This window comes from Nomascus leucogenys, unplaced genomic scaffold, assembly GCF_006542625.1.
Source record: "Nomascus leucogenys isolate Asia unplaced genomic scaffold, Asia_NLE_v1 000639F_144627_qpd_obj, whole genome shotgun sequence".
Taxonomy (NCBI): domain Eukaryota; kingdom Metazoa; phylum Chordata; class Mammalia; order Primates; family Hylobatidae; genus Nomascus; species Nomascus leucogenys.
Window position 1 is genome coordinate 23,527 of NW_022096704.1, and position 72,089 is coordinate 95,615.

The following is a 72,089-nucleotide window of genomic DNA, read 5'->3' on the forward strand; positions in this document are numbered from 1 at the left end:
TGTTAAAGTCTCCTATTATTATTGTGTGGGAGTCTAAGTCTCTTTGTAGGTCACTAAGGACTTGCTTTATGAATCTGGGTGCTCCTGTATTGGGTGCATATATATTTAGCATAGTTAGTTCTTCTTGTTGAATTGATCCCTTTACCATTATGTAATGGCCTTCTTTGTCTCTTTTGATCTTTGTTGGTTTAAAGTCTGTTTTATCTGAGACTAGGATAGCAACCCCTGCCTTTTTTTGTTTTCTGTTTGCTTGGTAGATCTTCCTCCATCCTTTTATTTTGAGCCTATGTACTCTGCACATGAGATGGATTTCCTGAATACAGCACACTAATGGGTCTTTACTCTTTATCCAATTTGCCATTCTGTGCCTTTTAATTCGAGCATTTAGCCAATTTACGTTTAAGGTTGATATTGTTATGTGTGAATTTGATCCTGTTATTATGATGTTAGCTGGTTATTTTGCTCGTTAGTTGATGCAGTTTTTTCCTTGCCTTGAGGGTCTTTACAATTTGGCATATTTTTGCAGTGGCTGGTACCGGTTGTTCCTTTCCATGTTTAGTGCTTCTTTAAGGAGCTCTTTTAGGGCAGGCCTGGTGGTGACAAAATCTCTCAGCATTTGCTTGTCTGTGAAGTATTTTATTTCTCCTTCACTTATGAAGCTTAGTTTGGCTGGATATGAAATTCTTCGTTGAAAATTCTTTTCTTTAAGAATGTTGAATATCGGTCCCCACTCTCTTCTGGCTTGCAGAGTTTCTGCCGAGAGATCAGCTGTTAGTCTGATGGGCTTCCCTTTGTGGGTAACTCGACCTTTCTCTCTGGCTGCCCTTAACATTTTTTTCTTCATTTCAACTTTGGTGAATCTGACAATTATGTGTCTTGGAGTTGCTCTTCTCGAGGAGTATCTTTGTGACATTCTCTGTATTTCCTGAATTTGAATGTTGGCCTGCCTTTCTATATTGGGGGAGTTCTCCTGGATAATATCCTGCAGAGTGTCTTCCAACTTGATTCCATTCTCCTCATCACTTTCAGGTACACCAATCAGATGTAGATTTGGTCTTTTCACATAGTCCCATATTTCTTGGAGGCTTTGTTCATTTCTTTTTATTCTTTTTTCTCTAAACTTCACGCTTCATTTCATTCATTTTGTCTTCCATCACTGATACCCTTTCTTCCAGTTGATTGCATCGGTTACTGAGGCTTGTGCATTTGTCACGTAGTTCTTGTGCCATGGTTTTCAGCTCCATCAGGTCCTTTAAGAACTTCTCTGCATTGATTATTCTAGTTATACATTCATCTAATTTTTTTCAAAGGTTTTAACTTCTTTGCCATTGGTTCGAACCTCCTCCTTTATCTCGGAGTAGTTTGATCTTCTGAAGGCTTCCTCTCTCAAGTCATCAAAGTCATTCTCCACCCAGCTTTGTTCCATTGCTGGTGAGGAGCTGCATTCCTTTGGAGGAGGAGAGGCGCTCTCAGTTTTAGTGTTTCCAGTTTTTTGCTCTGTTATTTTCCCATATTTGTGGTTTTATCTACCTTTGGTCTTTGATGATGGTGACATACAGGTGGGTTTTTGGCATGGATGTCCTTTCTGTTTGTTAGATTTCCTTCTAACAGTCAGGTCCCTCAGCTACAAGTCTGTTGGAGTTTACTGGAGGTCAACTCCAGACCCTGTTTACCTGGGTATCAGCAATGGTGGCTGCAGAACAGCGGATATTGATGAACCATAAATCCTGCTGCCTGATAGTTCCTCTGGAAGTTTTGTCTCTGAGGAGTACCTGGATGTGTGAGGTGTCAGTCCACCCCTACTGGGGGGTGCCTCCCAGTTAGGCTACTCAGGAGTCAGGGACCCACTTGAGGAGGGAGTCTGCCCATTCTCAGATCTCAAGCTGCATGCTGGGAGAACCACTACTCTCTTCAAAGCTGTCAGACAGGGACATTTAATTCTGCAGAGGTTATTGCTGTCTTTTATTTGTGCCCTGCCCCCATAGGTGGAGCCTACAGAGGCAGTCAGGCCTCCTTGAGCTGTGGTGGGCTTCACCTAGTTAGATCTTCCTGGCCACTTTGTTTACCTACTCAAGCCTGAACAATGGTGGGTGCTCCTCCCCCAGCCTCACTGCTGCCTTACAGTTTGATCTCAGACTGCTGTGCTAGCAATGAGTGAGGTTCCATGTGCATAGGGCCCTCTGAGCCAGGTGCAGGGTATAATCTCCTGGTGTGCCGTTTGTGAAGCCCATTGGAAAAGCGTAGTATTAGGGTGCGAGTGACCCGATTTTCCAGGTGCTCTCTGTCACCCCTTTCTTTGACTAGGAAAGGGAATTCCCTGATCCCTTGTGTTTCTGGGGTGAGGTGATGCCTCGCCCTGCTTCAGCTCATGCACAGTGCACTGCACCCACTGTCCTGCACCCACTGTCCTGCACCCACCATCTTGCACTCCCCAGTGAGATGAATCTGGTACCTCAGTTGGAAATGCAGAAATCACTCATCTTCTGTGTCACTCATGCTGGGAGCTGTAGACTGGAGCTGTTCCTATTCAGCCATCTTCGCTCCACCTACTCTTCTGTTTTCTAGATTTTTCAGTACTCTTCTGTTTTCTAGATTAAGTCATTTCTATGGAAAATTTTTCTCTCATCCTTTTTTTTTTTTTTAGCACATAAGACATCCTTTAAAAAATCCTGTATTTTTTTAAGATTTTCTCCTTATCTTTGTTTTTTTAGTGATAAGTGATTTGAAAATAAACTACATTCATATAGTTTTCTTCACATTTCTTGTGCTTGAGGTTATTTGAGATTCTTAAAACTGTGGGTTTATTGTTTTAATCAATTTTTTATTTTTGTCCTACTATTATTTCTTCAATTTTCTGGGGCTTTTTTAGCTTTTGTTTTGTTTTGTATTGTTTTGTTTATTCTCCTTTGTGTATTCCAATAACATGTAAGTTATGCTACTAAAAGTTGTTCTACACCTCACTGATCTTTTTTTTTTAATGTGTACTTTCTTTCTGTGATTTATGCTGTTTGGTTTCTACTGTGTTCGCAGGGTTGGCCTAATGAGACTCTGTGGCTTTCTTGAGACATTTGAATAGTACAGAATTTTATTTAAAAATTTTAACCAACACATTATGTTTACTCATGGTTGAAGGCAAAGCTCTTGGCTGTTCCTCTTTTTTCTGCCTCACTGTTACCAATGTAGATGACAGAGCCTTGCAGACTCATCTAAGCCTTGTAAGACTTCATACCATGTTTAAAAAAATCATAACTGCTTTTTTGGTTACATATTATAGAGTCATTATTTAATTCTGAATCTAGCTTTAAATTTTTGTTTAAAGTAGGAAATATTTTTTATTCCCACTTAATGTTATTGAGTAGGTATATTTGTGTTGCTGCTTACTTGAGGACTAATAATTATAGTTGGCCATGAAGCAAAAATCACGTATTTCTAAATTACCCTTTCAAAAGATTAAGTTGCCTGTAAATCACAATGTAGACCAAAATATTTATGCAGTACTTTAGAGACTCTCAATAACGACAAAAATCCAGGTTTATCTCTGGTAGAACAGTTGAGTACCAAATAGTTTGCATTTTATCATCTAATGTCCATCAAAAATAAAATTTTAAGCATGAGAATTACACTCAGAGCAGGGAGATGTTCAAACTATGGGAGGCATTTAGCCTGTGAAAGTGAGAAAACAAGATTTTGTGAATGTAGTCTTGGGATTACTCACTGTGTGCCTTTCAGCCACCTCCCCTCTCCCTTTTCTTTCATCGCTTTTTTCTCCTTGATTTTGAGTTGATTTTTGTATATTTATAATGGAATTCTCCAGTGTCATATTGTCTCAACAGCACATTATGAAATAAGTACTTTTAAATTTACATTCAAACACAGAGAAGTAGAGGTTCTTCTTTGAAAGTAGAGGTTCTTCTTTGAATGAACCCTACATTGCCTTTAGGGGGTGGTTATTATGTATAAATTTTAAAAATTGTTAACACTTGAAGCTAAAATTCATTTTTTTGTATTAAGTCTAATACATTTTTTAACTTAAGTGTAGATTTTTTTAAATGCTCAGTAAGAGTTTTATTTATACAATTTTTGTCACTGCAATTTGATTGTTTCATTCATTGCTTTCTTTGTAATACCATTTCTTCCAAATATTATGCTTTCATTGGTTTTATGAACAGATTTATACTTTAGAGTGTGAGCAAGGATGTTCTGTTAAATAAATGGGAAAATTAATCCTCCCGAATTTATATTGTGATGTGGAAGTGAAGAGTATGTTTCCTTTTGTAGCATTTCATCCAGTTTTCTCTCCATCCTTTGATACATGAACAAATTACATAAGTGAAGAACACCACTGTGTTTTCTTACATAACTTTTCAACTTCAGTAAGTCATGCAAGGATCAAATGTGAGAGAAATAGAGAACCTCAGGATCAACTCAAGTATTTGGAAAAAAGTACTGAAAAATGAGGTGGGGTAGTTTCCAAACTGACCTGCTCGGCATCGAAAGGATCTTGTCTCTTAAGAAAGCCATGGAGTTTTATCAGCTTAAAAGTGAGTGGTTTGTAAAATGAATTTTTTTTTTTCTTTTAAACTTACTTTTGAAACTTCCATTCTTGTTCGTGGATTGTGGTTTGTTAAAATAGTGATTATTTTGTTTTTATGAGATGTTTCTTGTATTTTTATTTATGTTCTTTTAAGGCAGAGTCTTGCTCTGTCGCCCAGGCTGGAGTACAGTGGCTTGATCTCAGTTAACTGCAACCTCCACCTCCCAGGTTCAAGTGATTCTCCTGCCTCAGCCTCCTGAGTAGCTGAGATTACAGACGCCTGCCACCACACCCAGCTAATTTTTGTATTTTTACTAGAGATGACGTTTCACCATGTTGGCCAGGCTTGTCTCAAACTCCTGACCTCAAGTGATCCACCCGCCTCAGCCTCCCAAAGTGCTGGGATTACAGGTGTGAGCCACCATGCCTGGCCTGTTTCTTGTATTTGATGATGAAAATCTGTTATTGACAGGCACCCGGCCTGTTTCTTGTATTTTATGATGAAAATCTGTTATTGACAGTAAGAGGATGGGGGCTGAGGTTAGCAACAGGGTGTTAGAAAAGCAGTCAAATTTTGGTTCTCAAAACATTTGATGTCTTATTCCTTTTTTTGAACATGGGTTTTGCTAAAAAAGCCAGCTATTTTGAAACTTGATTTTATTGTCATGTTCTCATTTTGAAATTCATCTTATTGTTTGTACGAATTGGCAGCCATATGTGGGAAATTTCAGTTTTGCATATTTTCAGATTATTTTCATTTTTACATCACAGGTTTTGAACAGATGCTATACAAAAGTATTCATTTATTTATCCAACAAAATTTAGTGCTGGTTATGTTGCAAGCACTTAGTGAACTTCATGCTGTACGTGCCTCAGATACTTTCGTGAATTTAACGGCAACATCAAGAACTTTTCCCTTTTGCACCTTATAAACCTTTAATTTCAAGGCATGTTGATGAGTGGGCATCTGCTATAACACAGTTTCATGGTCATTTAATTCACCATTATTTGGGTATACCTTATATTAAAGCTGATTATTAAAAACTGGAAAATATTTAGCACATCTTTATCTTGCCTTTTTCCTTAATATATGTAGATCAAGGGAGTTACTGGGAATCAATTTTAGGGATAGTTATAAAAATCTTACCTTTGCAACTATAACTTTGTCGTCAATGTAATAACTGGAAAAAATAATTTACGTTTCAAAGGCTTTAATCTTTGTATTTTTTTGAAAAGGAGCCTTCACCAAGATTCTTTAAAAATTCTTGCCCTGTCCTACAGTAGAGCCTTACAGACTCATGGATATGGTCCTCTAATGGATCTGTACCACCTCAGTTCTCTGATTGTCGCCCTCCTGTGGTGAAAATTAAAGCTTATTTTCATTTCATGTCTAGGATGTAGTATGTTCTTGTTGGGAAAAAATGAAGTTGCGTGAGAAATAAGTGCCTTCAGTATCGCCGTGTGTCACTTAATAAATATGACTAACATCTACTTTTACCAATTGCTGCAATTTGATCCTTAAACAGCCATCTTTAAATTATACTTTTTCTTTGGTTAAAGTAATTATAGTAGACGTTAATTATTTTTATATAATTTTCTTATGTGGACTGCCATTCTTAGAACTAAAACTTTCAGATGTTTATATTACAAGTACAATTATTATTTATTATTATTAATGTCATCCCTTTTTTCTGTAGCCAAATGTAATCAACTCTCTTCCTTTTACGAATCTAAATGTTACACTTATACAAGCAAGAGCAACAGCTGTATATCTGGATCACTGCAGTGCCTAGAAGATACAACAGCACAATTTACAAATCCAAATTTCCAGGAAGTCTCTGCACACACCTCTAGAACAAAAGATGCTTCGGAGACTAGAGGGTCAGAGGGCAAAGAGAGGAAATATTCCACTCCCAGCTCAGGTCAAAAGGGAAGAAAGCCTGGTGTTGAAAGAAATCCAAGAATGACTGTGTCTGCAACTCGCTCCTTTCTGTAAAGTATTCATGGTGTTTTAGTTAAAATATTTGTTCTTATGATGGTCAATAATATTAAGTTATGCTTTGTAAAATAATTTATTCTTTACTTATAATTAATGGATCATTCTAAATTATTATATGTTTAGTTGCTATAGTAAGATGATGTCAAAGATCTGTTGCCTGTTAAATGTTTCTGGGATCTTTATTTTTATATTATGATCTGTGCTTCCAAAGTTGAGGTGTAATTTTATTGTTTATACAAATGTAGAATAAAGCTTAAGTTTGGGGAGAAAAATAAAAGCTAGAGTTCTCCTTTCAGCTCTATAGAACAGTCATTCATTTCTATAAATGTTCTTTATGTAGCTTTCCTAGATCCACATTTAAAAAGATAAATATGGGGATCTACACAGGTCTCAGTAAGTGATAGTTCTTGATTAATAATGCATTTATTATAAAGCTTGAAGTTTAAAGTAGAATTTTGCTCAGCCTACGTATCTTTTATGGTCAGGCTGCTATAGTTATGTAATACCCAGTTAAATTTCAACTTCAGATAAACAAGGAATAATATTTTAGTATAAGGATGTCCCAAATATTGCATGGGATATACTTACACTGAAAAAAGTGTTTATCTGAAATTTAAAATTAACTGGGCATGCTATATTTTCTGTGGTAACCTTTTTTATAGAGAACAGAGTAAGTCAGCTAAATTTTAGAATACTTAACCATAACCTGGTGTTCTAGGTCTTTCCTTTTTGTAATTATTATTATTATTATGTGGAGTCAGGGTCGTGATCCATCACCCAGGCTGGAGTGCAGTGGCAAAATCACAGCGCCCTGCAGCCTTGAGCTTCTGGGCTCAAGTGACTCTGGCACCTCTGCCTTTGCCTCCCAAGTAGCTAGTACCACAGGTACGTGGGCCCAGCTAATTTATTTATTTTTTCATAGAGACAGGGTCTCAGGCTGTTCTGGAATTCCTGGGCTCAAGCAATCCTCCCACCTCTGCCTTCACTTCCCAAATAGCTGATACCACAGTCACACACCACCACCATACCCAGCTTATTTTTTATCAGGTTGGTGCAAAAGTAATTGCGGGTTTTTGCCATTGAAAGTAATGCAAAACCCGCAATTACTTTTTGCACCACCCTAATAGCTTTTTGTGGAGACAGGGTCTTGCCCTGTTGTCTAGGCTGGTTTCCAACTCCTGGGCTCGAGTGACTCTCCTGCCTTGGCCTCTAAAAGTGCTGGGATTACAGATAGGAGCCACTGCACCAAGCTACTTTGTATAATTTTTAACATAAATATTTTGAGAAATAGAAATGTTAAAATCCTTGGAGGAAAATTTATTGTAAAGTATACAATAGAAAAAAAGAATCAAACAAAATACAACAAATACAACAAAAAATATCAAAATTTTCAGAAGAACAAAACGAACTCTAGTTTTACAATCTTCAGAATTCAATCCCATTATATCAAACATATAAAGAAACATATTCAAAGAAAAAGGCAATCAATAGAGACTGACCTCGAGATGACCCAGATGTTGGAATTAGTGTGGATTTTTAAAGTAGTTATTGTAATTCTTAGTAAAATCAAACCCCCAAAAACCCTTAAAATAAGTGGATAGGAAATCACAGCAGAGGAGAAGAAACTACAGTAATAACAAAGGCTCAAGTGGAAATTCTAGAAGTGAAAAAGTTTTCGAAATTAAAAACTAATAATCAGTTGTGTTCAGGAGCAGCTTGGAGGTGGTAAAGAGTCAATGAACCTTAAAATACAATTGAAATGATTCAATCTGAAAAATGTGAGCAGTCATAGTTTGGGGTGAGGGAGCTTTTCCTTTGGTTAGTGCTTTTAGGTAATCTTGGTTTTGATAAGATTACCAGACTGATCCGTCAGGGGCATGCTAAGCCAGAGTTTATCTTGGTTTCAGTAGTGCTTTAAACAAAACTCATGAGATATCCTAGTGTACAAGATGGAAGAAGAGTGGACCAGATGTCAATATTTAGATGCAGTCATTCTAAACCTCCGTTGATCTCCCAGTGGTCTAGCTGAGGTTTGTATAAAGTGGAATGGGAGGAATAGGGAAGAAGCCCCCACCTACCCTCTCCTCTTGTCCACTTGTCCTCCTTCACTAGTGGATAAAGTCCACGGGAACAAGCAAGTTATTTTAAATCTGTATCTTCTGTTGTCAAAATCTGTAATTAGTTCTGCTCGCTGGACTGGGGACAGGAACCAAGGGAACATGAGGGTGAACGAGTTGACATGGTGTCCAGGAACACACTGTGCCTACATGCAGAATGTTTGTGTCAGGAAAGCCAGGCAGCAGGCAGATGGTCACAAATACCAAGCTAGTGTTGGGAAGCAAGATTCAGTCTCTTGAAGGCGATGTTCCTCATTGTGTGGTTTGTATCACTTGCTTCAGAATGACCTGGAGTACTTGTTACAATTCAAATTTTGAGCCCAATCCTAGACCTCCTAAGCCTGCATCTCTATGGATGGGTCTCAGTAGTCTACATTGGAAACGTGCAGGTCCCTAGGAGATGCTTATGCCATACAGATTTGAACTGTTGTGTTTACGGGTTAGGGAGCTGGCAAAAGCAAGGAACAGACCAAGCCCTTGGGTGGGAAGGCTCCATAACCTTGGTACCGTTAGCATTCCTGGCAGAACAGGATTCTGCCACATGCTTCGCAGCATCCCTAGCCTCTACCCTCTAACACCGTATTCCAGTTGTGAAAACCAAAAATATCGCCTGGGAGGCAAAATAGTCACCAGTTGGGAACCGGAACCACTGCTTTGTGGGATCAGAGTGGTTACTTTGTTCCCAATCCAAGGATCAGAACACACGATGAGAGAAAGTCCAGCTATTGGAACTGGAGTGCCAAGTTGAAGCTAGACCTACAACAAAAGCTCCAAAAGCTCCTTTATAGGGCTGATCCCATGCCTCAGCTACCTAGCTTGTACAGATGCCATGTAACTCTAGATTTGGTGACAGAAGGAATTTAAAGGCCAGAACTAGATAGGGTCTTTCAGATTAGGCCAGCACACAACGTGGACTTTTGACATCATCCAGATGCTTGAACCAACCTCAGTCCTGAGGCAGAATTTCCCGTGGCATCTGATACACAGCCTGGATTTGGAGCACTCACTGGGATTAGATGCCACGGGAATATTGTGTTTAGAAACTCTGAAACAGACAGGCTTCAACAAAGCAGACCTAAGCAACACGTAGCGTCTGAACTTCTTTATCAGCTTCCATTCCAGCCCACGAGGACAAAGGCGTCACAGATATATCCACTGTGGCTAACCTGTCCTCAGCAGGGAGCTTCCCCAGTACTACTCTCCCCTCTGTTCTGAGCCCACTTGCTCCTTTGCAATGTTTCCACTCTCTATCCCACTCCCTAATAGATGATTTGTCCTCTCTGCCCAGCCCCTAGTTCTGATATTTGAATTATCTGTGATCTGGGTAGTACTTAGGAGGTAGAACCAAAGCCTTGTTGATCGGATTGGGAGTTTCTAACTTCCTATTAAAGGCACTGATTAAGCATCTATCATATAAAGTAAAGTAAGATTATGATCCAGTAAGACAGATTCCACAAGTAGCACAGGAAGAATTGGTTTCCAGTACACTTCATGCTTCAGGACAGGAAATCCAGAAAAAAATTCTGTGGTACGTTAAGTGTGTACTGTAAGTTTCATTTCCATGTGAAAAACTGTAGGTAGCTAAAAAGTACATCCATGAAGAATCTTGATTAAACTTGTTTAATCCTGTTAAACTAGCTACTAGCTAAACAATCATTTCACAACAACTCAAGAACTCTGTAAAACCATTTCCAATGAATATTTTATTCAGAAAAAGACCACAAAACGATAAGGCAGAAACAAAAATCCCAGTCACTTGCAGTATCTGTCAGCTTTCAATTTGGTTCTCCTGTTTAAACAAAGAAAAATAGTAAAACTAATCTATGTAAAACATGCCATATGTATTCAACTGCTACTAAATATAAAAAGCTTTAAAACTGTGTTTTCAATTTTGGTTATTATATCACCACAACACTTATATTAAAATATGCATACTTTTAAATTTGGTTTCTATAAAAAATGGATTCTAATCTTATAAAAATTATTTCCTAATATTCAATAAATGTTGCCTAAGGGCTTTTTCAATCCAAATAGCAATTTTAATTATTCCAGAATTTAAGGGTTCTTTAAATTTCCATTTAACGGGGTGAGAATGCTGTATTATTACAAGTGATAAAAGTTACAGGACATAGAGCTTATTCCGTTTTAGAGTCCACATCCTGATTATATTTTATGTCCTCTTCTTGATTTCTTACAACTAGATACATATTCATTTGCTCAGCTGGAAAAAAATCTTAACATTATTTACTGACTTTAGGTATGAACTCTACCAGCTAGTTAGTAGGAAATATGTAATTAAACATTGCCTTTATCAAGTAATGTAAAAAAAGGGTAAGAGTAACTTTGCAACATAGGACTTCAATGAGAGGCTGGTGATTATCAAAATCTGGCACTTGATTGATTTATACTTGTACACCCACAGCTAAACGTCTCTACCTGTTTTTCTATGTTGCAAATCTAGGACATTACTTATCTACATAGGAAGAGTAATAAATATTAATAATGTGCTATGATAAACACCCTGCACTCTTCCAAATCTTAAAATAAAACTGCTTCAATTTCACTTGTTTAGCTTTTATACTTAGTATTTTAGTTGATCTATGCTTAAGGAACCTGAACTACTCTAACAGAATCCACATAATTTTTATATTAGTCAAACTGCTTCTTTCTAACTCTGGTTCTAATAGTTATAAAAAGATAATGATAAATTTATGAAGTAGACACAGTCAAGCCTGAATTTCTTAAAAGTATATACTTAGAATCAGTTATAATTTTTAGATATTCCTTCTTGACGATCTTCTCCCAAACTCATGATGTCCTCTCTAGGTAATACTGCCACACTCATAAATTAGAAATAAAGACAAAAATGTGAAAACTACAGTAATTTAAGAGAATACAGGTTTTCTACCTGCCATTTCTATTGGCTACTGAAAATAGTGAAAATAAGTAAATAAATAGCTACCCGTCCAGAAACGTCTCATGCAAAAATCCATCTTTCTGAGCCTTTTTAAGAATTTTACTGTCTTCTTTACTTATTTTAAGTTTGTGGTCTTGGAAGCTCTGAAATTTCTTTCTGCAAAGAAAATGTCTTCATTGAAAAATACCTCAAACTCTGAATATACATATTTACTATTAAATTTATAAACACTGTTAAATATTTTCACTTATTATAAAAGTCTAATTGTAGGCCAGGCGCAGTGGCTCACACCTGCAATCCCAGCACTTTGGGAGGCCAAGGTAGGCAGATGACTCGAGGTCAGGAGTTCAAGAACAGCCTGGCCAACATGGTGAAACCCCGTCTCTACTAAAAATACAAAAATTAGCCGAGCATAGTGGCGTGTGCCTGTAGTCCCAGCTACTCGGGAGGCTGAGGCAGGAGAGTCACATGAATCTGGGAGGCGGAGGTTGCGATGAGCTGAGATTGTGGCACTGCACTCCAGTCTGTGGGACAGAGCGAGACTCCTTCTTGGGGGAGAAAAAAAAAGTCTAATTGTACTTTTTCCAATAAGTTGGAGATTTTGAACAGCAAAGATGACTTTCGTGACCTCTCAAGAGGAGGGCCACTCATTGACTGGTTAGCACAAGGCCCCACTTCTATTAGGGCATGCTGGCTGGAGTCCCCTGTGTCCTGGCCATAGCACAGCCTTTGACTGGCATCACACCCATTCTATGAATGGAGAGATTGACTAACTCGAGTGACTAGCTTTGGGAGCTGGTAGGATGATTAGGAAAACTGAACCCTCAAGAAAAGAAAAGCATTTAGCTCAGTGCTCTGTCCTAGAGGCTACATTGTGTTGCCTCTTCTTGTCTATCAGTTTTCATTTGTTCAGACAGGGCCTTGCTCTGTCGCCCAGGCTGGAATGCAGTGGTGATCAGGGCTCACTGCAGCCTTGAACTCCTGGGCCCAAACAATCCTGTCTCAGCCTCCTGAGTAGCTGGGCCTACAGGCATGCACCACCATCCCCAGATAATTAGGTAATTTATTTTGAAAGCACTTTGAGAAGCACTTCACTGTCAAATCTGTAGGTCTAAAAGGAAAAGAATACATACACATAATTGATTTCACATTGTTTTACATTTCCTTTGTCTTCTTCTGGAATGTCATCTTTTTTCTTGATTTCTCTTTCAGCACAGGATCTAATCTAGATATTGGAAAAGAGAATCCAATGGGTTATATATTTATCTTCCACCTTCCCCACTTTATGTATCACATAAGAACATTCGAGATGATTTCTTATGCAGAAGAAAAAATTAACTGAGCAACTATATTCAGAAAAAGACAGGTTCTGGCTATGTGTTTTTACTTCATACATATAATCTATATAAGTAAGTGCCATCACATGCTTCCTCCGCAGCCCTTGTGTCAGAAACACTACAGACAAAATTATTTCCGAAACATTTTACACATCAGATCCTGCTAGGCAATAAAGCAATCTTTAATTTAATTTTGTCCTCCAAGTGAATACACTAGGATCAAATTATCCCTATTAGACAAGTGTTCATTTGATCAGATTGAAAGCTTAATAGCTATTTTACATTGCACAGACTATTACCAAAGTATTAAAACTTTTAACATTAAACAACTTGTTCTTAATTAATTGGAATGCGCCTCTTTTACTAGCTTCTTATATCCTCCTAAGTTTGGATAGATGTTTACTATCACATGTCATAAGTTAATTGATCTGCATTCAACAATTAGGATCACCCACAGAACAGGCAATTGGCAATGGTAAGGACTCATGTCTCCTAAGGGATCTCTGTGGCCAGAGTCCAGTTCCAGGGCTGCTTAGAAAGTGATGATAAATAACGTGTTTCTGCCAATGACATCTTTGTGACAGTTTTGATTAGAGGGGTCCCAGACCTGAAAACATTCCCTGCTAGGGCCTGTAACACAATGCTACCTATAGTAAGAGGGATCTGTGTTCTGGTAGATAAGGCAAGGTCATAAAGGTGAAGGGCTGACAGAGATTAGAAGAGCCTGCAATTAAATGGTACGAGAAGAGTCCTAAATAATCACTGTTCAGAGCTTCCAAGTACTTGACTAACCAAAGAGACCCAGAAAACTTTGTATTTCATCTGAAAATTGCTTTAAATAGTGAAAAATGCAATCATTGTGTATCTTTGTATCTTTGTATAAGTGCAAAGCACTGCACATATATTTGCAATTGTTGCCTTCAATAACACTTTTGTGATGATATCCAGCTGAAAAATAATTTAAACATGATACAATAAAATATAAATAAATAAAACTAAATGTAAGTCACGAACCCATCTGCATTTCCCCAATGACCTGTTTCCGGAGAAGCAATGTGCTATGAAATACTGAGAGTGGCCTCTGGAGTCAGCTGGGCCTGGGTACACATCCTGTCTTACCACACCTTGAAATCACTGTGATTTCCATGAACTGACTGACAAAAACCACGAGGATGTAAGGAGGGTCAGAGGCTGTCTTCCTGTCTCTAAGGCTGAGCTCACATCCACCTCACAGGAGCATTATGGAAATTCAAGATTACAACGCATGTGCCAGATGCATGCAATGAAAAAATATAACATTTCACTTCTCCAAGAAAATATCTACATTTTAGATTGAAATTGTTTGAGCTTTAGATTTGAAATTATCTGAAATCAAGACTATTCTAAAAGAAAATCAAACATATCACCAGAAATCTAACATGAAGAACATACAGAAATTTGATAGATGCTTTTAAATGACACTGGTAGAGAAAAATGTAACGCAAATTTTTATGCTCTAATTACAAGAACGAAGGACATTTTAGAAAAGGCATTTGCCCCCTCTCTTAGAGCCTTCCACTCTGGACCCCACAATGCCTTACAGAGCAAATCTGGGTCAGACTGGATGCAACCTGTGATTCCCAACAGAGACAAACAAAGCAAGGTTCGGGATGCTCAGTACTGGGATGGAATGCCAAGAAATAGAAAAACCATGTGTCAAGAAGGGGGGAATTATTCTTTAGACACATCCTGGTATATGTTTATCATTAAAGATCAGTGGCTTTTGTGAGTCTAAAAAATTAAGCCTTAAATGTTTTCATCAAATTCCAGTTAACTACCTGATTTATCTAGGTTATATTAACAGTATTATTTAGAATTTCAGCTTGAAATGAAGATGTCTGTGTATCTTTTATAATGATGTAAAACAAAGAGTAGGATTAGGGAGGGCACAGGCCACTGGTGCAATGGATAACACGTCTGACTATGGATGAGGGAATTTAGCCTGGAATAAGGAATTTTTATTTCCAGCTTAGTAATGCACACAAATTTTAAAAATAAAATAAAAATAATGTTTTATGTGATACATGTTTCTCCTAATGCAAAAAAGACGGGTACTATTAATAAAAATATTTTTAAAATGTAAGGGCTAAGGCCCCAGAAGTTCTGCTATGATTTTTTATGTTTCATAAAATGACTATCATCACAGAAGCTCAAGCATTACATAAATACAAATGCGTATACCCCTGACCTGGTAATTCTGCTTCTGGAAATTTATCTTCAGGTCAACCTGCACATCTATGAATTGATGCATATTCAATGTTATGTACTGCAGCACTGTTTATAAGAGCAAAAGACTGGAAACAGCCTAAATTTCCATCCATAAGAAACTAAATAAAGGTACATCCCTTAAATGGAATATTATGTGGTTGTTAAAAAAGAGAAAGAGAGGAAAAGCAAGAAGAAAACTTTCTACATTCAAATTAATAGTAGAAAACTCTCCAAGATACAATTTTCAGGAAAAAAAATAAAAGTCGAGAAGAACATAGAGGAGGCTACCTTTAGTGTAAAACACTTGAAAATTATAAATATATTCATATGTTTATAAAGAAATTTTAGGAGGCTATAAAAAAAACAAAGGGAAAGGGGAACAGGAGCTGGGACACAGGTGAGTAAGACGCATGGCAGGCATATGTCTTCACATGCTTTTATTTGAAAATGTTGGACCACGTGTACATGTTATCTATTTTAAAAATTAGATTTTAAAATACAAGCAAGAAAACAAGAACATGAAAGCCTAAAAACAGCATGTGGAACTACCAGAAAAAGATACTAATCCATGGAGATAATGGCAAGGTAGCTCCTAGATGCACTCATTTCTCTACCACATTGTATAAACGAGCCATCAACTATAGGATTTACAATTAAAAATGAGTCTGTTTGAAACACCACGTTATAAAAAGCTATTAACTCAATCTTTAAAGTGACAGTAAATGTTGACTTAACATTTTAAAGAGATATAGTCACATCGCATGTGTGAATATAGTCATCGGTATAAAATGTCATCGTTACCTTGAGTTACCTTAGTCATTTCTTCTTCTCCTGCTGTTTCACTTTTTGCTTCTATGTCCCCTGCTTCATTGCATCTAATAAAGCAGCTATTTGAGGCCAGTAAAGCCATTTTCCCCTAAGTGAAACAAAATAACAAAATAGCCATGAGGATACTTCTTGTAGAAGAAACACTAAGTGTTTAGACTGAATTAATTTTTCCTCCCTGATTTAAAAATCACAGAAAATAACTTAGAGAAAAACCTGAAAAATATAATACAACAACATGTAGAAAAGGAAACCAAAATCATCTTTCATTTTACTATTCAGATTACCACAATAAACATTTATAGTGTATCTTCCTAGCAGGACTAAATTCTAATTAGATAAGGTAAGATTGCTTCCTTTCTAAAAGATCTACTGAAGATAAAACTGATTTAGTTCAGTTTGAAAAATTAACTTTAAAGACAAGAACATAATTATGAATGCATACTTTATTCAAATATTAGCATTTTAAGTAAAATGTATTTTCTTCACAATTAGAAAACACGAAAAAGTATATACAATCCTTTGGTGTTTTGAATTTAAGAATCAATGTCTGAGGGACCTTTGTGTGTGAAAATAAATATTCATATACTTTTTTAGTTGTTAATGTTTGATGTATTACACTGCTTTCCATTAAACAAAACTTTAAAAACTGATTTTCTTGTGTATCTTAATCTGGGTTATAAATTTGGTTAGCTTAACTCCCTTAACAAATATAATGTTTATTTATAACTTGTATTTGGTTGATTTTTTTGGAAAACTTGGAATACCATAACACTTAGACAAAATATTTATAAATACAATGATTACAAAATATGTTAACCTTATATCACATCCAGTTAAAAACGTGCTGATAACATGGATTTAATTTCTTAGTCAAGTCACATGGGCTGGGTGGTCTCTCATCTGGATGGCTCCTGGTGTGCCCTGGAACATGGCGGTGTGGTCCAAGGCGATTTAAACCTGTGCCACAGATTATTCAGCTGAGTCCTTTTTGCAATAGAGTTTTAAGACCCTCTTTCATTTAAATTTAAACTTTTTGAAACTTAGTGTCCTTCCTAAAAATAAAATGAAATGAACTTTCCTAAGTGTTGTATTATTAGTACTATCTAAGTCATCATCCTGGCCTTATGAAATACTGGCATTTTCTACTGGTGTAAATTTTATTAGAAGTATCTCATCATAACTAGTAGGATCATTTCAAAGGGGTTGCAACAGATTAGCAGGTAATGAAATCAATGTAGTGTTTCCTGAATGGTATTGGGTGGGTAGGGGGGGAAAGGAATATACACAGACACACAGAGGAAGGGGTAAAAGAGAATAAGAAATATCAAGGTGCATAACACATGGATAAGTATTGTCAAGTACAACTCTTGCTTCAGTTATACATGTGTGTGTGCTGGGCTGCAATGTAAAAATGCATTTCTCAATGGATTGGGTCAAAATAGTTTTCAAGTCACGGACTTAAGATATTATCGTAGGGATTGAGGAAATAGTCTAAGTGATTACCTCTTTCTGGTGGGATGTTTGTTTAATCTGTCATCTCAGAAAACACTGCTGAGTTCCTATTTTCAGTTCATTATTGTATACTACCAAAGCTGCTACTCAAAGGCTGAGCTTATCTTCTATTTGTTCTGCGTGGTGCCCAGTAGTCCTTACTGTTTTTGATATAGTTATCTACTTTTTAAACACTACTTAGCACTCACATATTTTTGTTCAATCTTTACTTCTCACACAAACAGAAAAAGGAAATTATGTATTCAGTATCAACAAAGATTTAACAAAACATCCGTATACTACAACTGTCTACTTACTAAAATTAAGAATTAGTATATTATCTTTTTTCTTCTTATATTAAAACTATCTTTTCGTACACTATTTTAAGCTTATGAACTGAAAGTCTTTTAGAGATAATTTACTTCAATGAACTATTATTATTTATTTTACATACAAATTGTCACAACTTGGTCTTAGCTAGCTCCACTGTTCGCTGACAGTCTCTAATGTTTCTGAAAACATCCATGATTTCTGCTACAAAGAAGATACTTAGGGACTATTCTGTTTTCCTACTCTGAGACCTAAAATTGACTGGTTCTTTAATGGAAATGAGATCCATATCTAGGCAATAAGGGTACACAGAAATAATTGTGGGCAAAAGTACTAATGCTATTTTTGTTGCACTGTATTTGAGATCTCTTTAAAGCTCTATGTTCTTATTGATTTATTCCAATTTAATGTATTATACTATTGCATCCTACTTTTTCTTTTTAAATATATTATGATTGTTACAGACTTTCTGTTAAACTGACAGGAAATTTTTATAAACAATAACAGCACTTACATTTTAAAGGACTGGTTCCCACTGTTCTCTTGGTCCAATTGCATCTAAACGCCCAACAAGTTCATCTGAATTTATACCAAGATATTGTCCATAGCCAGATTTCAGGGCGATTCTGTACATTAATAAGATAGATAAAAGTTTAAAACTGAGAGAAAATTAATTATAGAACATCAAAACAGGACACGCGTATGTGTGTGGGTGTGTACATATCTAAAATTTCAGACTGGACATATTCCAAGTGTTCAAAAGATGCATGTGGCTGAGTGGTGACTCACTCCTGTAATCTCTGTGCTTTGGGAAGCCAATGGGAGAATTGCTTGAGGCAAGAAATTCAAGATCAGCCTGGACAACATACTGAGACCCCATCTCTACAAAAAATTTACAAAATTAGCTGGGCATGGTGGTGTGAGCATGTAATACCAGCTACTTGGGAGGCTGACGCAGGAGGACTGCTTGAGCCCAGAAATTTGAGGTTATAGTGAACTATGATCACACCACTGCCCTCCAGCCTGGGTGACAGAGTGACTCTGTGCCTTCAAAAAAAAAAAAAAAAGCTACATGTGACTAGTTGTTGCCATATTGGACAGTGCAGTTTTAAATTTGGTTTTATATTTTGCTTTTTTAATATAAACATTGTACCTTATATATTACATAACATATATTTTCAAAATTCATCATTCTTCAATTATACCTCTTTAAAGTTCAATAATAAATTACTAAAACTTACTTTTTCTCTTATCATAAATAGTTCTATTTACATCTATTCTGTACATAAAACTGATTTATCCTTAGAGAAAATTCCTAGAAATAATTGGATCAAAGGGTATCAACTATAAAGTTCTTATGTCATCAAACTGTTTTCCAGAAAATGCTGCTTCCATTTACATTCTTACCTCAAATTAACAGAGTATGATTTGTATCATGGATTTTTTTTTAAACATTATGACTCTAAAAAAATACTTGAAAACCTGATATGGAAAAAAACAGTATCCTATTAATTTGCATTTTAGTAGTTAACTAGAATAACAATTGTTTTTCTTTTCCTTTCCTTTTTAGTTTTTAGATGATCTGATAATGTCCCTTGTCCATTTTTCTATTGAGATCTGACTGTTCACAATTTTTCTACTGGGGTCTTCAGTGCTATGAATTCTATATAAAATACATATGAAAAATAAGAACTCACTGCCTATTAAGATTGTTGCAAATATTTTCCTCATTTGTCAGTTAATTTTCTTTATAATCCTTTTTTGTTTATAATTGTAAAGCAGTTTAAAACTACCGAATTTTTTCTTCCTCTGCTCTTATTCTTTGTCTTTCACCATACTTATCAGACTTTCAAAGAAAGTACAGAAATAATCATCTAAATGTGATTTTGTAAAATTATGATTTCTAATCTTTTACCTTACCGAGAATCTCCTGAGATGCCAGAATTGACTTTTACTCCTTTATATGTTAATGATTATATAACAGAAATCATTATCATGTTGATGTAACCAATTACTAAAATATGTAAATTCACTTCCAGTATCTTTTTCCCAAAGAATCATTCTATACTTCTGCACAAGGTGAGAATAAAAAAGGTTACTTTAGAAAATGACCATAAAAATAGTGAATAAAAATATTCTTTTGGTCGTTATGATGCTGTAACATTCTCTGCTGGTTTCAACAATATTCCTTTTTTTAGTCTTCCTGTTTGCCTTTAGACTTCCAAACAGTGAGTTTAAATATCATAGCAACAGTGAACCAGGTTTTGTACTATTTGATTTTTTAATCTAACTTATTTGGTGTGTGAAATTATTAATCTTCATTTTTTAACTTACATATCTTTTTTCCAGCCTAGCATTATATATTGACAGGAAATCCACTACAAGTGATCACAAAATCTACTTTCCAAAAAAGATATTTCGTTTTTTATATCAAAATTACCCTGTGGGCTTAAGTAAGACAGTTACTAAAATTTTAAATGAATACAATTAAATTTTTAAAATAACTGGTTACTAATTATATTACAACATAAGGTCACCTGGAATCAGATAATTTGACAGCCATAAACTGCTCTGGAGGACTCATCAACTATTGGAGAAAAAACATCTGAAAATAAAATTGACATTTGCTATAAATATAAAGAGATTATTTTGCTTTAAAAAATGTGGCTATTTTCTTCTGCAATTAAATGTAAGAATATTCACATATACTGATGTCACTGTAATACTGTATCTTTGGAATCAAGGTCTATTTTACCTTCTTTTAACTACAGTGCTAATTTTATATGCTGAGTAAGACAGGGTGATATAATGCTTATATAGTAACTTTCGAGATAGCTTCTCTTCATGTTTTAAAATACAGTCATAAATAAGCACTTATTTAAAAAGCTAAACGCTTTCATTTATTCAAGGGATGGCCTTGCTAACCAAACGATGCTGCTTTTAATCTTCTAATTACTTCGTATCTCATTAGTGCTTCCTCTAGTGGGCTAAAGAAAATGAGGAAACTTCAAATTGTTAAATGCACCCAGGAGAGTTTTGGTAATAGGTCTGAATAAAAAAGAAATTCAAACATTTTTGACTCAAATAGGTTTTCTTTTTTCTTTCCACTTACTATTTTAATTACTCCTGCTGTTTTGATTTCCAAAGATACTCTTCTGGAACTATACGGAATGTTTTCAAATGCTTATATTAGAGAGACTTGCCAATGGCTGGTAAATATTAAGGAATTAAAAAAAATGGAAGAGTCAAATGCAATGCTTCCATTCCTTTGGAAAATGTTTGAGACTAGTTAGAGTTTGGCCTAAATGAATGTCCTAAAATCTACACCTGTGGCAGCCTCTTCCCTTCCAGACACAAACCTTCTTTGTGTGGAGCTCCCAAGGTAAAAAGACCGTTGTCGAGTGCATGTATATAGGTTCCCTCATCCATTTCAATGGCTATGGTTCCCGAAATTTCACCAAAGTTTGCTACTGTCCACCAGATTCCTAAAAAATAAAATTGATATTTCAACTTTATATTTTAGTTTTGACATAGAGTTCTTTGTTATCATAACTTAGTTTTAAAAACTTTTTATTTTGCAGTTGTAAGAAGTAATACAAAGATCTCACATATTCTTTGCTCGCTTTGTCTCAATGATGACATCTTGCATAAGTATCATACACTGTTAGAATCAGGAAACTGACATTGATATAATCCATGAAGCTTATTCAGATTTCACCAGTTTTACATGTACTTGTTTTCATGTATGTGCACAGATTCATGCGACTACCAGCACAGTCAGGATTAGGTTTTTAAAACACAAAATAGCAACATACAGCCAGGCATGGGGGTGCCTGCCTGTAATCCCAGCTACTCGGGGAGGTGGGAAAGAGGATCACTTGAGCCCAGGAGTTCAAGGTTATAGTGAGCTATGATCATGCCACTGCACTCTAGCCTGAGTGACAGAGCAAGGTCCTGTCTCAAAAAAAGACCAAAACAAAACAAAAGGCAACATGTGAAGGTACAAAGTGATATATGGAGAACGGTCTCTCTCATGATACACCCCAGCCATCTATTCATGCCTGCTTTCCAGAGGCAATGCCTATCATAATATTTCTGAAAAATGCCTCTACAGGAAGACTTTCTAGCACAGTAAACTTTTTTTTTTTTTTGAGATGGAGTCTTGCTGTGTCGCCCAGGCTGGAGTGCAGTGACGTGATCTTGGCTCACTGCGACCTCTCCCTCCCGGGCTCAAACAATTCTCTGCCTCAGCTTCCCAAGTAGCTGGGGTTACAGGCGCCTGCCACCATGCCCGAATAATTTTTTGTATATTTTTAGTAGAGACGGGGTTTCACCACATTGGCGAGGCTGGTCTTGAACTCCTGACCTCGTGATCCACCCGCCTCTGCCTCCCTAAGTGCTGGGATTACAGGTGTGAGCCACTGCACCTGGCCAGTAATCTTAACTATGATTTTAGGTTGAAAGTAAAATGAGCAGAATCTATGTCTATGTATACTAATTTCCAATTTGCCAATAGAAATGTTAGACTCTAGGAACAATTATTTAAGCAGTTGTTATAAAATTTATATCTTAATGTTAAAAAATTCCTCAAACCTCTCCTAAATTGTACTTACTAGAGTAGAAATGAGTCAACATTAACTGGATATGACATATTAAGGAATTTTTGTTAATTTTACAAGGTCTGATAATGATATAGTATAATGTATAAAAATAAAGAACAAAACAGGTGATGAGAGAAAGACATACCACTTTAAGAAATGTACATTTATGTACTTATGGGTAAAATGACATAATATCTGTGATTTTACTTAAAATTTTCTAGGAAAAATGTGTGTGGGTGTGTTGTAAATCAATGAGATTGGCAAAATATTGATAATTAATGCTGGGCCTGGGACATGGGGATTCATTATATTCTATGTATGGAATAGTTTGGATATTTCCATAATAAAAAGGTTTTAAAGATTCAGTTAATTCCACTGCACAAAATTTTCCATTCAACTAAACATTTCATGCTTTTCATAATCAATTTTAAAATACATAAAATTTTAGCTAAAGTGAATTGGACCCTTATCTAACACCAAATACAAAAAGTAACTTAGAATAGACCAAAGACCTAAATATAAGAGCTAAAGTTAGAAAACTTTTAGAAGAAAATGGGAAAAGCTTCACGACAATGAATTTGGCAATGATTTCTTGTATAGAACATCAAAGGCACAGGCAACGAAAGAAAACAGACAAACTGGACTTTATCAGAATTAAAAACTTTTGTGCATCAAGAACCACTGTCAACAGAGTAAAAGGCAACCCAGAGAATGGAGAAAATATTTGTAAACTACATACATTATAAGGAATTAATATCCAGACTATATAGAGAACTCCAAAAAGACAAATACCACAATTCAAAACTGGGCAAAGGACGTACACGAACATTGCTCCAAAGATGATATACAAATGGCCAATAAGCACTTGAAAAGACGCTCAACATCACTAGTCACTAGGGAAATGTAAATCAAAACCAAAATGCAATACCACTTCACACCCATTCGAATAGCTATTATCGAAACAAACAAACAAAAAACAGAAACCAAGAAAACCAGAAAACCAAATGTTGGGCAGGATGTGGAGAAACTGAAACCCTGTGCAATGCTGGTGGGAAGGTAAAATGGTGCATGTATTTAAATGCCACTGAAGTGTACACTTAAAAATAGAAAAAACTGGCAAATTCTATATTCTGTATATTTTACCTCCACACACACACAAAACCAATAGAGAAAAAGAAAATTAATCAAAGTTAAAATTTCAGCTAAAGATGATTAGAAAGCAATAAAACTAATGGCAACTTAGATGCTTGAGTTATAGCTACAATCGTTTTCAGGAAAAGAAATAATGCTTCATTCAGAATCACTATCAACAGTGTTATGACCAGCAAGTCTTTCTTATACATGTAATAGTTAATGATTTTAAATTAGATTTATTTTGTATGTTCTATGCCACGTTCACCAAGTACACTTAATATTAAATAAAATCATTGAAATATAATATCTCATTAATGTTTTGCAAATGAAGAAGAAATTTCTGGCAGACAAGCTCCTCAAAATTTTCACACTCTGTCCAAGTAGGGAAATGATACAATAACATTACTTATAATATTGTCAACTGAAAAAATCACTTTGAGCAGATGCCAGTATTTTTTCTCAATGAGATTTCAAAGAATAAAGCTAAACACAGTATCATCAAGAATTAAATGTGAGCATTCTGCCTATTTTCTGCAAGTGGCCTCCATTCAACCTTTGGAGGTATGCTTATATGTTTAACGACTAAAGTAACATAACATAATACTTAACGGTGCCACTCTGGGGTTTTAGCTGTGAAAAAGCAGTGGATCCTAAGAACAGTAGGCACTGAAGTTCCCTGTCTTTACATCAGGTTACAGCTCAAGCTGTGTATATGCTGCAGATGCCCAAGCTGAATTTAAGAGAATCCGCTCTAAAATATTACTTGCTATTTAGACACATGATTAAAGTTATTTCCTTTTAAACCTTAGGCACATGGTCAAATATTCCTGCTGTGTTGTCTCACAATGCATAACAAAGTTTTTCACATATTTTCACATAGTTTAGAATGTCTGGCATGCCTGTAATCCCAGCACTTTGAGAGGTGGAAGCAGGAGAATCACTTAAGCCCAGGAGTTCAAAATCAGCCTACGCAACAAAAGGAGATCCCCATCACTACAAAAAAATTAAGAAATTAGCTGGGTATGGTGGTACGAGCCTGTGCTCCCAGCTACTCGGGAGTCTGAGGTGAGAGGATTGCTTGAGCCTACGAGGTCGAGGGTGCACTGAGCCATGATCACGTCACTGCACTCCAGCCTGAGCAACAAAGCAAGAGCCTGTCTCAAAAAAAAAAAAAAAAAGTCCCGATGCACCAGTGTCATGGCTGATAAGATACTACCAGGGCACCCTCATTCTAGCATCAAGGCTGTGTGACAGCTCACCTCACCTTCTGACTAACCCAGTGCTTCTGTGCTAAGGGCCCCCTTAAATCTCTACCTTCATTATGTGCTTGGCACAAAGGAATGATATATCTTAGATTTGGAAATGGAATTTTCTTCCCCAATCTTACTGTAGTCTAAGTACCCTTCACAGACCTTCTATTAACCCATAGCTGACTTAGCTTTAGTTCCTGGGTAAATAAAATATGTGTTTTGCAAACTACAATGTTGTAAGTTCAATTGCTTCTGAATCTAGCAGAGCTCAGTGAAACTCTTTGCTTACAGACGTGCTCGTGTTTATTAATGTCACACATGGTATCTCCATGTGAAAGACAGAATTTCTTTCATCCTATTTACCAATCCCTTCAGATCCTTGTGAGGAACCAACAGAACAGCTTTAAAAAATTAAAAGGTTTTTTTCTTTCCCTTCACAAACAGGCACATGCTTACTTATACGGCAAGTTTAGAAAATCCACAATGCAAAAGAAGGTAGAAGGACAAAGAGAAAAAGACGCAGGACTTCCTCTTCCAGCCAAGATGGACTTGCCCTCCCACCATGACCAACCAGAAAACTGAAACTGGATACAGTATTTGAGAAAACTGTTTTCGGGGATTGGAACACAGGCAGAACAGGACTGTGATATTTGACAACAGGAAAACACAGGAGGCAAATCTCACACACACTTCTGTTTTCTGTCCAATGGCAGTTTCTTGACCACACAGAGAGAGGTAGAGACTCCAAAAATGAGGCAATGTCACTGTCACTAAGCTGAGAGTCTTGCAGTGCCAACATGTTGGGAGTTTAGAGAATAAGGTACTGGAGAAGAGGGAACTACATACAGGTGAGGCCTCAAAAGAGTATGCAAAAGTTCTCTGCAGGTCTGGGGCCAAGGGCTGGGGGGAGTGCATGCAGTAGGCAGGCTCCACAAGGCCTCTGCAGAGTGGCTGGCACTTCTGAGGGCTGACTGGAGATGCCAGAGATCACACAAATTTGGGACACAGCAGAGTGGAGAGAACTCACCAAGTAGACCTAGAACATGTGGCTGAGGCCCATGAGGATGAACCTTTCCTAGAGTAAGAGTCACTGTCTAAGTCTATGGGCAAAACCCTAATAAATAAGCACAAACTAACAAGGGCCCAGGCTTGACAGGAGCAAAAGGGTGGTCAAATAATTTAATTAGGCATCAAGACATTTAACAGAAATAAAGGTTAAAATGTTACGAAAATGAAAGACTGAATTTATAAGGAAGACTTAAGAATCCTAAATGTGTACACATGACAGCTTCATAATACTTTAAGCAAAAACTTCTCAAGTGGACAGATCTAGAATTACAGCTGGAGATTTTAACATAACTCTCAATACATTTTAGGATGAGTAAAAAATCAGTAAGGACACAGAAGATGTGCATAGTCACAAGCTCCACCAGTTGATCTAACTGACATCTAAAGAACACTGAACCGCTGGGTGCCGCGGCTCTCGCCCGTAATCCCAGCACTTTGGGAGGCTGAGGTGGGTGGATCGCCTGAGGTCAGGAGTTTGAGACCAGCTTGGCCAATGTGGTGAAACCCCGTCTCTATTAAAAATATAAAAAAAATTAGCCAGGCGTGGTGGCAGGTGCCTGTAATTCCAGCTCCTCTGGAGGCTGAGGCAGGACAATCACTTGAACCTGGGAGGCGGAGGCTGCAGTGAGCCGAGATCGCGCCACTGCACTCCAGCCTGCTGGGCAACAGAGCGAGACTTCATCTCCAAAAAAAAAAAAAAACCAAAAAAACCCTTAACCAACATCTGCAGAATACACATTCTTTGCAAGTGTACATGGAAATTCACTAAGAAAGTATGTTCTCCAACTATACTATAAATGAATTAGAAATCATCAACAATAACATACCTATAATATCTCTATGTAGTAGAAATTAAAAACAATACACTTTTAAATAACTCAAGTGTCCATGAAAAGAAAAATCACAAGGAAAACTAGATGATATTTTGAATGGAATGAAAATGAAAACAAAATGTGTTGACTATAACTAAAACTAAATTGGAATAAAGAGATCTAAATCCCTTCTTAAGAAGCAATAAAACAAGAGCAAAGTAAACTGAAAATAAAGGGAGGAAAAAAAAAGATTGAAAATAAATTAAATAGAAAATGAAAACAAGAGAAAATAAGTAATACTGAAACAGGCATGTTCAACCTGAGGGCTGCATGTGGCCCAGGCCAGCTTTGAATGCAGCCCAAAACAAATTCATAAGCTTTCTTGAAACATTATGAGATTTTTTTGCTTTTTTTTTTTTTTGGCTCATCAGCTTATCGTTAGTGTATTCCATGTGTGGCCCAAGACAATTCTTCTCCTTCCATCGTGGCCCAGGGAAGCTAAAAGATTGAATACCCCTGTACTAAAAGATCATTAATGATCTAAAATAAATGATCTTATAAAGAATTGATAAACCTCCAGCTAGACTGATCCAGGAAAAAATAGAAAAAACACAAATTACCAATATGAAGAGATTGCAATACAGATTAGATTCTACAGACATTAAAAAGATATTAAACGAATATTCTGAACAATTTTATGCCAATAAATCCAACAACTTGGATGAAATGAAATTTTCCTAAAAGACACAAATTACCAAAACTGACTACAGAAAACTCTGAAAATATCTCTTAAAAAATCTTAATTTTCCCACAAAAAACTAAAACCAAACCAAACAAAACCCTCTAGGTTCAGATGACTTCACTGGTAAATCCTATCAAACACGTAAGGAAGAAATCATACCCATCTTACACAGCTATTTCCAAAAACAGGGAAGGAGACAGCACTTCCCATCTAATTTTATGACACCCAAAATCACCTTGACACCAAAACCAAATAAAGCCATTACCAGAAAAGGATACAAAAGTCCAATATCTCCCATCAACACCAATATAGAAATCTTAAAAAAAAAAAAAAAAAAAAAAAAAACACCTAGAAATCAAATCTAGCAATACCCCAAAGGATAACACACTACAACCAAGTGGGGTTTATCTCAGGGATGTAAAGTTAGTTTAAAAGTTGAAAATGAAATCAATGTAATTCATTGATAGAATGAAGAAAGTTGTAAGATCATCTCAACAGATACAGAAAGAGGCATTTGACAGCATTAAACATCGTTATGATAAAAACTCCCAAGAAACAAAGTTTAAAAGGAATGTCCTCAATTTGATAAAGGTTTTCTCTGCAGATTCTACAGACATCATACCATATGGTGGACTACTGAAAGCTTTCTGCCTAAGCTTGGGAACAATGCAATTATGCCCATTCTCATGACTTCTGTTCAACACTATGGAAGTCCTGGACTGTATAATAAACCAATAAAAAGCAAGACAAGACATAAGGATTAGAAAGAAAGAAGTAAAACGATAGTCACAGGAAACATAATTGCAAATTTCTTAGTTTTCTATATAAACAAACCACTAGAAGTAATAAGTGAAACAGACTTAAGAGACTACAAAGTCACTACACAAAAATCAATTGTATATCTACATGCTGACAGCAAACAACTGGAAAATCAAATTCAAAAGTTCTATTGACAGTAGTGTAAAATTATAAAATACTTAAGAATAAATGTTTAAACAGGCATGCAAGACGGCTACATTGAAAATTATGAAATATTGAGGCCCAATATTAAGATGTTGATTCTCCCCCAAATGATCCGGACTCAATACAATTCTCTGAGAAAATCCAACAGGCTTCACTGTAGAAATTAATAAGTTAATAGTTAATAAGTACAAAGTTGGAGGATTCACACTACCTGATCTCAAGACTTCATGAAATTATAGCAATCAAGAGAAATATACCAACAGAAAAACAGACAATCAATAGAACAGAGTCCAGAAATAGACCAATACATAGAAAGTTAATTGATTTTTTATGAAGATACCAAACTGGATTAATGCAAAAAGAAAACACCAGTGGTGCTGGCACAAATGGCTATCAAGATGTTAAAAAAAAAAAAAGTAAATCTTGAAACTGAACTTACACCATGCCAAAAATTAATTTGAGATTAATGACAGATTTAATGTAAAAACTAAAACTATGATGCCTCTAAAAGACAATGTAGAATATTTTCCTGACTTTGGGGTAAGCAAAGATCTCTTAGATCAAAGAGATAAGGCAGTAACCACAAAACAAAAAAAAATAAACTAAGCTCTATAAAAATTAAAAACTTCTGACCATCCTGGCTAACATGGTGAAACCCCATTGCTACGAAAAACACAAAAAATTAGCTGGGCGTGGTGGTGGGTGCCTGTAGTCTCAGCTACTTGGGAGGCTGAGGCAGGAGAATGGCGTGAACCCAGGAGGTGGAGCTTGCAGTGAACCAAGATTGCGCCACTGCCCTCCAGCCTGGGCGACAGAGCGAGACTCCATCTAAAAAAAAAAAAGAAAAAAGCTGCCCATCCAAAAACCACCATTAAGAAACAGAAAAGTTGAAACTCAGACTGGGAGAAAAGACTGATAAGACCATCAACTCTTGGCAAAGATGTAACTGGAGCACTAATTCATTCTTGGTGGGAAGGTAAAATGGCACAACCACTATAGAAAATTTTTGGCAGTTTCTTATATAGTTAAACATCCACCTATCCTTTGACACAGCAATTCCACATCTACATATCTACCCTAGATTTTACCCTAATTTTAGAATTGTTGATTTACCATTTCAGAAGCAATGATTCTTCCAGAACATTAGCTTTATACCATTCTATATTTTATATATTTTTTAAGCTACCATAATTTATGAAGATTCAAAATGCAACTTGCCAAGTTTTGACAGAGAAAAAAAAAGTATGGAAACAACTAACGGAAAATAGGCTGGTGAAGTGTGTTTGGGTCAGTTTATTTCTAGTATCATTTACAGGCTACCCTGATGTTGTATTTAAAATTTTCATTCATTTCAGAGTTCAGAAAATAATTCTTCCTGTGAAGATACTTCTTTTAAGAGACAACTGACTTCTACAACTAAAATGTATACATGTTCAAAGAAAATAACTTGTAAAATATATTTGGTTGAATAACATTTACATTAAGCCTTTAAAATTATGTATCAGAATCTCCCGCCATTAAGCAGTCTAATGGTGCCTACTAAGTCAGAGAGTTGTAATTCTTCTCTCCTGTGCTCTGTTCTAATAATGAAGTAAAGGCATCAGTAGCATCAACTGTGCTAAAGAATAAATGGAATTTACAACTGTAGGTAATATTTAAGCACTTTAAGACAAATATGAATACATCATAAATTTTGAACTAGGAAAATATTTTCAATGAGATCTCAATAAATGTTAACTTTTTTCAGAACAGAGCACTGAAAACTGACTCACCAACAATATCAAGCTGGGTTTCTTCATCTTCTCTTTTTCTCTTATCTTTGCTCTTTTTCTTCTTACTACAGGACATAATTTATATAGATGAGTTTAGGTATATTGATTTGAATGATAAATAAATATCATAAGATTGAAACTTGGAAGTCTTTTAAGCTGTTTCATTTATAAATTATTGATTTAGGAAGACTTACACTGCTACACCCTCTTTTTTTTTTTTTTTTTTGAGACAGAGTCTCGCTCTGTCGCCCAGGTTGGAGTGCAGTGGCGCAATCTCGGCTCACTGCAAGCTCCGCCTCCCAGGTTCACGCCATTCTCCTGCCTCAGCCTCTCCGAGTAGCTGGGACTACAGGCGCCCACCGCCACGCCCGGCTAATTTTTTTTTTTTTATATTTTTAGTAGAGACGGGGATTCACCGTGGTCTCGATCTCCTGACCTCGTGATCCGCCCGCCTCGGCCTCCCAAAGTGCTAGGATTACAAGCGTGAGCCATCGTGCCCGGCCTGCTACACCCTCTTAAATACAGTACTGAGAAGTTGCTTCAGGCTTTGTACATATTATGTTAAAGTTCAAAGCAGATTGTAGAGCCACACTGCCAGATTTTAAATACTGATTCTGTCACTTCTTAGCTCTGTGATTTTTGGAAAATGTACTGAATCTCTCTGTGAGACAGTTTCCCCACTTAAAAAATTAGGATAATAACTTAGCTCTTAAGGCTATTGTGAGGATGAAGAGGTAATATGTATCTTCACACATTGCTGGTGGAAATGTAAAATGGTGCAGCATCTACAGGAAACAGTTTGGGGTTCCTCAAAAAGTCAGAGTTACCATATGACCCAGCAATTTTACTCCTAAGTATGTACACCCAAGGGAAATGAAAACATACACCCACAAAAATACTTACATAAGAATATTCATACTAGCATTAGTCACAATAGTCAAAAACGGGAAACAACCTAAATTGTCATTAACTGATGAATGGATGAATAAAATGTGACGTCCATACAATGAAATACTATGCAGCCATGAAAAGTAACAAGCGCTACAACAATGATGGACCTCAAGAATGTTATAAGTGAAAGAAGCCAGATACAAAAGGCCACATGTTGCATGATTTCTTAGGAAATATTCAGAATAGGCAATTTCACATAGATAGCAGACTAGTGGTTGCCAAGGACTAGGAGAGGGGGAGGACGGGATGTGACTGCTCTAATGGATAGGAAGAGATTTCCTTCTGAGATGATGAAAATACTGAGCAACTAGACAGTGGTGAACCTCTTGAATATATACTAAAAACCACTGACCGTACAAAAGGGTGAATTTTATAATTATGAATTACATCTCAATAAAAAAATAAAAAACCAAGAGCGATTTGAAAAAAGTTAATGTGCAAAGTGCCTACAACAATTTCTTGGCACATCGAAAGTGCTATATAAGCATTAATTATGATCATTACGATAATCTTAAGACACTCTTGTCTGCATTTTCATCATAAAGTTTTCAGAAGATAACTCACCACACCTCACAGGAAATTCACAGAGTAAAAATCTCACATTCATTCAGGATATACCTAATATTTATTCTGGCATCTTCATGAGGCCAGACTCCTCGAGAGGGTTCTCAAGTGCAGTGGCTTCGGCTCACTCCTTGATACTTTCTTTCCATCTCACCTAAAAATATCAAAACGTCTGTTTATCACGGAGACCAGAAGGAAATGCTCAATATTTGTATGTACAGTCAACCTCAGGCAAATCTGCCAGTTAAAAAAGAAGTGGGGATATGAGTGCACAGGTTATTTTTCTCCTAAAGAGCTAATAAATTACCACTACGACCTCCTCCTCGTATTTGGCTAAATTTATTTACTGCATATATGTTCTCTCATTTAATCCTCAGTCTTCTAAAGTTATAACAAATGGTCTGAAAGCATAAATGTGTAAACAGAGGTTTAAAGATATTTGATCTCTTAATGAGTAAATGGAAGTTCAGACATATTAACCAATTTGCCACAAATTACAAAATCAGTAAATGACAGAGTGCAGGTTCGAGCACATATCCCTGTCAAAGCCCATATACGCCTCAACCACTGTGTGATTCATCCTGGTTTCACTCTACATATTAGCTTAGAAAAAATTAATCAATAATTTTTCCAGGAAGAGACAATGGAGAAAAGAATAATCCCTAATAAAGGAAGTTACTGTGAACTAGGAGATCAGACTAACGCAGACCCACCAGGCAGAGGCCTGGAGAGATGCCTCAGGGGACCCAAACTCGTGGGTACGGGGTCACCGGTCACCCGCCCGTCTACCCTGTTTCCAGGGTCGTCCACGCAGGAGGCTGCCCCTCTCTGCACAGGCGCCAGGAACCGCGGTCCGGCCTCCGTCCAGCCCGGACAGAGGCCAGGGCGAAGCCTGGGAGGCCACAAAGCCGGCTCTCCGCGCCACGGCTCCCACCGGACTCGCGGGGGTGGAGTGCGTCCGAAAAGAATGGAGGAGGCTCCCGCCGGAGCTGCAGGACCCACCTCTTCACCTTGGTTCCCTTGAGCACGAGCTTAGTAGACTTCACATAACAGTACTCGGCCATGGCTCCGGGAGACTTCTGCGTGGAGAGGCTGAAGCCGGCTCAGGACGAGTATGTGACCTGGAGCAGCACCAGGGCGAGGAGGAACAGAAGTGGAGAGGAAGTAAACACTCCCTGACACGCTACCTCTGTCCAGAACCCGCCTTCGTCTTCACCCAAACGCTGAACGGCGGAGTTTCCACTTCCGGGTTTCTGCCGGCGGGGTGGGGGGGAGCAACAGCGGCCGCAGAGGGCTGAAAGGTGTCCGCACGCAGCTGCTCCCTGGCGCCCTCTCGAGGAGCCCCTGAGGATTCGCGCCTCCCAGAGGTGGGGAAAGCCCGCCTGAGGCGCCCGTGCTGAAAGTGGCGGGGCTGCCGGGCGCGCTGTGGAACGGCCTCCCGCTAGAGCTGCGGGCTGGCGACGGTCCCCGCGGGGGCGGGAAGCGGCTCAGGCTGCCCTCCCCGGCCTGCGGCAGCGCGGCTGGAAGCGCGGGCCACTCGTGCGCAGGTCACTCGGGGCTGTGCCTCGCGCGACTCTGTGTGCAGGAAACATGCAGGAAATACCCTAAAATAGAATGAAGCGCCATGTTGAGGGCGCGGACGTCGCGAGTGCTGTGGGAATGTGGGCTGAGGTGGACAGTTATGGTGGCGCGTGTTACAGGCTCAGGGGTCAGGCGAAGCCTAATGGTGGAGGCGGCATCTGAGGAGGGTCTTGAACGCTGGGCAGGCTTTTGCCAGACAGAGATGGAGGAAGCTAGTCCTGTCTGATGAAGGAAACAGGGCGGAGGCGTGGAGGGAGCCCTGCAGCGCTGGTGTGAGGAGCAGCGAGCAGGCCAGGCCTGTAAAGCAGAGTGATGGGAACCAGGATAGAGAAGGCAAGTCGGGGTCCTGTGGTCGCTGAGGAATTTGAATGAAATCAGTAAACAGGTGAGAGGCATCAATCGGAAGAGCATGGGATGAAACGAGGAGTAGTCCACGGTGATTCCTCTGCAGCGGTGGGTATTATTAATGGCGTATGTGACACCAAAACGGTGGGTATTATTGATCGCGTATGTGACACCAAAACCACCCCACTCAAGCTATGGCTCTTTCCCTAAAGTAGAAAACAGAGACCAGTTGGGTTCCAAGCATCCACGAAGATCTTATTAAATTCGAGATCCCTGGTGGCACCATGGAGTCAGGATTGGCTCATCTCAAACCTGATTCAGACACAAAACCATCTCAATGTGCAGAGATGAGCGTCCTTACCCGCTATCATAACGTATTTTCCGGTGTTTTCACAGTGCTGCGCTTCCCAATCCCCATTCCACGGCAATCCACATGCCATGATGCCCAGAGGCATTAACAAAGGAGGCACACAGGGGCTCCCTACGTTGACTTTCGATGGTTTTGATGAAAATCTCAGTTTCCGCATCTCATACAATGTGGTTAGTAATAGTATCATTTAGGGTTGAAGAATTAAATGGAACGAATTATATAGGGTGCTTATTATAACCTACGTGGAAAATGCCTAGGATATGTTAGCTATGCTCATCACCAACATCGTTATATGACGGTAATAATCAGCTAGTCAGGAAGGCCGACGCCAAGAAAATGGATACATGCTCTGAGGGAATGAATGTGGAGAGATCAGAAGGTCAAGAACAAAGCCATACAACATGTCTACAGTAAAGGGATAGAGAAAAGAAAGGCTATAAAGAAGGAATGAAACAGAGTTAGAGTAAAATTATAAAATCAAAGCTAAGGAGAATTTCCAGAAAGGGTAGTATCATCTAATATCGTAGAAGTTTAGGAGCACAAGATGGAAAAAAGGCCTTGTGGTAACTGAGGTTGAGGCAGTCTTTAGGGAAGTTCCATTTCCGATAGAGAAGTAGACAGAAAGTCAGCTTGAAGCAGGGACTAGGTGAAGAAGCTGTTGCCTGGTCGCATGGGGAAATAAATAAGGGATGGCATATGCCATATTTCTGAATTTCTTTCTTTCTTGACCAGCCTCTATATATGCATAGAGTTTGGCGAAAACTTACCAAAAATAAAAATGAAACCAATTTCGTTTGTAGACTCAAATACAATGCTTTGTGTTAGAAACAAGATAAATTCATGCCTCTCCCTTCTATTCTCACCGTCAGTTTTGAAATTAAACATCAGCTTTTCTTCTTCATTAAAATCATTTTCAACTCCTCCCAGGTGTTGGTGGTTTGGGGGCGTTACATAAGCAGGTCTTGATGAGTAGAGGAGGAGGGAACAAACACTTTCAGCAAAGGCAGAATTCTGAAATTCTGCTCATATTTTTTTTCCAGTAACTTTCCTATGTTTGTGAGGTTATTCAGTCATAAAGATCCTAGTGAAATTTTTTTTCAAACTTTACTAATCGTAATCACCGTGGATGTTTGCTTAAAATGTGTATTCCCAGGCCTCTCACCTGCTGATTCTGATTCAGGAGATCATGGATGGGACTCAGAATACATGTGTTTGACAAGTATCACAAGTGGTTCTTATGGTCAGGCAAATTTGGGAATCTAACCAGGAATTTATGTTTTCATGACTGGTAGCTAGAAAAGATTCCTAGAGTCTTTTGCTTTTTGAAAATAAAATATTTCTTTTTTAAAAGGAAAATTGTATGACTAGATACAACATTTATACATGTGGCACATGTACTATACTGTGTGCTTTTGTCATATTTACAGTTAAAGATGTGTAAGAACGCTCTGAGAAAAATTATATATTAAATGCAAAGAGGGGTAAGTCAGGGTGGGGGAGAAATGGGAAGGGTGTGCTTACTGTTGCTAAAAGGTAGAAAAGCCAGAATGATAGCCATCTAAGGTTGCAAATAGCACATTGTAAGTTGTGGGAGCTTCATAATCATGTCTGAAACCTTCTTTGATATACTGAGTTGTAAACAGTGGCTTTGGACAAGATTTGAGGGAGAAACCAATTATGCTTTAAAATGTTCACTTTAAAGTCTTTAATTAAAGGAAAGTCTTTGCATTTACTTTAGCTAATTTAACTTCAGGACTTTAACAAATTACTAGCCCTTAACGTCTTAAAAATTGTCTTTCATTTCAAATGAAAGTTTAAGGTGGCCTTTATGTTCGATTGGTATACTTGTGCGAAGACTCAACAGCAAGGTACTGTACATTTCTAAATGTTTACTTCTTAATTTTGCTGGAAGAAATATACTACTCAATTGATTATTTTTAAAGCAAAGTAAAACTATTTTGACAAGTGACACTGTATTTTCCCAGTTATCTGGTGGCAAAGATTAGGCTTAACATCACTAATCATCAGAGAAATGCAAATCAAAACCAAAACGAGATACCATCCTACACCAGTCAGAATAACTACTATTAAAAAATGAAAAACAACAGATCTTGGGAGGCTGTGGAGAAAAGGGAACATTTACACATAATTGGTGCGAATGTAAATTAGTTCAGCCACTGTTGAAAGCAGTTTGGAAATTTCTCAAAGAATCTAAAATAGAATTACCATTCAAGCTAACAATTCCATTACTGGTATATGACCCAAGGAAAATCAATTATTCTACCAAAAAGACATATTCACTTGCATGTTCATCGCAGCACTATTCACAATAGCAAAGACATGGAGTCAGCCTAGGTGCCCATCAACAGTGGATAGGATCAATAAAATGTGGTACGCTTACACTGTATTATTAGGCCATTCTTGCATTGCTATGAAGAAATACCTGAGGCTGGGTAATTTATAAGGAAAAGAGATTTAATTGGCTCATAGCTCTGCAGACTGTACAGGAAGCATGGTGATGGTATTTGCATGGTGCCTGTGGAGTCTCCAGGGAGCTTTTACTCATGATGGAAAGTGAAGAGGGAGTAGGCACATCACATGGCCAGAGCAGGAGCAAGAGAGAATGGGAGTGGGGGTAAGTACCACACACCCTTACACAACCAGATCTTGAAAGAATTCACTATCATAAGGACGGCATCAGGCCATGAGAGATCCACCCCCATGACCCAAACACCTCCTACCAGGCCCCACCTCCAACACTGAGGATTACATTTCACCATGAGATTTATAGGGGTCACCTTCCAAACCATTTCACACACCATGGAATACTATGCAGCCATAAAATTAAAAAACCATGTCCTTTGAAGCAACATGGATGCAGCTGAAGGCCATTATCCTAAGTGAATTAATGCAGGAATACAAAACGAAATACCACATGATCTTACTTATAAGTGGGAGCTAAACACTGGGTACTCATGGACATAAAGATGGAAGGAACAAACACTGGGACTACTAGAGGGGAGAAGGAGGAAGACAAGGTTTGACAAACTAACTATTGGGTACTATGCTCATGTATTAGTCTGTGCTCACACTGCTCTATAGAACTACCCGAGACTGGGTAATTTATAAATAGAAGAGGTTTAACTGACTCACAGTTCCACAGGCTATACAGGAAGCATAGCTGGGAGGCTTCAGGAAACTTATAATCATGGCAGAAGGTGAAGGGGGAAGCAAGGCACGTTCTACCGTGGCGGCAGGAGAGCAGGTGAGCCAGGGGGGATGTGCCATATGTTTAAACCGTCAGATCTCATGAGGACTCACTTACCATCTAAGAACAGCAAGGGGGAAATCTGCCCTCATGAGCTAATCACCTCCCACCAGGTCATTCCCCCTACATTGGGAATTACAATTCAACATGAGATTTGGGTGAGGACATAGAGTCAAACCATACCAAATCAGCATCTGGATGATGGGATCATTCATACCCCAAAACTCAGCATTACGAGACATACCCATGTAACAAACTGGCACATGTACCCCTGAATGTAAAATACAAGTTAAAATTATTTTCAAAATTAATTAATGAATCAATATGATTAAATTAAATTAAAATTTTGAATTAAAACAATTTCAGAGTGATTTCAGGTTGACAGTTATGTAAGTTATGTAAATAGAAACAGTGAGTTCTGTAGGGTTCAGATCAATTGCACTATCTGTACTAAGTTGATGTCTAGTTGTTTGGATGAAAAGAAAAGAGGAGAAACATATAGATCTAACAGGAAAAAATGGACAAGTTTTTATGATAGCAAAAAGGAGAATGGAGGAAATAAGACTGAGGTTATAGTGATTGATAGATATAAATAGAGGACTAAGTCAAAAGCCACTGGTTGCAGAAAATATTGATTAATTTTGTTTTATTCCAGTCAGACAACAAAATCCTATAACCTGCCTCTAGAGAAAACCATTTTAGCCCTGTAATTATCTTTATTCCAAGTACCATTCCATTCATTAAGTAGTGTATAGGGTGATTAATAAGTGAATTATTCATAGAATTAAGACAGAAGTTTTGAGTATTTCAGGATATTAACAGTATAGTCAATGAACTAAAATAAAATTTGACTGGAGGTGTGATCACCATGAATGCCATATTGGTATCTTGTTAGATTTGGCAACCTAAAATTGACAAATTTATTAATAAAATAAAAGTTCCTTGATGATTAATTTACATTTAGTAGACATGCTCTTTCTTCTTCCTTCCCTTTCTTATTCATTCATTCATTCATTCCTACAGAGCAGTGACTTTCATTCTGAGATTCCCAGAATCCTAAGGAAATCTTGAATGTCATCCTAGGGAGCCAGGTGTGGGGATTCCCAAAAGTTGTATTTAATACTTGAAAAATCTTAAAAAGTTATATATTTACACCAGAAAAAGCTATACGGGTTTTAAGTTATATATATATAGTTGAATACTTTTTATTTCTATCCAGAACTAAATCATTAGAGTTAGTAATGTTGATTATTTCGTACTGACCTAATGGGTAGCCTTTATATATCATTGATTACTTCTTAGTAAAATAAGAACCCCCGCAAAATTACAAAATAAATATATTTTGTGGATTTTTCTTAAGGCTTTTGAAACATAAAATCAGAGGAGAGGATTAAAAGTAATCCTTGACTGTTAAAAGGCAGGGAACTACTAACTTAGAAAATTGTATGAAAACAGCAAGATATATACATGGCCCTCAGACCAGCTGCCTGTTTTAATAAAGTTTTATTGGAGCACATCCATGGATCTGTGGTGCTTTCCTGCTGCAATGGTAGAGTTGAATGGTTGCTATAGAGACCGTATGGTTTGTAAAGCCTAAAATATTTATCATCTGGTCCTTTATAGCAAAAGTGAAGCCAGTTTTAGAACATTCACTTTACAAATTAAGATACAATGGGTGCTGCCTTGACGGACCTCCACTTAACTGATTTGCAATCAGCACTTTCTGGTACCCCTGTACAACTTATTGACTGATGTCCACTGCAAACTAAAAGCCTTTGAGTTACTTTTAATGCCTGTACATTTCTCTTTCCATCACAGAAATTGTATAGTTTCTAAGAGGAAGCTGTGTTCATTCTTAAATATGTTTATACCATTTGTTCTTGTTCTTGTAGTTATGCAATTTAATTAAATATCATGTTGAGAGGCTGAGACGGGCGGATCACCAGGTCAGGAGATCGAGACCATCCTGGCTATCACGGTGAAACCCCGTCTCTACTGAAAATACAAAAAAATTAGCTGTGCGTGGTGGTGGGTGCCTGTACTCCCAGCTACTGGGGAGGCTGAGGCGGGAGAATGGCATGACCCGGGAGGCGGAGCTTGCAGTGAGCAGAGATAGCACCACTGCACTCCAGCCTGGGCGACAGAGTGAGACTCCGTCTCAAAATAAATAAATAAATATTATGTAAACTGAGAAAATGAGTATAACAAGAGTAGTAGTGTTGTTTCTCTGATAAATAAACTAAATGTGTTGGAATAATGAGAAACTCAAACAGTTGCTGTCAGCTTAACTGTTGGCAAGACAACTAGAGACAAATGGGAAAATTGTGTAATCTAGAATTTCAGATTGTTTTACCCCAGTTGTCTTCACAGATAGTGAACAAGAAATCAATGACAACATATCATTGGCACAGTTTCCACAAGAAACTCTACTCAGTGAATCCGTGCAAGGCTTTGACCTTGTCATCAAAATTCTGACAAATTTATTTACACATGTCTTTTAAAGTTAAGTTTTAAGGACTTACATCTAATACTTCTTATGATTCCTCCATCTAACTTAAATTTGTGATTAATCTATTTATTTCTGGTCCCAATCTGATTGAATAAGGTGGTTTCTACCGTTTTTGCTAACCAAAAGTTTACTTTGATGAAGATGGAATTATAAATACAATAATTCAAGTTTAAAGAATTAGAATGGTAATGGTTAATACAATATAGTACGCCTAAAAATCACTTGAAAAGCTTACTAACAATGTAAATTCTTGTGCCTTAAGCCTGAGATTTTGATTCAATAGGTCTAGCATGGGGCATAGGAATCTGTATTTTTAGGAATGTTAAAGGAAAATTGCTTAAACTAGGGTAAATTATGACTTACAAATATAAAACGAACACTTGTCTAAGATTTTTGTCTAACTCATTTATTTAATGAGGGAGCCAGTAAGATGTTATGCTGAGTTTTATGGAAAATTAAAAGAGCCACACATATCTAGGCACTAAGGAACACTGAAATAAATTTGCTTTATAGGTTCAAAACTGACTTCTTGATGGAAGGTGGAAAAAGGAAAATTAATTATACTTCCACCAAAATCAATCATTTGCCTGTCTATAGACAAGAATATTTGCATTACTATCAGTAATCTACAACTAACAGAATTACAAATAACAAAGAAAAAAAGACACAGAGACCCCATAGAAACAGATAACCCAGGTTATTCCAGACAAAACTGAGATTTCCACTGAAGACACTCAGTGGTAATTTCGTTAGTCCATCTTAAAATCTTTCCATTTTCTCCTGAACAAATTGCTCAAGCAATTCAAATACAATGAATGTGGTCAGTGGGTCACACCTGGAGAAATCATTTTCTAACCTATAATCAAGACTGTTGATTTACTCCCTTCACTGGAAAGAATAAAATATTACCACATAAATTCGTATTATGATAATGGCTCACTATAAATGCTTTGGTTTTCTTAATTTTCTTAAGATTTATTAATATTTCTGAAGTAACTACTAAATGCCAAGCAATATATTTTCTAATTTAATCTTTCACTGACTTTTACTTTCACTTCGTTGAGCTACTCACTTTCATGGCTATAAACTTAACTTTTCAATAGCTTAAAAATTGATTTCTAATGTTGTAAACTTTTATGTTCCTCTCTGTGACCTGCTCTTTCAGATTCTCTCTTCCTTACTGCCAATTCACCTTCTCTTCTATCTCTTCCAGTGCCCCAGTATCTTGACTCTTCCATTTTCTTTTTTCTTTTCTTTTATTAAGTGGATACATGATAATTTCACATGTTGATGGGGTACAATGTGGTATTTTGATACATGACACATTGTTAAAACCTCTCCTCTCTATCTTTCCCAGTCTGGTAACCACTCTTCTACTCTCTGTTAGATCAATGTTTTTAAGATTTCACATATGAATGAGATCATGTGATGTTTGTCTTTCCGTGGTTAGCTTATTTCACTTATCACAATGTCCTCTATACTCATTCATGTTGTCACAAATGACATGATTTTACCCTTTTTTTATGGCCAAATGTGCATATGATATAGTTTGGATATTTGTCCTGATCCATATCTCATGTTATATTGTAATCCCCACTGTTAGAGATGGGGCCTGGTAGGAGGTGTTTGGGTCATGGAGGTGGATCCCTCATGGCTTGGTGCTATCCTCATGATAGTAAACGAGTTCTCAAGCTTCCGGACTAGTCAAGCAGATGTTGGCACTATGCTCCCTGTACAGCCCACAGAACCAGGAGCCAATTAAGTCTCTTCTCTTATCAATTATCCAATCTCAGATATTTCCTTATAGCAATGCAAGAATGGCCAAATACAGCATATATGCCACATTTGCTTTATGCATTCATTCATTGATGGACACTTAGGTTGATTCTAGGCTATTGTGAATAGTGCTGTAATAAACATGAGAGTCCAGAAATCTCTTTGACATACTGATTTAATATTCTTTGAATATATACCCAGTAGTGGGATTGCTGGATTATGTGGTAAGTCTATTTTTAATGTTTTTGCAAGTTATATTGTTTTCCATAACAATTGCTCTAATTTACATTTCCACCAACAGTGTACAAACATTCTCCTTTCTTCACATCCTTGCCAGCATTTGTTATTTTTTGACTTTTTCATAAAAAGCATTCAAAGCAGAGTGAGATGATATCTCACTGTGGGTTTGACTTGCATTTCTCTGATTATTAGTGATGGTGAGCATTTTTTCATATACCTGTTGGTGATTTTTTTTGTCTTATTTGGAAAAATGTCTATTCAGCTCTCTTGACTATTTTCTAATCCAATTATTTTTATTTTTGCTATTGAGTTGAGTTTTCTATAAATTTGAGATATTAACCCCTTATCAAGTGAATAGTTTGCAGATATTTTCTCCCATTTTGTAGGTTGTCTCTTCACTCTTGTGATTGTTTCCTATGCAGTTCAGAAGTTTTTATTTGGTGTAATCTCTTTTATTTTTGCTTTTGTTGTGCATGTCTTTTGATGTCTTTTCTAAAAAGTCCTTGCCCAGGCCAATGATATATAACATTTCACCTATGTTTTCTTCTACTAGTTTCATAGTTTGGGGTCTTACATTTAAATATTTAATTTATTTTGAGTTGATTTTTGTATATGATGAGAGATAGGGGTCTACTTTCTTTCCTTTGTATGTGGATATTCACTTTTCCCAGCACCATTTGTTGAAAAGACTGTCTTTTCCCCATTGAATGTTTGAAACTTTGTCAAAAATAAGTTGCATGTAAATGTGTGGATTTATGCCTGGGCTCTCTATTTTTGTTCCACTGGTCTATGTGCCTGTTTGTATGCCAATACCATGCTGTTTTAGTTAGTATAGCTTTGTAATATATTTTGAAATTAGATAGTGTAATACCTCTAGCATTGCTCTTTTTGCTTAAGATTTATTTGGCTATTTGGGGTGTTTTGTAGTTTCACATGGATTTTAACATCTTTTTTAATATCTGTGAAGAGTGAAATTGGAAATTTGATAAAGATTATATTGGATTTATAGATTGAGTATTATGGTCATTTCAACAATAAAATTCTTCTAGTCCATGAACATGGGATATCTTTCTATTTATTTTAATTTTTTAATTGCTTTTATCAATGTTTAATAATTTTCATCTTTCTGTGCCTTAATTTACTTGTAGGCATTTTGTTTTTTTTAATAGCTATTTTAAATGGGATTACTTTCTTGATTCCTTTTTCAGATAGTCTGCTATTGGTGTATAGAGATGTTACTGATTTTTTATGTTGCTTTTGTATCCTGAAACCTTATTGTATTCATTTACTATTTCTGATTCTCAGTGGCGTATTTAGGGTTTTTTACATATATGATCATGTCATCTGCAAAGAGGGACAATTTGACTTTTTTTTTCCAATTTGGATGCCTTTTATTTTTTTCCCTTACCTAACTGTTCTGACTAGGACTTCCAGTACTATGTTGAAAAAAGTGATTAAAGTGAACATCCTTTTCTTATTCCAGATCCTAGAGGCAAAGCTTTCAAGTTTTCACCATTCAGTATAATGTTGCCTGTGGGTTATCACATATGGTCTTTATTTTGTTATGTTCTTTTATAACTAATTTGTTAAAAGATTTGATCATAAAAGGATGTGTAATTTTGTCAAATGCTTTTTCTGCATCTATTGAAATGATTATATGTTTTTTATCCTTCATTGTTTAATGTGATGTATCACATTTATTGATTTACATGTATTAGACCATCCTTACCTCCCCGGGTAAATACCATTTGATTATGGTGAATAACCTTTTTAATGTGCTTTTGAATTATCATTGCTAGAACTGCTGGTTTTGAATGTTTGCATCTATGTTTATCAAAGATATCGGCCTGGAGTTTTCTTTTATTTGCTGTTCTTGTCTCATTTTGGAAGCTGGGAATGCTGTCTTCATAGAATGAGTTTGCAAGAGTTCCCTCCTTTTCATTTTCTTGAAATAGTTTGTAAATAATTTGTATAAGTTTTTTAAATGTTTTATAGAATTTGTCAGTGAAAACCACCAAGTCGTGAACTTTTCTTTCTTCTTCTATTTTTTTTAGAGACAGAGTCTCACACTATCACTGAGGCTGGCATCCAGTGGTGCAGTCATAGCTGACTGCAGCCTCAAACTCCTGGTCTTAAGTGATCCTCCTTCCTCAGCCTCCTGAGTACAATTACACACCACTATACCTGGGGAACTTTTATTTTTATTTTTAGAGATGGAGTCTCGTTGTGTTGCCCAGGCTAATCTTGAACTCCTGGCCTCTAGTATTTCTCCTGCCTTGGGCTCCTAAAATGTGAGATTACAGGTGTGAGCTACTGTGTGAAGTCTTTTGGACTTTCCTTGACTGAGAGCCTAAATCGCTCCTTCCATCTCATTATTTGTCATTGGTGTGTTCACATTTTCTATTTCTTCTTTCTTCCATTTTGATAGGTTATGTGTGTCCAAAGCATACGTATTTCTTCTAAGTTTTTCAATTTATTGGTGTATAATTGTTTGTAGTACTTACTCATGATTCCTTGTATTTCTGTAGTGTCCATCATAGTATATCTTTTTTCATCTCTGATTTTATGTGAATTTTCTCTTTTTTTCTTAGTCTTACAAAACATTTCTCAATTTTTACCTTTTCAAAAAGATTCCTTCATTTAATTAGTCCTTTGTATTTTTTGTCTTCATTTTATATATTTGTGCTCTGATCTTTATATTCTTTTGCTAATTTGGGTCTTAGTTTGTTCTTGATTTTATAGTTCATTGAAATACATTGTTAGATGGTTTATTCATTATTTTTCTTCTTTATTGATGTAGAAACGTATTGCTGTAAACTTCCCTCTAAGGACTCCTTTGCTGTATTTCATAAGTTTTTATATGTTCTGATTTCATTTTTATTTGTCTTAAGACATTTTTAAAATTAATTTTTTTCATTGACCCATTGGTTGTTTATTGATATATTTTTTAATTTGTATGTATTTGCACAATTTCTGAAGTTCCTCCTGTTGTTTATTTCTAGCTTTATTCCATATGGTCAGAAAAAACACGTGATATGAATTGATTTTTTGATTAGCTAAGACTTGTGGTCTAACATATCTATCACGGACAATATTCCATATGCAGGTGAAAAGACAGTGAATTATGCAATTGTTGGATGAAATGTTATGTAAATAACTGTTAAATTCTTTTGATCTAGAGTGCAGTTTAAATGTTTCTTTGTTGAGATTCTCTCTCAATGATCTGTTCATTGCTGAAAATGGGATGTCGAGGTTTCTTACTATTATTGTACAGTTTTTTATCTCTCCTTTTAGATCTATTAATGTTTGCTTTATATATTTATGTTCTCCAATGTTGAGTGCATTATATATTTACAATTATTGTATTCTCTTGTTGTACTGACCCTTTTATTATTACATAATGGCCTTGTTTGTCTGTGTTTACACTTTTTTTACTTGAAGACTATTTTATTTGATGTAAATATACCTACTGCTGCATTCTTTTCATTTCCATTGTCATAAAATATATTTTTCCATCTGATCACTTTCAATTTATGTGTGTATTTACAGGTGATGGGAGTCTCTTGTAGAAAGAATATAGTTAGGTCTTGTTTTTAATCCATTTACCCATTCTCTGTCTTCTTACTGGATAATTTAATCTATTTACATTCAAGGTAATTATTGATAGATAAGGATTTGTACTGCCATATACTGTTTTCTTGTTGTCTTTTAGAATTTTTGTACCTTTTTCTCCCTTTATTGTCTTCCTTTGTAGTTAAGTGATTTTCTCTGTGTGTTTTCGTTTCTTGTTCTTTTATTTTTGGTGTATCTATTAAAATTTTTTGGCTTTAAGTTACTATGAGGCATACGAAGAATATTTTATAGTTTCAACAGGTAATTTTGAATGGATAACAACTTAATTTTGATAAAAAGAAATGGGGAAAAGCAATCACTCTGCTCTTTAACTCAATCACTCCCCCACATTTTGCATTTTTGATGTCTTAATTTACATCTTTTATATCACTTATCCCTTAACAAATTATTGTAGTTGTCATTATTTTTGTTTTGTATTTTAACCTTGTTACTAAAAACATGTAAGTGGTTTACATCCAATTATTACTATATTAGAGCATCTTGAATTTGTCTGAATATTTATTTTTATCTGTGGATTTATACCTTCCAATTTTTTTATTACATATTAGTGCCCTTTTCTTTCAGTTTGAAGACTGTTCTTTAACATTTCTTTAAGGCAGGTATGGTTACAATGAATTCCTTCATCTTTTGTTTGTCTTAGAATGTTTTAGTCTCTCCTTCATTTCTAAATGAGAGCTGTGCTGGATACTGTATTCATAGTTGACAGTTTTTTTCTTCAGCACTTGATTCTATTATCCTACTCTCTCCTGGCCCATACCGTTTCTGCTGAGAAGTCTGCTGCCAGGCACATTGGAATTCTCTTATGTGTTATATGCTTCCTTTTTCTTAGTGTTTCAGGACCTACTCTTTGTTTTTGATGTTTGAAAGTTTAATTATAATATGCCTTGTGGTTGTCTTATTCAGATTAAATCAGATTAGTGAGTTTTGGCTATCCTAAACATCTTAATCCTTCTCCAAGTTTAAAATGTTTTCTGTTATTTCTCTGAATAAGCTTCTAACTCTTTTTCATTCTTAGTTCCACTTTAACACCATAGATTTGTTTTTTTGATTGTGTCCCATGGATCTCATACATTTTCTTTGTTTCTTCTCATTTTTTTCTCTTTTCTACTCTGACACTGTATTTTCAAAGAGCCTGTCTTTGAGCTCACTGTTTTTTTTCCTTCTACTTGATCAGTTCTGCTCTTAATGCCCTCTAGTGCATTTTTCAATTTGTTTACTGAACTTTCCACCTCCAGGATTTCCATTTGATTTTTTCCCATTATTTTAAATTCTTTGTTGAATTTCTCATAAATTTCCATATTGTTTCTCTGTACTTTGTTGAAGTTCACAGATTTTTTTTTAAAAAAACAGCTATTTGAATTTTTTTGTCTGCCACATCATTCATTTGCATGTCTTTAGGTTCAGTTGCTGACACCTTGTTTTCTCCATTTGGTGAGGCAGCTTTTCCTAGGCTATTCTTATTTTTTGTAGATGTACATCTCTGTCTACACATTGATGAATTAAATATTTATTTCAATCTTCTCAGTCTGGGTTTGTTTTTGACTGTTTCTCAGTGGGCTTGTTTAGAAATTCTGCGTGGATTTCCATTATATTCCATTTTAGCATTAGGAGGTGCCCAAAGCAAAGGTTAGACATAAGTCTTGCAATGGGGCTTCACCACTGATGCAATGTAGCTGGATGGGCCCATGGGTGATCCACAGAAAGGCTGCTGTCTGTGGGGGGAGAACAAGTCAGGCCATCAAATCTGGACAGTCTGTGTATCATGTTTCCCACAGTGTGGTGTCCATAAACAACCTGTCTGGTATAATGTTTCCTCTGGTAGGAATGGCTAGCCACTGCTAAGTTACATATAATAAGTATTGCTAACCCAATCCCTTCTCTATGTCCCTAGCATGCCTCTGGTGGTTCTGCTCTGTTGACACTTATGGTGCTGCTTGTGGGCTGATGCAGGAGTGAGTCTACTGTGAAGGCACTCAGTGTGGTGGAAAAAAATATTCAACTTCTGCTCACTTTATTCGGTGTAAAAACTGAGTTCAGGAGGATTTTCTGCATATAATACCTTAATGGCCTGGGGGAGGAATATCACAGTCACAGAGTACTGGTTCCCTTACTGTCCAAGTATGGTTTTACTCCTCTTTGCTGTCCAAAGGGGCTTCATAGACTCACTCATGTATTCAGGGTTCATTAGCTCTTGTAAAGGTAATTTCATATGTGGATAGTTGTTCATATAGATGTGTTCTTAGGGGTATGATTACTGGAGAGACCTACTCCACTACCTTGCTCTGCCCAAATCCTTCCCCTTTCCAACAAGTGTTTTCCACCTCCTAGTTTTCTTTATTCTTAACCAAACTAAGTTTAGCCTTTTAATCCTTCACCCTCCTCCACTTCTAATGCCATTGCTTCTTTGTATGCTTCTTGTATTTTCCATGCTATATGACTTTCAGCTGGTTATTTACAGTATGTAAGTTTTAATATCCTGTAAAAGGGGGATAATAATAGCATCCATTTGATAGGGATGTTAAAGATATTAAATGACACTGCCATGTTAAATAACTTTTTGAGATATATTGAGATGTTTCTGTACTTCCTTGTTCTGGCCTTGTTGTTGAACCAGAGGAGTCTATTGTCATGAAAAGCAATAAAATTGTGATAGTAGAAATTAAAAGTGAGAAGGAACTTATTTAAAAATCATCATTCTCCTTTTCAATGCAAAAATGAGAACTATAAACTTTTAATAAGGCAATATTCTGAAGAAATAACTTATGGAAGGGAACATGGGTTTTTTTAATCCTAGAGGGTTCTTTTATATATTCAGGGGTCAAGATTGGCTGCCTTGAATACTACTAAAATTTCAGTGTAAGTTTTAGAGAAGGAGGAAAGAGTCAAAGAAAAAATTGCACTGGAAAAAGATAAATAAGTAAGGAAGATAGCATCCAAGCTATTGCAATAGGGGAGAGAGTCCAGACATAGTCTGAACTCAGCTCCCCTGATATAGAGGGCAGTGGAGTTTTTGAAAGTGAGGGTAAGGGCGCGATCATAGGCCACCTGTCTTTGCTAACTGTCTTTTCTCAAAGGAAAAATAAACTTTCTTTTATCTTTATGATGTAAGGTAATTTTTACAACTTGGAGCAAGATTAGGCTCTTACTCTCTCATGGAGACTGGGAAATAAGCTATTATCTTTCTGGAGGATTACATTTGAAAGGGATGGCTCCTAGATCCTTGAAAAAGGAAATTTTCTGCTTACAAGTTACACATGCCACTTCTACCTACATTTCACTGGCCAAACAGGTCACATGCCTAAATCTGACCCTTCCTTCAATAGGACAGAAATGTATAATCTTCTAGGAGATATGGCCACTGCAGTAGGAAGACCAGACAATGGGAGAATGGTAATATAATCTGCCACAATGACCACAGTGAAAACATTAGTAATCCCCAGGGTTAAACCCAGTCTTCTTGGAAACTTAGGTTGATTCTAGGCTATTGTGAATAGTGGAATAATAAAAATAAAGAGAATAGCCCATTTATGTTTTTGCAGAGAAGCTAGACAATTCACAGTAACTTATGGCCTAGACAATTTCATTTCTTGATCAACACAACTCTTTATAGATCCCTGTGGTCCAAAAATGCGGATTCCTAATCATCCCCAAGAAGAAGGGATCCACTGCAAGGCAACCTGGGAGGGAGTTTAGGATTGTTTTGAGGCAGTGAAAGCCATTGAGATGCACATGTAAGAGGGTAGAGAAAGGGAATCCTCATGTTTTGATCCCTCCATGTGCTGGATAAAACTTGGTCTTCATTACATTGCACAACCTTTGGTGTCAGAGAGAACTATATTTGAATACCAGTTCCATCACTCACTATGATTTGATGGTGAATATGTTTTTAACTCGTCTGAGCCTCAGTTTGCTCATCTATAAAAGATGGGATTGTTATGAGGCTTGCATAAGGTAAGTGTGTAAAAATCTGGGAATAATGCCTGCAATTTAAAAGACAGGGTTGTGATGAGGCTTCAATAAGTTAAGTGTGTAAATATCTGGACACAATATTACTAATTTTGTAGGTTTTCAATATATAGAGAAGGAGGATTATTTTTCTCTCATTTAATTTTTAGAACAAGTTTATAAAATTGGTATTATTCATATTTTTGAGATAATCAAAGGATCAGTAAATTTAAATAAATCACCATAGTCACAAAGCAGTTCACAATACATTGACTGGAATATTGCTAATGAAAAGTAGCAATGATGATCACATTGAAAATCTTGTGTTAGGTGGTGGTTTTCTCTTGCATAAGCCTCTTCGTTTGTTGAAACCATAGATTCTAAGTTTGCTCTATCAAAGTGATCATTAGAAAAATATAATGTACTTAGTGTATAAATTTTAGAAAATTTCCTTTGTTAGTCCTGTTAATTTGATTGAATATGTGCATTTTGAATTATGAATATAAATATGAATATGTATGATATATGAAATATGACTTGACATCACAGAGTAACCTTAGGTCGTGGCAATTTTTTTTGTGAAAGCACCTGCAGAAATGTGTCTTCTTTCTAGTTTCCAAAAAACTCAGAGGCCATGGGGGAAGAGGGGACTTTGGCTGTCAGATAGTGTATGAGGTACATTAGGATACAGTAATTTCATCATAATTCATATTCATAATTCACAGTGAAGAAAACCGGAAGTTGCTATCAGCTACCAATAAATGAAAGGTGGGGCGGGGTCGCTGGGGGGCGCGGCTTTGGGAGCCAGTGCCTGGACTCCCACATCACAAATGGAAGGGCAGTGCGTGGAGGGAACTCAAGGCCTGATTGGTTCTTCCTAAGCAGGACATGATCTGGTTGGCAGGGCAACCGGCCTTCTGTTGGTGGCCTTCAGTGGGTGCCTTAAGTTGGTGGCATTTGGTTGCCTTTCCTAGGGAGAGGCGGCAGGTGTTCAGCTCTGAAGACATGGGGGCAAGGGAAGGCCCAAGCTGCCTCAAGAAGAGCAGAGGTGCCCCACGGGGACCACAATGACCAGTCGCATGTACACCAAAGCCAGCCCCCGGTGGGGCCAGTGCAGGGGTTCTGTGGGGCCGTCCTGTGGCTCTGACATCTATGAGTGGGTGGCCAGCAAGGCACAGGCACCAGCAGAGAGGAGCAGAGATGCCCAGAACATGCAGTCCCCCAATGCCAGCCCCAAGCCGGACCAGCTTAGGGTGCGGTGGGCAGAGCCATCCTGCAGCTCTGACATCCAGGAGGTGGAAGTGGGAGTAGCACCAGGCTCCACTGCGTTGGAGCTCAGGCAATTTGAGCCCAATTTGATTCCGGAGCCATGACCTGCAGCACATTGGCGACCAGAAGACGCCAAAAGGTAGGGAGGCGACAGATACTGCTTGGCCTCAGGAGCTCCTCTGGCTGTTGCTGAACCAAGGTTCCTCCAGAGACATCCACAGCCTGGGGCTCCTCCCTTCTTCACCTAGTTCCCTTTCCTAGGCCCAGGCCCCAAGCATGAGGACTGGCTCTGCCTGGCGTCCCCATTCCTTCATCTTTCCCTGTTGCATCCAGCCGGTTTCTTTTCCCCTCCCTACCCAAATGCCCAGTTCTGGGCCCTCTTCTTCTTCCCAGAGGCTGGCCAAAAGCTAAGTTTTCAAAGTACAAAATGGATGCTACAGATTTCATTGCTGTAGAGGAAATATCTGACAGCTCTTGTATTTAAACTTAAGTAGCTACACTGGGACTCACAATTTCATATCTTGAGTTCTAGACCAGAGCTGTCTACCCTAAAGCAACAAGGGGTTTGAGGTACTCTTCTCGATTCTAATAATACAAAATGATTTTTTTGTAGGGACAAGGTCTCACTGTGTTGCCCAAGCTGGTCTCAAACCCCTGGCCTCAAGTGATTCACCCACCTTGGCCTCCCACACTGCTGGGATGACAGGCAAGAACCACCACACCTGGTCATTGGAGGTGCTCTTGCTTTGTATGTTTCGTCTAGCCTTCAGGCGCAGCTGTCAGTAAGATGCTCCAGCAGTATAGTTCTAAGTCTTTCTGCACAAATTCAGTGAATCCTGTGATTTTTTTACATGGAATAGTCCCTTTATTTTTTGCAGAGAAGCTAGACAATTCACAGTAACCTATGGCCTAGAAAATTTTATTTCTTGATCAACACAACTCTTTATAGATGCTTGTGTTCCAAAAATGCAGATTCCTAATCATCCCCATGAATAAGGGGGCCATTGCAAGGCAACCTGGGAGGGAGTTTAGGATTGCTCTGAGGCAGTGAAAGCTATTGAAATTCCCACATGAGGGGGCAGAAAAGGGAATTCACATGTTTTGATCCCTCCATGTTCTGGGTGTAACTTCGTCCTCGTTAAATTGCACCATTTTTGGCAGCAGAGAGAACTGGATTTGAATCCCAGTTCCATCCCTCATTATGATTTGATGGCGAATGTGTTTTTAACTCGTCTGAGCCTCAGTTTGCTGATCTATAAAAGATGTGATTGTTACGAGGCTTCCATAACGTACATGTGTAAAAATCACGGCAAAATGCTTGTAATTTAAAAGAGAGGGTTGTTAGGAGACTTCTATTAGGTAAGTATGTAAAAACCTGGACACAATGCCTATAATTTTGTAAGTGTTCAATATATGGAGAAGGAGGATTATTTTTCTTTCATTTAATTTTTAGAGCAACTTTATAAAATTGATGATACTCATATATTTGACATAATCAAAGCAAGGATCAGAAAGACTAAATCACCATAGTCACAAAGCAGTTCACAAAACATTTACTGGATAATTTCTAGTTAAATGTAGCAATGATGATCACATTGAAAATCTTGTATTATGCTGTGATTTTCTCTTACATAAGCTTCTTGGAACTTAGTAAGATAAGTTGCACCTCAAAAAGCAGATCCGTAGAATATTTTATTCAAGAGATTGTAGTGGGGGCCAAAGTATTGCATTAGTTTTGTTGGGAACAAATTGTAGACTGAGAATCTAAGCAAACTTCAGTTGGTGGTTTTCAGTTGGTGGGCAGTGGCAGAAGGAGGAGGAGCTCCGCCTGTGCTCTCTCTTCCCCCAGTCACAGCCCTCAGGCTTGTTGCATCCAGGCCCTTCTAAGTTAAACCAGACAGGTGGACAGGTTTATTTAGCATTTAGCAGACAAGTCAGCTCAGGGTAGGCGGGTGAGGTGGGGTGTGGGCTGCTAGTACAGTGTCACCCTTTGGTCCAGGGCTGCCCGTGCCCATGGGGCTATTCCATGTATTATATATTATATATTATATATTTTTATTATATGTATATAAGCCTGTTGGTTTGTTACCACCATGGATTCTAAGTTGCTCTAACAATGTGATCATTAGAAAAAATGTGAGATACTTAGTATGTAAATTTTAGAACGTTTCTTTTGTTAGTCTTGTTAATACTCAATTCTTTTCTAAAACACCTAGCCCAAATCTCCATAGGTTTTAATCGAATTATATTATAATTTGGATTTTCTGGTCTGTCTATCTTCTAAATAATAAAGTCTTCAAAATTAATTTTCTATTGCTGCCATAACAAATTACCACAACTTTGTGGCTTAAATCAAAGACTTATCACCCTATAGTTCTGTAGGGTAAATCTCTGATCGTGGTCTTACTGGGCTTAAGATGTTGTCAGGGCTGTATTGCTTTCTGGAGGCTCTAGAGAGAATCCATTTTCCTTTTCCAACTTTTAGATGCTGTCCCCATTCCTTGGATCATGGGACCATCCCTCCATCTTCAAAGCCAGTAATGTGGGATATCTGTGACCATTGTTCTGTAGTCATGTCACCTTCTGACAGTAGCTAGGAAAAATTCTCTGATTTTCTAGACACATGCAATTAGATTGGCCCCCAAGATAATCAAGTATAATCCCCCTAACTCAACGGTTAATCACAACTCCAAAGTCCCTTTTACCCCATGTAAAGTAATATAGTCACAGATTCCAGGGACTAGAACATCTTTATGGGGTCATTATTTTGACTATCATAAAGGCAAAGTCTTGGACTTATGCATATCTAGATTTTCTTCACTTAATTTTAGAGCCTAGAACACATTAGACTCTAAATAAATGTGAATGAGTGATAAATATTTACATTTACAGATTGCTGCCACATTGCAATTCTGTCCTCCCACTGGTGGTGGAATCCTATGTACTTTTTACCATCTCCATTTTGCATTCAGACTGAGCATGGTTAGGTTATTCCTTTCACCCGGGTGATTTGAAACCATCTCTCTATTTCTATTTGTAGAGATCTTATCTATGAAGCCCTTCTCAAATGCCACTTTATAAAACTTTTTCTGATCCCCAATTGTCTTAGTCAATTTATGCTCTTACAACAAAATAACACAGACTAGGCAATTTATGAAAACCAGACGTCTATCTCTCACAGTTCTGGAGACTGAGAAGTCCAAGATTAAGGCGTTGGCAGGTCTGATGTCTGGTAAGGGCTGTTCTCTCTGTTCAAGATGGTGTCTTGATGCTGCATCCTCCACAGACAAGGAACACTGTGTCCTCACATGGTGGAAGGCGGGAGGGCAAGAGGAATGAACTCACCCCATGGAGCCCTTTCATGAGGGCTCCTGAACCCATTCCTGAGGTAGGAGTCCTGATGGCCTAATCACTTCCTGTAGGGTCCACCACAACACTATCACATTGTCAACGCGGAATCTCGGAGGAGGCACCGTGAAATCACAGCACCAATCCAGTGTGATCTTTCTCTCCTCAGAATCCCCCTCATATGTTTAGACCTCCCATTCACTTTTATACATTTTCTCTCATGGTTTCTTCCTGTACAAATAAGGTGTTATAAATAGATAGCTATAGTTTTGGGATTCATTTCAACAAAACACCCTTCATAGTTTTTTGAACCCCAAACGAAATATGAGGACAGGCCCCACCTTCCATTACAAAAGCTGAAAGGGAGTGCATGATCCTTTTTCCAGTTTCTTGGCCACTCATGTGTCGGCACATATCTAGGCCCAGCCAACTGATGTCTCTTTATTAGAACTTGGAACCCAATGAAATGATGCAAAAGACCTGAAAGAATCAGAGATGATTTGAGAAACTGAGCAGAGATGCAGGTCCAGGAATGTGGCAGCAAGTGCCTAGGCTCAGCAGAGCCCAGCTACATGGTGATAAGTGTCAAATGGCAACATCCTAGTGGTGGCATCCCAAGATCTGCTTCCGTCAAATGAACTTGGCTGTGCTGAGTTTCCCTCAGTTCTTACCTTGTTTCTCCAGCATCTTCAATGATTTTGTGAACTATTCAATATCCTTTCATTGAATTCCTATTTTGCTTAAGTTGTCTAGAATTTGTTATTTTCAGTGAAAAATATAAAGCAATTATCCCCTCACATTAAAACACACTCCACTTAAGCATCTCCTGTGATCTCACTGGAGAAAAGTGTGGACGTTATTTTTAATTTGACTTAGAATGATAGGATTAGTTTGGTACTAGTAATGATGGAGATAAGTAACTAACTTTTTGTGAAACTTCTTCCTGGGGTGAAACAAAATCTATTGTGGAAACTGTTTCCAATCATCTCTAGAAATTTATTAAGTGACCTAGTATATAATGATAATTTACCATGATATTTGATAAAATAGTTTTGTGAGTTCAGAATAATTTCTTTTTTATTTACCTTTGAAAATAATGCGTCGATAGTTAATTTTCTCCTAAATTGTCTGTTTTTATTTCCATAAAAGCTATTTATTGAAGGTCTCTTTACTTTTAATATAACTAGGCGTTGTGTGATAAAAGTAAAATAAATATGTTCTTGTTTCTGGAATTACTACAGCTTCGAAAATGGACTTATCAACCTCAAACCAATGAGACATATTCTCATGTGGCCTGCTCCCCTGTTAGGGTTCCCAGGGTAAGTGGTGATTCCTTTTCTATCTTTTTAAAGATTTTAGAAATTCAGCTTCTGCTGTGGGCCACTAGGTGGAGTACTTCAGAACAGGGTTTGTGGGAGTACAAAGCTAATTTCTGCTGCTTTTGCTTGATGCTTCCGTAGCTTCCTTGACTACTGTGGATGATAAGTAACCATTTTCTCCCTCTTCTTTCTTTTTTTCCTCACTCTTTGGAGTGAACTTGAAACATTTAGGAAGTTTGTTGATCAACATATACCGTGTTTATGAAAATCCTGCTAAGATAATATGGTAGGACTCCTTTGGTTATAAATAATAGAATTCAAACTCATACTGGTCTACGCCAAAAAAAATTATTAATTTGTGGACTCGTACAATAGAAAAATCCAGGATGTAGCTCCAGAATGGCTGAACGTAGGGACTCAGGACTTGGCTCCTCTCAGGTTCCTTGCTTTTCTCTTCCCATTGATTTTATTCTCAGACAAGCTTTCCCTTTGTGCTGCAATGTGGCCATAATCACTCCTCCAGTTTACATTTCCTTAGTTCCACAGCCTGAGAATATAGCAAAAACAGAAACACTTTTAATAGTTTCAATAAGAGACTAGAGATTGACTTTGGGTGTGAGGGTTGGATTTCATGTCCATCTCTAGTTTGATCTGTGCCAGGATTAGAAGAATATTCATTGGCCAGGCCTGTGTCACGAGCTCATACAGGGTTTCCACTCTCCCCACAGTGCCTTTGCAAGTATTAGGAAATGACTCCCCTTTCTCCAGTTAGATGCAGCCCTGTATCGGGGATTGTGGCTTGGAGAAGATCATGCAGGCTGGATTTCAGCCTCTCTTTCTCCCTTAGCTGGGTTTCTTCCTTGAGTGAACAACATACTTGTTAGTAGCTGTCCTGTGCTTATTCCTGAAACTGGGGGTGAAATCAGCCCCCACGCCAAAACTGAAAGACAGAAGGTGGCTTCATCTAGGGTATCAAATAATGGCTAATAACAAAGGGAGGGGACAGTGGGTTCTGTGTGGGCAAAAGGAGCAAAAAATAATCCTAACCTGTCTAGACTTCATCTCAGAAGCCATATGCAACCTTCTTCAATGGAAATATTTAACACTTCAGGAGTGCCAAGAAGGCTATAAGGAGCATATATCTTTAAGGACCTAAGTTAGAACATTCTGGAATGTACGCTTTCTGGATTTACCTTATAAATATATAACATTGACTAATACACACAGAAAATATATTTGCAGAGTAACATAGATGACAGAACTTGAAATACATGACATTCTACCACAGTCTATCATTATTTTCTAACTTATCAAAAGACTCAGAGGATCTTCTTTTCATATTGATAAATTTCTAACCAAAGCCCTATTTACTCGTGTCTTGAAAAGCAGTATTTGCAAATATGTCTGAAGAGGGAAGACAAAGAAAATGATTCCAAAAAAGCTGATAACATTAAGACAGCTTTTTATGGAAGATGTAAATTTGCAACCACAAATTAAAAACTTATAGGAGATACACAAAATGTGAAGAAAAATAAATGAAACCAAACCACTACAAGAACTAACCAAACTAAGAAGACAGCAAGAGAGGGGAAAAAAAAGAGCTGCAAAACATATGGAAAACAATTAACAAAATGCATGTTACTCCTTACCTATCAACAATGACTTTAAATGTGAAAGGATTACACTATCTAATTAAAAGACATAGAGTGGCACAATGCATGAAAGATACTCAGTACATATTTATAAGGCAGTGACTTTAGATATAAAGATACATAGAGGCTCAAAGTGAAGGGATGGGAAAAGATATGCTATGCAAATGGTAACCAAAAAAGAGCAAGGGTATCTATACTTAGATCAGAAAAAATAGACTTGAAATCAAAAACTGTCACTAGAGACTAAGAAGGTCATTATATAGTGATAAAAATTCACTTCAACAGGAAGATTGTAAATATATATCCACCCAATTTTAGAACACCTAAATATATAGTTAATATCAACAAAGCTAATGGGAGAAATCAGTAACAATAAAATAATAGTAGCCAACTTCAGTACCCCAAATTCAATAATGGATAGAACATCTAGGCAGGAAAAAAAAGAGGAAGCAGCTGACTTGAACAACATAGTAGATTAAACACTGACATATACAGAACTTTCCATCCAACAGCAGCAGAATATACATTCTTCTCAAGTGCACACAGAACATTCTCTGAGATAGATCAAATCTTAGGTCACAAGGCATCCTACAAATTTAAGAAGTTTGATATAATGCCAAGTATCTTCTCAGATCACAATGGAATAAAATTAGAAATCAATATAAAAGAAAACAGAAACATTTATAAAAATGCAGAAACTAAACAACACACTCTTGAACAACCATTGGGTAAAAGAAGAACTCAAAAGGGAATTTTAAAAATATCTTGAGACAAACAAAAATGAACATACAACTCAACAAAACTTACAGGATGCAGCAAAAGAAGTGCTAAGAGGGAAATGTTATAGTGATAAACACCTACATTAAAAAATAAGAAAGATCTCACTCGAACAACCTAACTTTACAAATAAACAATTAGAAAAAGAAGAACTAACTAAACCCAAAGTTAGCATAATGAAGTAAATAATAAAGATTAGAATATAAATAAAATAACTATAAAATAAAAAACAATAGAAAAATCAACAAAGCTAGAGTTGAATTTTTGGAAATACAAACAAAAATAACAAACCCTTAGCTACACTAATAAAAAAAGAGAGACTCAAGTAAACATAATCAGAAATGAAAATGGAGACATTATAACAAATGTACAGGAATATAAATGATTATAAAGGACAATTAAGCAATTATATGCCAATAAATTGGATAACCTAGAAGAAATGGATAAATTCTTAGAAAGATGCAATCTACCAAGATGGAACAAAAAAGAAATAGAACACACCAAAAGCAAGCAAAGAGATTTAATCAGTAATCAAAAATTTCCCAAGAAAGAAAAGCCCAGGTGCAGATGCTTTCACGGGCAACTTCTACCAAACATTCAAACAAGAACTAACACCAAAACTTCTCAAACTCTTTAGAAAAAATGGAAGAGAGAATACTCCCAAACTCATTTCATGAGGCCAATGTTACCATGACTTAAAAGCTAGACAAAGACAACACAAGAAAAAATAATTACAGACCAGTATCCTTAATGAATATAGATGCAAAAATTCTCAATGAAATACTAACTAGCAACCTGAATTCAAAACCACATTGAAAAGGTCATACACCATGACTAATTGGAATTTATCTATGGGATACAAGGATGGTTCAATGTGTAAAAATTAATAATGTGATATACCACATTAACAGAATGAAAGACAAAAATAACATTCCAATAGATGCAGAAAACACATTTGACAAAATTCAATATAGTTTCATGATAAAACTCTCAATAAAATAAGTATAGACGAAACTTACTTCAACACTATAAAGGCTGTATATGAAAAACCTATATCTAATATTATAATCAATGGGGAAAAACTGAAAGCTTTTTCTTTAATATCTGGAACAAGACAAGGATGTCTGCTCTCACCACTCCTATTCAACATAGTACTGGAAGTCCTAGCCAGAGCAATCAGGCAAGAGAAATAAAAGGCATCAAAATTGAAAGGAAAGATGTAGTTATCTCTGTTAACAGAAGACATCATTATTATACATTGAAAACTCTAAAGACTCCACAGAAAATGGTTAGAAATAATACAGTCAGTCTTTCATATCTGCTGGGGATTTCTTTCAGGGCCCCCTCAGATAACAAAATCTGTGATGATCAACTCCCTCACATAAAATCGTGTACAGTTGGGCATATGTATCCATGGGTCCACATCTGTGGATTCAAACCACCACAGATGGAAAATATGTACAAGTTTGGTTCATGGTTGATTGAGTTCATGGTTGCAGAACAAATGGATATGAAGGACTGACTATACAATAAATTTACTAAAGTTGTAGGATACACAATTGACATGCAAAAATCATTGCTATTTCTTTTTTTTTTTTTTTGAGAAGGAATCTCGCTCTTTCACCCAGGCTGGAGTGCAGTGGCGCAATCTCGGCTCACTGCAGGCTCTGACCCCAGGGTTCATGCCATTCTCCTGCCTCAGCCTCCCATGTAGCTGGGACTACAGGCGTCCGCCACCTCGCCCGGCTAATTTTTTGTATTTTTAGAACAGACGAGGTTACACCGTGTTAGCCAGGATGGTCTCGATCTCCTGACCTCGTGATCCGCCTGCCTCAGCCTCCCAAAGTGCTGGGATTACAGGCGCGAGCCACCGCGCCCGGCCAATCATTGCTATTTCTAAACACCAACAATGAATTGTCTGAAAGGGAAATTTAAAAAATAATATCAAATAAACTACTTTAGAATTAACTAACCAAAGAAGTGAAAGACTTAAACACTACAAGTTACAAAAGATTGATGACAGAAATTTAAAGCAAAGGAAATTGAAAGACAACCCATGGATTGAAAAAGTTAGTACTGTGTTATTAAAGTGTCCATATTACTCAAAGCTATCTACACATTTAATGTAATCCATATCAAAATCCCAATGGTGTCTCTCATAGAAATAGAAAAAATAATCCTAAAATTCATATAGAATCACAAAAAACCCTGAGCAGCCAAAGCAATTTTGAGCAAGAACAAAGCTACAAGTATCACACTTCCTGACTTCAAATTAAATTACAAAGCTGTAGAAAGAAAAACACTGTGGTACTGGCATAAAAACGGACACATAAACCAGTGAAACAAAATAGAGAACCTATGCATAACCCACACATTTGCAGCAATTGATCACCCTGGAGGGTGACAAGGAGACACAATAGGGAGAGGATATGCTCTTGACCAAATGGTGTTAGGAAAGCTGGATGTCTACACGTAAAAGAATGAAATAGGATCCCTAGCTGGCATCATATGTAAAAATTAACTCAAAATGGATTAAACATTTAAATGTAATACCTGAAACCATAAAACTCCTAGAAGAAGACAGAAGAAAACATTCTTGACATTGGTCTTGGCAATAATTTCTTTAGATATGATGCTAAAAGCACAGGCAACAAAGGCAAAATAGATAAATGAATTACATCAAAATAAAAAGCTTCTGCACAGCCAAGAAAACAACTAATGAAATGGTAAGGCAACCTATGAAAAGGAGAAAATGTTTGTAAACCATATCTCTTACAAGGAGTTCAAAAAATAAGAAGGGGCCAGGCGCGGTGGCTCGCGCCTCTAATCCCAGCACTTTGGGAGGCCGAGGTGGGCGGATCATGAGGTCAGGAGATCAAGACCATCCTGGCTAACACAGTGAAACCCCATCTCTACTAAACATACAAAAAATTAGCCAGGCGTAGTGGCAGGCGCCTGTAGTCCCAGCTACTCGGGAGGCTGAGGCAGGAAAATGGCGTGAACCCAGAGGCGGAGCATGCAGTGAGCCAAGATTGTGCCACTGCACTCCAGCTTGGGCAACAGAGCTAGACTCCGTCTCAAAAAAAAAAGAAGGACACTTACACATCAATTCCAAAATTATAAACAACCTAATTTTATTTTAAGGTAAAAAACCTGAATAAATACATCTCAAAAGAAGAAATTCAAATGGCTAACAGGTATATGAAAATGTGCTCAACATCTCTAAACTTCAGAGTAATGCAAATCAAAACCAAACTGAGATATCATGTCACAAATGTTAAAATGGCTATTATCAAAAACAGGAAAGATAAATGTTGGTAAGAATGTGGAGAAAAGGAAACCATTATACACTGTTGATGGGAATGCAAATTAGTAAAACACAGAACACAGTATTGAGGTTCCTCCTAAGAAAATTGAAAGTAGCCCTGGCCTGGTGTGGTGGCTCACACCTGTAATCCCAGGATTTGGGGAAGCCAAGGCAGGAGGCCAGGAGCTCCAGACCAGCCTGGGTAACATAGCAAGACCCTATCTCTGAAAAGAAATTAAAATTAGCCAGACATGGTGTTGTACACCTGTAGTTCCAGCTACTCAGGAGGCTGAGGTAGGAGGATCGCTTGACCCTAGGAGTTCAAGGCGGCAGTGAGCTATGATCTTGCCACTGGACTTTACCCTGGATGACAGAGTGAGACCGGTTTCAAAAATAAAAAAAAGAACTACCACATAATCCAACAATTTCACTTCTGGATATATGTCCAGTGAAATTGACATAAGGGTCTTAGAGAGGTGTCTGTCCTTCTCTGTTCATTGCAGCATGACACACAATGAGCAAAATATGAAAATAACCTAAATGTCCTTTGGCAGAGGAACAGATGAATGGGTAAAGAAAATGTGACATGTATACATAAAATGAAATATTATTCAACCTTAAAAAAGAAGGAAATCCTTCTATCTGTGAAAACATGGGTGGAGCTGGAAGATATTGCACCAAGCAAAAATGCAAGACACAGAGACAAATACTTCATGATCTCACTTACATGTGGAGTCTACAACAGTCAAATTCATAAAAACAGAGAATAGGACAGTGGTTGCCAGGGGCTCAGGGAAGGGAAATGGGGTGATGTTAATTAAATTGTACAATGTTCAAGTTATAATAATTTCTGGAGATATAATGTACAACATGGAACAACACTGTATCATATTCTTGTGTTCTGTTAAAGGACTAGATCATAAATTAATTACTGTCAACACACACACAATGGTAAATATGTAGAGATAATATAAAATAAAGTTCAGTGCAGAAATAAAACTTCAGTGCAGCTCAATACATGAAAGTTATTTTTACAGCGATTCAAATCAAAGCCATCCTGTCCAATCCTGCTTTTATTTAGAAAGGTTTCCATTGGAGCAGAAAGGTGGTAATGGCTGACAACCAATCTGCAGTTGAAAAAATGCAAGCCTGTGACCTAGAAGGCACTGGTGTTCAAAGTTCCGATTACTCAGATGTCAGAAGTACAAGATTACAGGATTTTATAATGTCAAGATAATTAAGATCATTTGCAAAGCTGCACCTGGTAAATTTTAAATTCATCACTGTCACTAGCACACACATCACCACCACATCACCACCACCACATCACCACCACCACCACTAGTACACACACCACTACCACATCACACTGCCACTAGTAGACATACCACAACCACCACATCACCACTGCCACTAGTACAAGCACCACCACCATATCAACACTGCCGCTAGTACATACACCACCACCACATCACCACTGCCGCTAGTACTTACACCACCACCACCAGCACATCACCACTGCCAATACCACACTCATCACCACGACCATCACATCACCACTGCTGCTAGGACACACACCACCACCACCATCACATCACCACTGCCGTGAGCAAACACACCATCACCACCACATCACCCATCACCACTGCAGCTAGTAGACACAACACAACCACCACCACATCACCACTGCCACTAGCACACACAACACCACCACCATGACATCACCACTGCTGCTAGGACACACAACACCACCACATCACCAATGCTGCCAGGACACACACCACCACCATGTCACCACTGCTCCTAGGACACACACCACTACCACCACCACCACACCACCACTGCTGCTAGGACACACAAAACCAACACCACATCACCACTGCCACTAGTATACACACCATCACCACCACACCAACACTGCCAATAGTACATATACCACCACCAACACCACATCATCATGGCCGCTAGGACACACACCACCACCATCACATCACCACTGTCGCTAGTACACGCAACACCACCACCACCACATCGTCACTGCCACTAGTACACAAACCACCACCATCACATCACCACTGCCACTAGTACACACACCACCATCACCCCACTATTGCCACTAGTACACAAACCACCACCACATCACCACTGCTGCAAGAACACACTCTGCCACCATCACCACATCACCACTGCCACTAGTACACACAACACCACCACCACCACATCACCACTGCTGCTAGGACACACACCACCACCATCACCAGCACATCACCACTGCCACTACTACACACACCATCACCATCACACATCACCACTGTGGCACTACACACACCACCACATCACCACTGCTGATAGCACACACATCACCACCACCATCACATCACCACTGCCACTAGTACACAGAGACTGCTTAGAGAAGACACCCAGCAGATGACACTATGTCAGAGGTTGCTCAGAGAAGAGACCCAGAAGACGCTATGTCAGAGTCGGCTCAGAGGAGACACCCAGCAGACACTATGTCGAGGCTGCTCAGAGAAGACACCCAGCAGACACTATTTCTGTGACTGCTTAGAGAAGACACCCAGCAGATGACACTATGTCAGAAGCTGCTCAGAGAAGAGACTCAGCAGACACTATGTCAGAGGCTGCTTAGAGAAAAGACACAGCAGGAAGCGTTTTGTTATTGACAAGATGAAATGGCTAACCCGTATTTTTAACATGCATTTTATGAAATCACCTTCCTTAGAAATGTTTGATAAAATATGCCATCTTTTATGCTGAACAAAAGATGTCAGACACAAATGAATACATATGGTATGATTCCACTTATATGAAGTTTGAAAACCAGCAAAACCAATCTATAGTGACACAAAGCAATTGGTGATTTCCTGGGGCTGAAAAATTACTGGGGAAGACTGACTGACAAGAGGCAAGAGGGAACTTCTAGAGTTACACAAATGTTGAATATCTTGGGTACACCAATACATACATTTGTCAAAACATACTGAACTTGATCTTTAAAATGTAGGCCTTTTATTGTATATAAATTATATACCTCTTAAGTTGATTTAAATAGAAGCTGTCTTTACTTAAATTTAGATTTTGAAACCCTTCAGAAAGTCCTAAAAATTCTGTACAATTAGTATTGAACACTGGGATACACATGGGCAACCAATCCTACACAGCTCAGCACAGGACAAACAGAAAGGCCATCCTGCAACATGCAATCTAGATGACAAAGATAGAGAACGGAAATGAGATACCTCAGAGACCTCTCTTTTCCAGTTCTGGCTCTGATTTTCATGAATTACAAAATAAGAAAGATTCAGAGTTAATACCATAGCCACAATGTAAAATATATTTAGTTTGTTGAATATTAAGATTTTACCATAACTATAATGTACATTTAGTTTGTTGATTATTAATGTTTAAGTTTCCTGTATGAAAAAAATATGCATATACAGTTCTCGTTCTACATCTAGGTTCATTCATTCTATCTACTAATCCTTTTATTGCCTTTTAAAATCTGGTTAAGGAATTTATCAGATGACTCTCTAGACCAGAGGAACTCAACTGACAATGGAAGTGATGATTCTGGGAGCTAAGCTATGTAGATCTTACCCTTTACAGACTGGTGTTTCAAAAGGGCTTGCTCCTGTTGAGGGGCGAGTTACTTCACATCTAGGACAAGCCCAAGGTATCCTAAACCAAACAGCACTAACAGGGCCCGCCTGTCTCTGGGCAGTAAAATGTTTTTGTTTCTTGGCGTTGCTATTTTCGTTTATAAATGTGTCGATTTTGTCTAATCTATAGACCATTCTTTACTGAACATCAGGAACAAGGCATCTTTCAGATGTAGCAGAGTTCGGTGCAAAAGCACTGAGCTGACTGGTAATTTGGACACTTGGGTTCCAACACTGGTTCATCATTAACCAGAGGCATTGCTCAGGCAAGTCAAGGGACCTCTTTAGATCTAATCTATAAACTAGGGGAAAAAGAATAAGTGAAATATAAGGAAAGATTCCTTTAGCTATAAAAGTTTATGATTCTACATGTCAAAACCACCAGAAAATCTTAGACCTCACCTGGAACTTTAAAGACCAGACTTCCCTACGAAGGGATTCAGGACCCTTTATGACACATATAAACTCACAACAATGGACCTCATATGCCTGGAGGCTTAGTTGACCCAGGCTGTTGCAAATGACCAAGCTTCTTTCTCTTATAAGGCTGGATAGTATTTCATTATATGTGTATAGACCATGTTTTATTTATCCAATCATCTGATGGTCGCTTAAGTTGATATGGTAACTTGGCTATTGTGAATAGAGTTGCAATGAACACGGGAGTGCCAACATCTCTTTGGCATAGATATGGGTTTTGTTGTCAACACACAGAAGCGGGATTGCCAGGTCATATGGTAATTCTATTTTTAGTTTTTTGAGGAACCTCTGTACAGTTTTCCATAAAAGTTGTACTAATTTACATTCCCAATAGCAGAGTACAAAAGTTCTCCTTTCTCCACATTCTCACCAAAATTTTTTAATCCCTTCTCTTTTTTTTAATAGCCATGTTGAGAGGTGTGATGTGCTGTCTCATTGCGGTTTTAACTTGTGTTTCCCTAATGATTAGTGATATTGAGTTTTTTCTTTTTATATATATTTGTAGGCTATTTGTATATCTTCTCCTGAAAAATGTTTATTCAAGTCCTATGCCCATTTTTTAAATTAGTCTTATTTGTTTTCTAGAGTTGAGTTCCATATGCATTTTGAATATTAGCTTTGTATCAGATACATGGCTTGCAAATATTTTCTCCTAATTTGTGGGTTGATTCTGTTGTTTCCTTTGTTATACAGAAACTTTTATAGTTCATGAAATCCCATTTGTCTCTTTTTGCTTTCATTGTCTGTGGTTGTGGAGTAAAATTGAAAACAGGATTGTCCAAACCAATGTCCTGTAGTTTTCTCCCTGTGTTTTCTTCTAGTAGTTTTACAGTTTCAGATTTTATGCTTAAGTCTTTGACCCATTTTGAGTTAATTTTTTCACGATATGAGAAAAGGGTTCAATTTAGTTCTTCTATATATAGATATCCAATTTTCTCAAAAACATTTATTAAAGATTTTATCCATTTTATATTGTGTATTCTTGGCACACTTATAGGTTATGATCTTTTGTATTTATTTAGTTTTATAATTGATCCTTTGCAGAACCTGGAGAGGTGCTTGTGGTTTAGACTTGGCTGATTCCCTATTTAGAGTACAATTCAGTATGTTCTTCTGAACTCAGTTTCTGCTGCAAATTGTTAACTGAATTCAGAGGTTTATTTGAGAAGACTATACCTGGTAGTGTGTTCTCCCATTAGGAATCACATACTATCTTGTTGACTCTCTATCTCTTTCATATTGGCAGTCTTTAATGCTCAATGCCCAGTTAAGGGGTCAGCAAACTCCAGCCACTGGCCAAATTCTGACAATCATCTATTTTATTTGGTCTATGAATGCAGCCAGACTCATTTATTTAATAATTATCTATGGCTGCCTTATTGAAAATCAATTGGTCATACATGTGTTGGTTCCTTTCTTGGCTGTCTATCCTGATGCATTCATTGATGTGTCTATTTTATTTTCTTTGTTTGTTTTTTGATGTGTTTAGTACTAAGCTGCTGTAGTAGTATAGTTTGAAATGAGATTGTGTGATGTTTACAGTTTGTTCTTTTTGCTCATGATCGCCTTGGCTATTCAGGTTTTTTTGCAATTCCATGTGAATTTTAGTTTTCTCTATTTCTGTGAAAATGGCAATGAAATTTTGACAAGGATTGTATTGAATTTGCATATTGCTTTGGGTAGCATGTACATTTTAGCAATATTAATACTTCCAACTCACAAGCATGGGATATGTTTTTACGTCTCTTCACTTTTAGTCTATATGTGATTTTTTAAATATATATATATATTTTATTATACTTTAAGTTCTAGGGTACATGTGCACAATGTGCAAGTTTGTTACATATGTCTATATGTGTTTTTAAAAGTAAGATGAGTATCTTGTAGGTAGCATATAACTGGGTCTTGTTTTTAATCCATTCAGCCACTCTGTCTTTTTATTGGATCATTTAATACATTTACATTCAAGGTAATTATGCATGTTAAGGACTTACTATTTCCATTTTGTGAATTGGTTTCTGATTGTTTTGTAGATACTTTGTTTCCATCTTCCTTTCTTTCTGTCTTCTTTTGTGGTTTGATGATTTTCTTTAGTGGTATACTTTGAATTCTTTCTATATCTGTTTTGTGTGTCTACTGTAGATTTTTGCTTTGTGATTAGTATGAAGCTTACATAAAACATTTTAGAACTTACAAGTGTAACAGTCTATTTCAACAGTTCATATAATTGTTATGCTATAACGGTTGTACATAGTCAAGGTCACACAACTCTCCACTTTTATCTCCCCAATATTTTATGTTTTTGATGTAAGAATTTACAATATTTTATAATATATATCTCTTAAAATTGTATTTTAGCTGTTATTATTAATAATTTTGTCTTTTAACTCCATACTAGGAAAAAAATTGCTTTACACATCATCATTATAGTCCTAGAGCATTCCACATATGACTTTTTATTATGCCATTGAGTTGTGTGCATTTGTACATTTTCTGTTAATAATTACTGGCCTTTTATTTCAGCTTAAGAAACTCCCTTTAGCAATTCCCGTAAGGCAGGCCCAGTGATGATGACCTCCTTTGGCTGGGAAAATTTTTATTTCTCCCTCATTTCAGAAAGACAGATTTTCTGAGTAAAATATTCTTGGTTGGCTATTTTTATTTTCCTTCAACATTTTGAATCTATCATCCCATTATCTCCTGGCCTTCAGGGTTTCCATTGAGAAATCTGGCGACAGTCTATTGAGACTATTCTAGGTGCTGTGTTGCTTTTTATCTCTTGCCACTCTCAGAATTTTTTCTTTGTCTTTTATTTGTAATAGTTTAATTATTGCGTGTCTTGGTAAACTCCTCTTTGGGTTGAATTTGACTGAAGACCTCTGTGCTTCCTATACCTTGATATTGGGATATATCCTCATATTAGAAAAATTCTCAGCCATTATTTCTTTAAATATGATTTCTTACCCTTTTTTGTCTTTCTTCTCTTTCTGGAATTTATATTATGTGTATATTCAGTCTCTTGAGGGTGGCACATATTTCCACAGGCTTTCTTCATTCTTAAATTTATTTTTTTTTAATTTTTGCTACTCTGATTGGATAATATCAAATGTTCTGTCTTCCAGCTCACTGATTCTTCTTTTAGCTTGATCAAACCTGCTGTGGGAGCTTTCAGTTGCATCTTTTCAGTTCAGTCATTTTATTCTTCAACTCTTGAATTTCTATTGATTTTTAAGAATTATTTCTATTTCGTCAAAGTTCTCATTTCGTACATGTATTGTTTTCCAAATTTCATTTAATTTTCTCTCCCCATATTATTGTAGTTCAAGATCTTCTTTAAGAGGATTTTTCTAAACTCATTGTCTGTCATTTTATAAATTGTCCTTTCCTTGGGGTTCATTGTTGAATCTATTTTAGTTGATTTTTCTTTTTAGAGATGTCATGATTTCCTGAGTCTTTGTTATCCTTGTAAGGATGTTATCCTTCCATCCTTACATTAGTGGCTGCATATTTGAAGTGACAGCCACCTTTTCCAGTTTTTGCAAGTATTCTTTGGCAGGAATAATCTTCACAGTTTAGTGTGGCCTGTGGTTCTGAATGGGTCAGCTCATAACAACCCTGAATATGCAGAGCTTATTTAGGGGTTCTTTCATTGATGACGTGCTGCCTTTTCTGTGAGTTTGAGTGGGGCAGCTGGCTGGGATCTGCTACACAAGCAAGAGCTCAGCAAGACCACTAAGCTGAACTCTGCAGTGAGAATGGACTGCTGGATGAGCACCGCAATTTGTCTCTGATTAGACTGGGCTGTGAAGTGTAGTATTCTCTGGCCAGTTGGAACCTCAATTTAAAGTCAGCAGTTAAACAGGGTTGCAAAAGCACTCTGAGGTTAGGTGGAGTCACTGACTAGGATGGATGGGACCAGCTACTATCCTCAGTAGAAATGCACAGTTGAGGTTTGCCTACCTGCATAAGTGAGGTCTTGTGGTGGGCTTTGAGACCAGGCTGAGCATTATTTAAACTCCTGGGTGTGCCAGGTCAAGCCCCAGATCTTTGCTGAAATTTGCTGCCGTTGTTGTCCCCTTCCTTGGGTGGGGTATGGATGTGGGCTTTGGGGCCATGCAAAGTACTATTTAAACACTCCTCAGTGTGGCCAGACATGGTGGCTCACCCCTATAATCCCAGTACTTTGAAAAGCTGAGACAGCAAGTTTGCTTGAGCCCAGTAGTTAAAGACCAGCCTGGGCAACATAGTGGGACCCCATGTTTACAAAAAGTTTAAAAATTAGCTAGGTGTGGTGGCATGCTCCTGTGGTCCAAGCTGCTTGGGAGGCTGAGGCAGGAGGGTCACTTGAGCCCAGGAAGTCGAAGCTACAGTGAGCTGTGATCACACCACTGCACTCCAGCCAAGGTGACAGAGTGAGACCCTATCTCAAATGTTACTGATAATAATAATAATCTCCTGAGTATGACAACACTAGTCCTGGATCTTTGCCAAAATTTGCTGCAGTGGTTATCTCCCTCCCTGGACATGTTCTCAGGGTAGGATCTGAGGCTCGTCATCTAAGGATTCAAGCCAGAAAGAACTTCTCACCACTTCTGAGGGTGACCAGCTCAGATTTGCAGGTGAGTATGGTGTTAGCTGGTACTATTGATTAGGTGCTACTGCTGGCAGGTGCGCAGAGCTACAGCCAGGATCTGTCTGCTTGTCACTGTGGACTCTGCCTCCTTGCTTTGCTTCTATCTCACCCAAGATGATCTAGCCATGCCATTTCCCCTCTGTTTCCCCTGAGGTGAGACCAGAGTGGGCTTCCTGGGAAGCATCTCAGAATGCGAGGGAAGCTTCATGTCTGGCTCTGATTCTCTTTTTCCTCTGTAGCAACCATAGTTTCTGGGGAATGCTATCTGTGAGGTGCTGTGCTGACTTAGGAGAAGAGGAGGAGTGACATGGTCAACATGGGATTGTTTTTCTTACCCTTTAATGTAGTGTTTATTCCATTCTGGACCACACAGCTGACTCTGGCTTATTCCCACATGTTAGGGATTTCACCAAGGTATTCTTGTCTGCAGGTGTTTGCTAGCTGAACTTTCTGTGTGTGGCAGGGGGCAGGAGATGGTAGTGAAGCCTGGGTCCTCTTATTCTGCCATCTTGCTGATGTCATGCTAAATCACAATTATCAATTTTGCTGAATGAAAGTTACAACTGTAAAAACATTTCCAGAATTTTGAGAGCATGTAACATTATTAGACCGTAAGTCTCTAACAGATTTAAGGACCATCCACAGTATTCCATAAGGAATAGATCAAAATGTCATTTTAGCAAAGTGGCATTTCCACGTGGGTTCGCCTATGTGTTTTCTTACTTTCTTCAACACTGTTGCAAAGTTTACCTACTAAATGAGGTTAGCTAGAATGGGTTCTTTTTTTAAGGGAGTGGCAAACATAGTAGCTGTTTCTTCCATTGTATTCCCTCATAGCTCTGGGCCCTGGGGCCACAATTATTTGTGACATGTTTGGATTTATAGAATTGTGCTCTTCATAATTTAACTGTCTCACGGCACAAGTACAGATAACGCAGTCAGGAAATAAACATAGTCTAAAAGATGAATTTGTGATCTGCTCTGAGGGTCAGTAAGCTAGCCCTCTGCCAAACCAAGGCAGGTAGAGAATTCCGTGATGAGGCCTGAAGAACCACACACTAGAAGAAATTTTGTACATTGTTTCCTGGAAGATCCCAAATGACCCTAAATATTGCCTGTAATTCAGCACAAAATGACAAGTTTATGCTAATTTTTTAAAGAAAGCACATGCTTTAGAATATGTTTAGTGAATGTTTCTGCTCTCTTGGTATAAACAGAGTACTGAGTTTGAACATTGAATCAACCAAGTCATTAAGTATTTCAGCAGTACCTGCTATAAGTAACTGGTGAAATAATACTGATTGTACTAACATGACATTTCAAATGTATTTCAAGGTGTGACTCTGCTTGAATGAAGGGTGGTTGCTCTTTTAATCCTGTGGCATTTATTATTAACCTGTCAGAACAGCTGCTTAAATGAGAATGGTTGAAGGAACATGTCTAACACTCTGGCCTCAATATAAAAACAACTTGAAAATAGGTATTTCTCTTTTTGTATCCATCCTTCTAATTACAAGCCTAAAAAGGTGTTTTCCTTTCTTCAAAAGTATTTATTGCATACCCACCTCTGTGGTGGTAGCCAGGAGACAGAGAAGAGCAAAACAGGCACATACTACCTAATGGGGCTATAGTCTGGCAGAGAGGACAGACATTTCAAAATCATCTTACAAACAAGTCATAATCTGTGATAAATTCTATGAAGGCAAAGAAAGTGCAGAAACAAAAATAAGGGGCATAATTTAGAGACGGATGGGGGAAGTTGTTATGAAAGAGGTCTTCGAGGAAGTGAGATCTGATGAGTAGTAGTGATTCAAGCAAAACTCAGGTGAGTCTCGTAGGCAGAGGGATCAGCATTTACAATACCCCTGGGTCAGAGAAGAGCTTGTTCGAGAAATTGAAAAAAGGCCAGTGAAAGCAATGACAGCAACCTGAAGCTCGAAATTAAAGAGTGGAAAGATGAAACAGACATCACAGGCAATGCTAATGATCTTTTACTTTATGCTCATTATAAGGAGAAGTGTATTTGCTCTGCAATGTCAATCAGCTCGCTTCCAGACCTCCCTATGAAAGCACTTGCGTTTCCGTTCCCTTTGGTCTGCTGTACTAGTTTCCTTCACTAGTTCATTCATTTACCAGTGGGCAACCACAACAAAACTATCACAAACTGGGTGGCTTAAAACAACAGGAATTTATTCTGTTTTAGTTCTGGAGGTCAGAAATCTGGAAGCAAAATGACAGCATGGTCGATTCCTACTTGGAGACTCAGGGAGAGGAGCCATCTCATGCTTTCCTCCCAGCTT

General features: G+C 37.5%; 1 long non-coding RNA gene across 1 annotated transcript; it reads right to left on the reverse strand.

Moving 5' to 3' along the window:
• Positions 1-18,350: 18,350 nt before the first annotated feature.
• LOC100584601 lies at positions 18,351-30,207 on the reverse strand. Its single transcript, XR_004029168.1, has 4 exons — positions 30,143-30,207; positions 21,160-21,285; positions 20,338-20,405; positions 18,351-18,426 (listed from the first exon to the last, which is right to left on the reverse strand). It is a non-coding gene; the product is annotated as an uncharacterized LOC100584601 (long non-coding RNA).
• Positions 30,208-72,089: the final 41,882 nt, after the last annotated feature.